Source organism: Schistocerca nitens, chromosome 6 (genome assembly GCF_023898315.1).
Source record: "Schistocerca nitens isolate TAMUIC-IGC-003100 chromosome 6, iqSchNite1.1, whole genome shotgun sequence".
Lineage (NCBI taxonomy): Eukaryota > Metazoa > Arthropoda > Insecta > Orthoptera > Acrididae > Schistocerca > Schistocerca nitens.
The window spans coordinates 594954049-595026137 of NC_064619.1; the positions used below are offsets into that span (position 1 = coordinate 594954049).

Below are 72089 nucleotides of genomic sequence, written 5' to 3' on the forward strand. Positions count from 1 at the left end.
GGGGGGGGGGGAGGGGTGGAGGATGATGCGCGCAATGGTTCGGAACTGGGTCGACTTCCCACGTGGTGTTCGCTGCCGTAAATTATTGAAGCTGTGCTATGAAGCCATCTGAGAGCAAGTGACTGACGGGTCCCGTTGGAGGCCCACGCGTTATGGCGTGTCACCAAGTATAGAGCGTGGAGGCGGTCACGGAACAGGGCCGTTGGTCTGCCTCCAGCTCCAGCCTGCCGGTGCTCTGCCCTCGACGCCGCAAATGTCCTGGAAGGCGGAGGCCACTCACCGCTCGCCGACACGTCCAGCCGCATCAATAATGCAGACGGCCTTGGACAGCGGCGGGCCTGCCGGCTGCCAGCTGCCCGCGCCTTGGATCGCCTTCCAGCTGACACCCGTCTCACCCCCGCTGCCACGGCTGCCTCTCTCTCCTGGAGCACTCCGCCGCCAAAGTGTTCCTTCTTGTTGCACTCTATCCTTCGTTCCAAGATGTTTTCCGGACTACTATACAGTTTGGGTTTGTGGCCTCAGTTTCTTGACTCTCTTATTCTGTTACAGACTAGGGATAATACCAGGCAACAGAGCCTATTTTGCATAAAAAACTTATTTCCTCAAGTTTCGTAACTCGTATCACCAAATTAAACATTTATAAAACTTTAAGACAAGTGTTTCCAAACGTCTGTGAAACCTGGTTGTGACGCCCTGCTAAACCTGCAGGACAGGACAAGTAGTTTAAATTGTGGAAAGGCGCCAAAATAAGCGGCTGTCTATTACACTCGAACATACAACTTTACTTATGAAAACCAAACATTACAAGAGCCGAGAAAATTAAAAAAAAACAGCATTAATTTTGGAACTTAATAACCGGCTGAATACGCCTTACAATCTCATGCCTTAAGGGCAAGACAGCTTTAATTTAAAATCTGCTCAAAGCCAATAACTTAAGACTCAAACCAAAATCAGAAATTTAAAAGGCAGAAGACCTTATGTTAAATCAGCTCTTTCAGTTAGGCTGAAGACCCAAACAATCTCACACCTTAAGAGCAAAACAACTTTAATTAAATAAAAAGAAATCGGATGACGGCCCATCTCTCAAGACTGAAACCAAAATTAAATTTTGAAAAGGCAAAAGGCCTCATCTTACAACAGTTCTTTACTTAGGCTGCAGGCCCGAACAGTCTGACACCTTAAGAGCAAAACAACTTTAATTTCAAAATCGGCTGAAAACCCATCACTTAAAACTCAACAAAATTAATTTTTTTGAAAGGCCAAAGGCCTTACTTAAAACAGTTATTTAAATTAGGCTGAAGGGCCAAACAATCACACGCCTTAAGCGCAAAACAACCTTAATTTAAAAATCGGCTAGAAGCCATACAAATACAAACAACAAGAACAAATAAGAAAAGCCAGTACACCCAACGGCGCTCAGAAGTATCTGAGGGTCGGCCTAGAATTCAAATACTAACGCTTGCTTAGGTGAAACAGGCATTCGGCCCAACCATTCTCGATCCGACCACAACCCAACCAACAGACAGTCAACGGACCCACCGACAAGATAACTTCCGCTCCACCCGACCAGCACACAACAGGTAGTTCAATGGAACAACGCAGAATGAATTGGCGCCCACAACCAATTATACACTGAGCTGTCAACTACACACCATGCTGGACAGCGACAACACGATGATGAAAATACACTCCCTGAATTTACGCCAACGGCCGGGGCTGATAACCGGAGCGTTAACGGACACAAGGCAGAAGATTCCGCTGGTGCACTTCAATTCAAAATAATCAAGTACAGTTAAACTCTACCTGAAGGTGGCTAAAATTTGTCAACTTGAAAACACACGTTGTTGCTTACGGGAATGTCCCAACAGCCGATAACGAAATCCAAACCACACAATGTGAACAGTCGTGACTTGCTGGTAGATTAAGTCAAAACTCAACTTTCATGTCCAGTATCGGTGAGCCACGGACCTCGTAGCAACAACTCCGACTGCGCGTAGACGCCGCCAGCGGCCCCGGCCAAATTACACGCCGTGGAGAGGTCCTCGATGTTCCACGCCAACCGACCAACTCGTCGCAGACAGCACAGAAAGTATGAGCGCCAGGCCAAAGATACTGCAAGGTGCAAATTTCGATGCACACCGCTGCTGCCACTCCCAGAGAGAGAGAGAGGATAACAGCATAATCGCGATAACCGCGGGGGACTAAACACAGAATAGCAACCAAGGTTTAATCCAAAGCATAACATGAGCCAACCACGGCTCACTGGTTATTAACGGTAAATGAAATCTTTCGCACTGGCTGTTAAAATACGTATATTAAAAAATCACTACCATTTTTATCAATAGAGATTCATCTTCGGGTGACTGATTTTAAACAATCTTTGAGGGACAAAGTGGTTGCTAGGATCCGAGTCCCAACAATCATCGTCAAGATAGAAACAGACAACACTCTAAATGCTCAGGTCCATGATTAAACTGATTTGGACCACGGAATACAATGCCATAGACAGCATAGAAGTGTGTACGGCGCCAGCTTCAACTGCTGTTAATAACGACAGATACAGGAATGCTAGAAGCCGATGACTGAAAGGTACTTCGATGAATCGTAGTACCAACCTTTGAAAGAGGAGGATGGAAGAGGAGGTACAGAGATAGGAAGCAATTCTTTTCTTTGAAGAAATAGAAGCAAATGTTTAATGGTAAATGTAGAAATCAAAAGAAAATTTATAGCGTGAATTAAGACTGAATTGCCAGTTAAATAATAATTCTAATTTGTGAAACAGGTCTCAATCTGTATGACCCACGTTCATTAAACCGTATTACTGTTTACATATCAACAGTATACAGGAACAGTGTTTGCCTGGATCTGTGTTAAGGATGTTGATATTGTTAAACGACTGAGATATGACAATAACTTTCGTACATGCTGAATGATTTTTAAGGTTTGATATGTGCTGGTGGAGAAAGTTTTGAAGTTCGTCACTTAATTATGGCCTCAAGACGAAAATTGTAGTACCTAAAATAAATAATTTCTACATTAAATGACGAATATCATGTCTATCTTAAATTCTGAAGACTGTGAACCTCAAACATGTCGATATAATAGCTAATTCTCACTCCAGTAATATGTAACGGTCTTTTCTGCAAAAACTTAAATTATATATCAGTGTCTGGGTTACTGTCACTGAGAAAACTGAAGTTGAAAGTTGATTAACCTCACAAGTTGCATCACAATATATCGGCACTAAACTTGTCTCATACATACTGTACATCTACATCCACATACGTACCGTATGGCGCGTCACGGGACGTGTGCTGTGTCACAGCCAGTTGTTTCCTTTTCTGTTACACTCGCAAACAGAGCGAGCGAAAAACAGCTATCTGTATGCCTCCCCATGAGCCCTAATGTTATCATCACGGCCCTTGCGCGAAATGTAAGCTGGCGGTAGTAGAATCATTCTGTCGGTTCTCTAAACTTTCTCAATAGTGCGCCTCCCCCCCCCCCCCCCTCCCCAACCCAGTGGTTCCCATTTGAGTTGCTGAAACATTTCCGTAATGCCCTCACATTGTCCGAACCTAGCAGTAACAAATCTAGCAGCCTGCCTCTGAATTGCTTCGATGCCTTCTTTCAATGCGACTTAGTGCTAAACCCAAACACTCGAACAATAGTCAAGAATGGGTCGCACTATGGTCTACACGCCGTCTCCTTTATAGATGAACTACACTTTCCCAAAATTCCCCCACTAAAACGAAGTCGAGCATTCGCCCTCCCTACTACCTACCTGATGTTCTCATTCTATTTCATATCGATTTGCAACGTTATTCCTAAGGATTTAATGGATGAGACCGTGTCTAGCTGCACAAGGCTAATGCTGTAAGGAACGTTACAGGATTGTTTTTACCACTTATCCTCACTGACTTACAGTTTTGTCCATTTAGAGCACGATCACATTCATCACCGCAGCTAAAAATTCTGTCTACATCATCTTTTACACTCCTACCGTCACTCAAGGGTGACTTCTTCCCATACATTACAGCGCCATCAGCAGACAGTCGTGAAACTGCTCCTCAACCTGTCATCCAGATCATGTATGTATACAGAAAGTAAGAGCAGTCCTATCAGATTTCCCTGGGCCACTCCTGACAATACAGTTGTCTCTGATGAACAGTGGCAGCGTCAGTACCATTCTACATAACAGACAACAGAGAGAATATTGAATAACGCTGGATTATTCAATTGCATTTATAGTTTATGCTAAAGCCACGAGAAAGCGGACAGCGGACAGCGATATTAAAATTTTCGCGTGTCACTCTGTGGAAATTATTGATCTCAGCGAATCTTACTAAGCTATTTCCCTATTTTATTATCTACTAATGCTACACCACCTATTAAATCAACCAGACGGAGATAGGGGATGCACGAGTCACAGAAGTGTTATACATAACTGAACTGGTATTAGATGTAAATCCTGGGGGTCCAAGAGAAACACAAGGATAAATGGGGTCTTGGAGGATCAGCGAAAAATGGACTATAACGTAAGGAAAGCTCAACCATTGGGTTTTGATAATTGGCAGATAAGTAATAAAGAAGCCAAGGATCACGATGAAGAAAAGTGTCCGTAACACCAATTTGCGCACGACAGTCTTTACTTAATAAGCTGTGACCCTGATCAGAAGTCATCTCCATATTGCTGCTGTCTCAGTTTCTCCGATGCTTAATCTAGAATGACGTAGCACTTATCCTACTCACTTGCTCTTCTTTCTTGTAAAAACTGCTATCGATTTAATATTTTCCTTTCTCCTCCCTCCGATATTTCTCTAATTCTCAACCTTTTTTTTAATCATTCTTCTTACTGATTGGCTTGATTCAGCCGGCCACGACTTCGTTTCCTTGCCGTCCTCTACGTCTCATTGTTGCCCGTGACTCCACATCAACCTCTTCAAGCGTTTATCGGGTATGTTCTAATGTGTGTCTTCCATTGTAGATTTTGCTCTATATGGCTTCCTCTAGTACCATGGATGTTATTCCCTGATGTCTTAATACTCGTACATGTCCTATCAGCATTTCCCTTCTTCTATTTCTGTTTTTCATGTGTTTGTTTCTCATAGATTGTGCAGAGAACTCAATCTTTACCTTATCAGTCCACATAATTTTGAAATCTCCACATAACACCACACCACAAACGTTGCAGTTCTCTTGTTTCGAGATTCTTCCATGGCTCACTGCTATGCTTCAGAAACACATTCTCAGGAACTTCTGCTTCGGCTAAAGGCTTATGAAAAGAGACAGGCCTGTATTTCGAATTGCACTTTATTAAGCACTACTAGTTCCGAGGTTAACTCATTCTGAAGTATATCTACAATACATGTGGATACATCTTCCTTGTCAAACAAAAACTGCATGCCGTGCGTAGCAGTGCATAGTGCGTCGTGAGAGTGTGTGATGCACAGCTAGAAAGATATGTGTTTTGTGGCTGTCCATAGAAAAGCACTTTTTTCCGTCTTTAAGATTTATCGTCATATAGTTAATGTCTGTGTATAGCCGTTTTCCCTCAGTAGATACTCCTGTTATATTAATCTTGTGGATAAGTACAAAAAGGGTACTTGCTTACAGGTTTAGTGCATTTACGCTTGTCAGAGATCGGAATTCTTAAATTCAACTGAGTCAAGATTTAGTACGGACAGTTGGGTGGTTAGAGTCCCTGATGACGTTTTTTTCTTAAATTTTGGTTTTATTTTTAAAAAAATGCTACGGTAAGTTACCTATACAGACAACGTTGCTATCTGTCAGACCAGCAGCGTTATCAATACAACGATAAACATGATTTAAGAGTTACTCGCAAACTCTTATGTCCTACATTTTAGGGCACAGTTGACATAAAAGCTAAAGTGAAATCATTTGTTGAAAAGATGTCGCTCTCGATTTTTTTCCAATTATATGAAAGCCACAGTGCCTTTCTACTCAAGCACTTCAATAGTTTTTCGAAGTGTTTTAAAACACTAATGTTCCGCTGCTTCAACATATAGAATGTAGATAATTTCTATATGATAATGTCGTCTTTTAGTTGCCTTATTGTGTACGTAAGCAGGTTTACTGCTGACATTTCATCCTGCATGCGTTATCGCTCCTCACATACACTTTATGGTTAGTGAACTGACCGAAATCTTTTGAAGTTTCGAGTTTTCTCAGTGGATCAGTACGCGTTTCATTTTTTATTTTTTTTTTATTTAATTTTATTGTAACGTACATAAGATGTTGGGTCACTGAACCTCTGTCCTGAAGGAGCGGCTCTAATGAATAGACTATTCCCGTATCTCAACAGTACCGATATGTTTTAAGCAATTCTGGCATTATGGAAACACATGACTTATTTCCTTCACCTGTGACTGACATGCTGCAGACATTCTATCTCCCTTATCCTAAGGTTCCGCTCCTACTCTATTACATTTTATTACATTACTTTGTTCATCTTTTGGAGGTAATCTCTCAGCATATACATATAAAGAATCTTACCCAATACACAGAATGCAGGTAACTCTCACGCTGAAATGCTAATCATTTGCATAACAAAGCATGACATGTGTCTTACACCGATGGTATGGGGCAAGCAGTCGAACATTTTCTGTATCCACAAAGGTCCGTACAGGACCTGCAACATGCGGTAGTGCATTATCCTGCTGAAATGTAGGGTTTCGCAGGGATCGAATGAAGGATAGAGCCGCGGGTCGTAACACATCTGAAATGTAACGTCCACTGTTCACAGTGCCGTCAATGCGAACAAGAGGTGACTGAGACGTGTAACCAATGGCACCCCATACATGTGTCGTACACCGTCTTCAGGGTGTAGCAATTTGAGTTGCTAACAGTGTAATATGTTCCAGTCCCTCAGCAATCTATCCATGTATTTGATTTCCGGAATAAAGTAATCCTCGCAGGAGATTTTGCTTTTTGGACCACCATCGAACCTTAATTCCCTGAAGCCAAGAATAGTCCCTAGAAAATAATCAACATGTTGAATAAAAACCGCTGCATCTAGTAGTAAAGACACAACGTGTTTCGTAATTTAAATTACACCACCAGGTGCAAATCTGAATAAAAAAAGAAAGAGACTAAACAATATTACGCAAAGTCCTTACACCAGCGATAAAGTTTCCGCAAGACTGAATACTTACACTACAGTGGTCAAGTCACTTTACCGGTCTGATCCCAATCTCTTCTTTAGAGAGAAGTTTCGCAAAAAGCGTAGTTATGGATTAAAACGCGATGTGGAAACTGGAACCTATGCGCAAATGAACGAGAAAAAGAATGCAACAAAAAACAACAAAAAAAGGAGGGATCGGGGGAAGAAGGTGAAGTAGAGACTAAACAATATCTCTGATGAATATGCGCCGGAACGGATCGCTGCCACTGCCATACACAAACTGACAAGGTATCAAAACACAGGCCCATAAGGAAGCAGAGAATGCGTGGAAGCTTACATGGTATCCGTTAAACTTCAAAGAAACTGCTGGTAAACGGCGTACAGAAATAAATATATTGCTGAAGACAGCAAATGTCAAGTGAATAACTTATAGGCACAGGGATAAAGGCATAGAATCGTTGTAGGCCAGTTATAAACATAACATTTAGAATTTAAGAAAACTTAAAAATTCCTACAATATTTAAAAATTTTTACTATTTTTAAAAACATATGAAATTTTTTTTTAACTTTGTAAAAAAAGGGGAATAACCCTTGCAAAGACAACAACGGGAAAGAGGTAGGGCGGAGACGCCAAATTAACCGTGCTATTCTTTTAACTAATCAAAGTTAACCAATATGACTTAATGCCTTAAATTAGTTTCAACATTTGATGTTTGGCTGTAAGATTTCTTAACGCACGAAAGATCTCCAATTCTTCCAAGATGTTAGAAACTTTACCCTTGCGTTTTATAAGCAAAATTGTAATGCCAGATGTGATATTAGAAACTAGGTGCCCCTTTTCGTGTAGATGTGAACTCATGCCAGAACATGTGACGCGAACCAGTAATACGCCCCATAAACCTAACTTGAAGGGATCTTCCAGTTTGGCCTGTATACTTAGAGTGTCAATCATAACAGGTGCTGTAAACGCTTCACTACTTGTGGGGCTGCCGTTTCGTCCTTTCTCTGCCTTTAAACCTTAGCCCATTATTCCTAGGAATGAAACACGCTGGCACAATGGCTGCTCTAGCTATCTACATATGCACACCATTTGAAACCTTTCTGTAATACGGAGTGAAATGATAATAAACTATCCTAGAGCCGTCCTCATGCACGGGGAGTAATGTACACACATGCTCATAAATTAAGGATAATGCTGCCACATGGCGAAACAACGCTCTGGTGGGCGGTTTGCATGTTTAAATCACCTCGGTGTATAACCTTGCGGTACATTTGACCTGTGGTCGTCGTACGGTGGCGCTGGCAGCAGTCCACATACGCAGAGGTGTGTTGGTGCATGTTAGAGTACGGTGCAGCGAGAAGTGTGTAGACGTTTTCAGACGTGCTAATGGTGACTGTGTGTTGAAAATGGCTCAAAGAACACATCACATATTGATGACCTTATGAGGGGTAGAATACTAGTGCGACTGGAGGCTGCTCAAGCACAGCAGGTCGTAGCACGGGCCCTCCGTGTGTCACAAAGTGTGATCTCAAGATTATGGCAACGATTCCAGCAGACAGGAAACGTGTTCAGGCTCTACAGTACGGGACGTAGGCAGTGTACAACACCACAAGAAGATCGATATCTCACCATCAGTTCCAGCAAACGGCCACGGAGTACTGCAGGTAGACTTGCTCGGGACCTTACCGCAGCCAGTGGAAAAGTTGTCTTCAGACACACAGTCTACAGACGACTGAACAGACATGGCTTATTCGCCCGTGCATTCCATTGACCCCTGGTCGCAGGAGAGCCCGTAAAGCCTGGTGTCAAGAACACAGTACATGGTCATTGGAACAGTGGTCCCAGGTTATGTTCAGGGACGTGTCCAGGTATAGTCTGAACAGTCATTGTCGCCGGATTTTCATCTGGCGTGACCGAGGAACCAGATACTAACCTTTAACGTCCTTGAAACAGACCTATATGGAGGTCGTGGTTCGATGGTGTGGGGTGGGATTATGATTGGTACACGTACACCCCTGCATGTCTTTGACAGAGGAACTGTAACAGGTCAGGTGTATCGGGACGTCATTTTGCACCAGTATGTCCGCCTTTTCAGGGGTTCAGTGGGTCCCAGCTTCCTCCCGATGGATGGTAACGCACTGCCCTACCGAGCTGCCATCGTGGAGGAGGACCTTGAAGCAGAATATATCAGGCGAATGGAGAAGCCTGCTTGTTCTCCAGACCTAACCCCATTGAGCACGTCTGGGATGGTCTTGGTCGTATCGCTGTGTGTCTTCAAACCCCTAGGACACTTCAGGAGCTCCGATAGGCACTGGTGCAAGACTGGGTAGCTATACCCCAACAGCTGCTCGACCACCTGATCCAGAGTATGCCAACTCTGTGTGCGGCCTGTGTACTTGTGCATGGTGATCATATCCCATATTGATGCCGGGGTACATGCGCAGGAAACAGTGGCGTTTTGTAGCACATGTGTTTCGGGACGGTTTTCTCAACTTATCACCAACACCGTCGACTTACAGAACTGCGCGTGTGTTTTCCCTATGTGCCTATGCTATTAGCGCCACATTCTGTGTGGCACCACATTCTGCAATTATACACTACTGGCCATTAAAATTGCTACACTACAAAGATGATGTGCTACAGACGCGAAATTTAACCGACAGGAAGGAGATGCTGTGATATGCAAATGATTAGCTTTTCATTCACACAAGGTTGGCGCCGGTGGCGCCACCTACAACGTGCCGACATGAGGAAAGTTTCCAACCGATTTCTCATACACAAACAGCAGTTGACCGGCGTTGCCTGCTGAAACGTTGTTGTGATGCCTCATGTAAAGAGAAGAAATGCGTACCATCACGTTTCCGACTTTTATAAAGGTCGGATTGTAGCCTATCTCGGTTGCGGTTTATCGTATCTCGATATTGCTGCTCGTGTTGGTTGAGATACAATGACTGTTAGCAGAATATGGAATCGATGGGTTCAGGAGGGTAATACGGAACGCCATGCTGGATCCTAACGGCCTCGTATCACTTGCAGTCGAGATGACAGGCATCTTATCCGCATGGCTGTAACGGATCGTGCAACCACGTCTCGATACCTGACTCAACAGATGGGGACGTTTGCAAGACAACAACCATCTGCACGAACAGTTCGACGACGTTTGCAGCTCGGAGACCATGGCTGCTGTTACCCTTGACGCTGTATCACAGACAGGAACTCCTGCGATGGTGTACTCAACGACGAACCTGGGTGCAGGAATGGCTAAACGTCGTTTTCTCGGATCAATCCAGGTTCTGTTTATAGCATCATGATGGTCGTATCCGTGTTTGGCGACATCGTGGTGAACGCACATTGGAAGCGTGTATTCGTCATCGCCATACTGGCGTATCACCCGGCATGACGGTATTGGGTGCCATTGGTTACACGTCTCGGTCACCTCTTGTTCGCATTGACGGCACTTTGAACAGTAGACGTTACATTTCAGATGTGCTACGACCCGTGGCTCTACCCTTCATACGATCCCTGCGAAACCCTACATTTCAGCAGGATAACTCACGATCGCATGTTGCAGGTCCAGTACGGGCCTTTCTTGATACAGAAATTGTTCGACTACTGCCCTGGCCAGCACATTCTCCAGATCTCTCACCAACTGGAAACGTCTGGTCAATGGTGGCCGAGCAACTGGATCGTCACAATACGCCAGTCACTACTCTTGATGAACTGCGGCATCGTGTTGAAACTGCATGGGCAGCTGTACCTGTACACGCCATCCAAGCTCTGTTTGACTCAATGCCCAGGCGCATCAAGGCCGTTATTACGGCCAGAGGTGGTTGTTCTGGGTACTGATTTCTCAGGATCTATGCACCCAAATAGCGTGAAAATGTAATCACAAGTCAGTTCTAGTATAATTTATTTGTCCGATGAACACCCGTTTATCATCTGCATTTCTTCTTGGTGTAGCAATTTTAATGGCCAGTAGTGTACTTAATTTATGGGCATGAGTGTAGATGAAATATCCTGTTGACCCTTGGGCAGAGAAGTTCAGTTGTTATATTTACACAACAAAAATATTTCACTCAATGTATTGGAGATGCAGTAGTCGAAGTGTGATTGTCGGAGGGGGCTGTCGCCGACCCGCGAATCGCAGAACGGCTGCTGCGTGTAGGCAGGGGATTATTTCTTTAATAGCGATCGGCTGTGCGGTGACAGCGACCGCGGCCGTCATTTAGACACCCCCACAGCGCCTCCCACGCCTCCTCTATTTTTCGTGCGCGCGTGGTCAGCAGTCAGCCAGCCCGGCCTGAACTTTACAGGAATAGCGCGCGCTTTTGATCGCTGGCTGGCGTCGGCTTAGCCGGATGAGTCGCAGCGTAATGAAGATACGCGACGCGGCACTGAATGGCGGACCACGGCGCGGCGCCCAGCCGACTGTGTCGGCAGTCGCAGGCTCAGCTGCGGTCAGCACCGCGGCGCCGGAAGCTTGGCGTAGGCGTTCTGGGCTGCTCGCGTAATCACTCATGTTGGCGGAAGTGTTACTATGTTTCTTCCCTTTATTTCCTGCAAACTTTTTTCTCGGCAATTTTCTAACGGAACCTTTGATTTGTGAATATGTGGCAATTTGTTTGTGGATCAACTCTTTCTCAGTGTACAGGGTTCCTGGTGTTTTCTCGTCTTCCCAATTTTTTTAATTAAATTTTTGAGTTTCAGTTTATGTGGACTATAAATTAATAATGAAGTGCATGTTAAAAATGAAGAAGTTGCATATAAGATAGGACATTAAGGGGTGGGAATTAGATAAGAGGAACCAAACGTTGACGAGAAAGGCAACGATTGACTGAAACAGGGCTAGCTTACGTAAATGAGCATGAATAGGCAGCCTTGAGAGATGAAGTAGTGAAGATGGTGAAGTATAAAACAGACAAACGCGCAAACCACGAGAGACTGACCCTAATTCACGAAAGACGAAAATATGAAAATGTTGCGAATTAAGCAGGCAGAAAGGAATAGAGATGTCCAAAAAATGAGATGCATGGCTGGACGAGAAATTCAGAGTTGTAGAAGGACGTCTCACCACGGGCAAGACATGCAGCGTATACGAAAATTTAAGGGCCTTTTGGAGAAAAGAGATGCAAGTATATTAATATTAAGAGTTCAGATTGGAAATCTGTACTGCGAAAGAGAAGAAAACTGAAAGCCGGAAGGAATACATACAAGGTCTATGTAAGGGATAACAACTTGGAAACAGTAGCGTAAAAAGAGGAGCGGAAGTGAATGAAGATGAGAATACGATACAGCGAGAAGAATTTGACAGAGCATTGAGAGACGTAAGCTAGAAAACAAGTCCTCAGATTTGTTCAGATCCTTCGGAGAGCCAAAAATGATAACATTGTTCCACCTTTGATACAAAATACACTAAAAATGCGAAATATCCTCAGACGTCAATAAGAATGTAGTAAATTATCTACGAAAGAAGTAAAATGCAGTCAACTGCGAATATTAGAGAACTATTAGATTAATAATCTGTGGTTCAAAAATAATGATGCGAATCATGTAAAGTAAAATGGCAACAGGTAGAAGATGAACTTGAAGAAGATCTGCTGGGTTCAGGGTAAATGTAGAGACACACAAGACAGTACTGATCCTGTGACTTATTTTAGACTGAAGAAAACCAAACCTACGTTTATAGCACCTGTGGTTTTAGCGGAAACTTTTGACAATGATGATTTTAATACACTCTTTGAAGGGTAAAATACAGCGAGCGAAAGGTTGTCTGGAACTTGTACTGAAACCAGACTATATACGAGGGCTATTCCGAAAGTAAGGTCCGATCGGTCACGAAATGGAAACGACTATGAAAATCCGATAAAGCTTTGCACAGATGTGTCGGGTAGTGTCTCTAGTATAACCTCAGTTAGCATCACGTCGCTCTTCTCATTTCTGAGCTCGCAGTGAGTGCGTAAAGATGTCTAGAAAATAGTGTCTGCCGCCAAGTACGGGGGCCTGGTGAGAAATTTCCCCTGAAGCTATGCAGCTAACATTACATAACTGTCGTGCTGTTTCGTCTTCAAGACAATTCTCAGCCGCATTCTGCAGGGGAAATGAAGATGCTCCTGCATCGTTTTCAAATGGAAATGTGAGGTTACCCACAATACACCCCGTAATTGTCTCCCTCTGAGTTTCAGCTCAGGTCACATGAACCGCTGGTTATGAAGACAACATTTCGGCACAAGACAACGAGCCGTAGGCCAGCGTAGAGAATTGGCGGAGAGCACTGGCGGCTGCCTTCTATAGCGAGGTTATGGGAAAGTTGGTACAACGCTACGATACACGTCTAAGTCGGGTCGGCGACTATGGAGATAAGTAGCTGCAAGGTGTATCTAACTGTTGCAAATAAAACATTTTTGATTTTTACCGTGGTTTCCATTTCGCGACCTATCGGACCTTACTTTCGGAATAGCCCTCGTAGTTCAAAGAGCCGAAGAGTAACAAATGGAGGCAGTCATTCACAAAGGGGTGAGAATGGATTCTACCCTCTCCCCGATTTTATTCAATGTGTGCTTTGAACAACCAGTAAAAGAGACACGGGGAATCAGTAAATGGAATGAAAGTTTCGACAGAAGAAATAAAAAAATTGCTGTTTGCTGGTAACATTGTAATTTTGTTAAGGACGCCTAAACTTGCAAGTGAATTTGAACAGAACGAACAGTGTCTTGAGAAGTTACTACAAGATGAATATATATAAATGTAAACTAAGAATGATTGAATGTAGGTTAAATGCGGTGATTCTAACAGAATCCGATTAGCAAATGTGACACCAGAAATAGTCAAAGGTTTTGTTGTTGTGGTAGCAAAAGGCGATATCGAATATAAACTGATTGCTTAGGAAGTATTTTCTGAACATATACGCGTGGAGATTAGCTTTGTAAGGATGTGAGACGTGAAAGATCAGCAGAAGGAAATGGAAGTTTTGAAATATGGTGTTACAGAGGATCTTTGAAAATTAGATGGCCAGATCGAATAACTAATATTCAGATCCTGAATCGTATTGGGAAATAGAAATCTGTGGCATAACTTGACCAAAGCCGGCGCTGGTGGCCGAGCGGTTCTGGCGCTACAGTCTGGAACCGCGCGACCGCTACGGTCGCAGGTTCGAATCCTGCCTCGGGCATGGATGTGTGTCTTGTCCTTAGGTTAGTTAGGTTTAAGTGGTTCTAAGTTCTAGGGGACTTATGCCCTCAGCAGTTGAGTCCCATAGTGCTCAGAGCCATTTTGAACTTGACCAAAGGAGGATACGGTTGATGGAACAGAGCCCCAGACATCAAGACGGAGTGAGGCTATATTTCACTTCCCTGTCTCGCAAGTTAGCACGCTGCTCGCTAAGCTACATCAGCAGGTCGTGCCGTTTTTTAAACAATAAAACTTTGGATAAACAGTGGCTGTATGATAAGGTACGCTACTGTGAAATGGCTAATAACAACTAAATAGTAGAAATACACTATGTGATCAAAAGTATCCGGACACCTCGCTGATAATGACTTACAACTTCGTGGCGCACTCCATCGGTAATGCTAGAATTCAATATGATGTTGTGTCATCCTTAGCCTTGGTGACGGCTTCCACTCTCGCAGGCATACGTTTAGTCAGGTGCTGGAAGGTTTCTTGGTTAATGGCAGCCCATTCTTCACGGAGTGCTGCATAGAGGAGAGTAATCGACGTCGGTTGATGAGGCCTGGCACGAAGTCGTCGTTCCAAAACATCCCAGAGGTGTTCTATAGGATTCAGGTCAGGACTCTGTGTAGGCCAGTCCATTACAGGGATGCTGTTGTCGTGTAACCACTCCACCACAGGCAATGCTTTATGAACAGGTGCTCAATCGTGTTGAAAGATGCAATCGCCATCCCCGAATTGCTCTTCAACAGTGGGAAGCAAGAAGGTGCTTAAAACATCAATGTAGGCCTGTGCTGTGATAGTGCCACGCAAAACAACAAGGGGTGCAAGCCCCTTCCATGAAAAACTCGACCACACCGTAACACCACCGCCTCTGAATTTTACTGTTGGTACTACACACGCTGGAAAATGAAGTTCACCGGGCATTTGCCAAGCTCACACCGTGCCTCCGGATCGCCACATTGTGTACCGTGATTCGCCACTCCACACAACGTTTTTCCACTGTTCAATCGTCCAACGTTTACGCTCCTTACACCAAGCGAGTTGTCGTTTGGCACTTACCTGCGTGAGCCGGTAAGCAGCCACTCGACTATGAATTCCAAGTTTTCTCAACTCCTGCCTAACTGTCATAGTACTTGCAGTGGATTCTGATGCAGTTGGGAATTTCTGTATGATGGTCTGGATAGATGTCTGCCCATTACACATTACAACCCTCTTCAACTGTTGGTGGTCTCTGTCAGTCAACAGAAGAGTTTGGCCTGTACGCTGTTGTGCTGTACGTGTCTCTTCACGTTTACATTTCACAGTGGACCTAGGTGCTGTGGCCTTCCCCACCAGACATCACGGCGCCTACTGTATCAGCAATCAAACTGACAGCCTATAGCCGCTGGTTGCCCGCCTCGCAGGCACACCGAAGCACTACACAACCGACAGGCAATATTGATGAACGGCCACAACAGCAACCACAACAACAACAACAACACCACAGCAAAGACACCAGCGGCCACCAGAGGCCACTACTGGCCCACATAAACATAAAGAAGAGGTCGCTGCAGATCCCGGAATTATTTTCAAACCACGTGATGGAAAATAGTTCCGAGGTACTCATCCGCGAAGCGCTATAAAGGCCGGCTCTCGGTCGCACATCGGCGATCAGAGGGTTGGATCCCCTCAGTCGACGACGTCAGGTTGCAACGCCTGGGCTGCTCTCAGGTTGTGATCTCCGTCTTCGGCGGTTGTGTCTGTCTGTCTGTCTGTCTGCCTGCCTGCTCGCTGTCCACCGCCGCCGCTGCTGCCTGCTGTCCGTCCGTCCGTCTGCCTGTTCGCCGCCGTCTGCTGTCCGTCCGTCCGTCTGTTCGTCGCCGCCGCCGCCGCCGGTGCCCGTCGCCGCCGCCGCCGCCGCCGCCAGCCGGTGCCCGCCGCCGTCGCCGCCGGTGCCCGCCGCCGCCGCCGCCGCCGCCGCCGCCAGCCGGTGACCGCCGCCATCCGGTGCCGCCTGGTCGCCGCCGTCGCCGCCGTCCTGACCCTGGTCTACGGCCGTCTTCGTCTTCATCCGTCTTCGTCTTTGTCTGTCCCCAGTTTCTGTCCTTTCCTCTCCGTTCTGTTCGTTATTGTTTCTGTCTACCGTCATGTCCGCCCCCACCACCGCTGCCACCGCTACCACCACCGCCATAGTTTATACTTCCCCTTCCGCCGCCTCCACCACTATAACTTGGTGTGCCCAGTCCCACCCCCCTCCTTCCATCCCACCTCTCCTCACTCTCCCTTCACCCTCTATCTTTGTCGCCCCCTCTCCCACTTCTTCCTCTCGCCCCTCTCGTTCTGATCCTTTCCCCCCACTCCCCCAGCCTGTCACTGCAGCTCCGGCTCGGGTGGTGGCCCGTCGGGCCACTGTCCACGCCCAGCTCTCACCGTCACCTTCGCCATCACCGCCGCCACCGTCGACTTCGCCTTCACCTTCACCTTCACCGTCACCATCACCATCTCCGGCGCCGCCTCCGGCCCCGGGACCTGCCCCTCCCCGCCACATTCCCGTTGTTCCCGTCCCCCACACCTCCTCCACCGCCGTCAAGCGCCCCAGTGGCACCCCTGCTTCCTCTGCTTCCAAAAAGGCTCCGCCTCGTCCTCCTTCCCCCACCCATGATGCCATGGATGTCTCCCCGCCTGTCCCTGCCCCCTCCTCCTCCTCCTCTACCCCCTCCTCCTACCGCTACCTCCTCTCCCGTCCTGATCCCTCTCTCCTTGAAGCCCGGAACCTCACCCACTTCCTTCGCCAGCATTGTCCTGGTGCCCCCATCTCCCTCCTCACTCCTCGCCGTGATTCGGTCCTCATCTCCTCCCCCAGCCCAACCCTCCACACATACCTCCTTTCCCGCATCCCTGTCACCCGCTTTGGCCCGCATGCCTCTCTCACCCCTGCTCCTTCCCCACCTCCCTCCCGCCAACCCCAACCTCCGCGTCGCCCACCAACTCTCACCGCCGTGATCACTCGGCTTAGTCCAGTGATCACGGAGGAGGAGGTGTTGGCGGAGCTCAAGGCGCATCCCCATTTGGAGGTGCGTGCGGTTCGCCGCATACATAACGCTGCCGGCCCCACCCGCCTTATGCGGGTTTTTTCTGAGCACGCGCCCTCCATTGACCGTCTCCTGAAGGAGGGTGCCCTCCTTTTTAACCAGCGGTACAAGGTCGACCCCTCCCGTTCCCCTCCTCAATCCCTGCGCTGCCAGAGGTGTCTGCGCTATAACGCACACCCCACAGCTGAGTGCCGCGAGGCCCCCACCTGCCCACATTGTCGGCAAGCGCACTTCCTCCGGCAGTGCCCTAACCTCCAATCCCCTCCTTCCTGCAATACCTGCAATCTCCCCCATCCCACCTACTCCCAAAAGTGTAAAGCCCGACCCCCTCCAACCACTCCTGAACTCACCGTCCCTGTCCGTCCCCTGGACGCCCCCACCCCTCCTGGCAATTCCCTTCGTCCCCCCCCCCACCGCTGAGGACATCATCAGGTTCCTAACCATCGTCCTCCAGAATGTTCATCCCTTTCAACGCCCCCACACCCTCCAGCAGATCTCCCTTGCCGCCCGTTCCGTATTCCAACTCAAGATGTACGCCACCTACTCCAACAACCAGGCCCATTTCACCTTCTCCCGCCTTGACACCCTCGTTTAAATCCCGATCATGGCGCGACAGCAACGTATCCTTTTCAACAACATCCGCTCCCTACCCGCCAACAGGAACCTCTTCCTGCACACCCTTGCCACCCACCGCGTGGATGCCTTCCTCCTTAATGAAACCTTCCTCCAACCCCACCACACCATTCACACTTCGCCCTACCTCCTCCACCGCTCCGATAATCCCCTCCCAATTGCGCGTGGCGGAGTTGCCATTGGTCACCACCGCCAGGTCCCCGTTCGGCTCCAACCTCTCCTTCCCGACCCCACCGAACACCTGATCCTTAGTCTCTTCTTCCCCGGCCTTACCGTTACCTGCGCCACCATCTATGTCCGCCCCAACGCTCCTATTCCCTTCGACTTCCTCTCCCACGTCGATCGTACCTTTTCCTCCTACGTGATCGCCGCCGACCTCAACATCCATAGTCGTTCCGCCGCCCAGTTACGGCAGTGGCATCGGTTCCTCTCCTCCCTTCAAGGCGACCTCATTCCCATCCCCCAGCACACCCGTCCCGAATCCAACTCCACTCCTGATGTTATCCTCTCCTCCCCCAACCTCCTTGGCCGCATAACGGTGGATGTCCTGGAGCCTATTGGCAGCGACCATCTCCCTGTCCTCCTCACCGTTTCAGACGGTCGTCGCCCCCGCCCCGACCCTCGTAATGACCCTCCCCCTAAGTATGTCCATGACTACTCCCGTGCCGATTGGAATGCCTACCGGGATACCCTTTCCACCCAGGTCGATAGCCACCCCTTCACCTACCACCACCCTGACGATGTTACCCATGCCGCTTCCTTTCTCCAGCAGACCTTGTCTGAGGCCGTGGAGGCCCACGTCCCTACTGTCGCCATACACCCCCACCGTCCTACCTTACCCCCACAGGCCGTCCTCCTCCTCCGTGAATCCCGTCGTCTCTACCGTGCCTTCCTCCGCACGCGTGACCCGGACACACTACGACGCCACCGGCAACTCCAGCGACACATTCGTAATTTGCTCGCGGCTAAGAAACGGCGACAGACATGCACCCGTTTAAATGCTACCCTACCAATAAACTCGTCCAAGTTCTGGTCGGCCTTCCGTCGCCTTACTGGAACTAAGCCCTCCCCTTATTATCCTCTTCTCCATGATGATCACCCTTTCCCTGACTCCCTTAGTAAGGCCAACCACTTTGCCTCCTACCTCTCTGATGTATTTTCCATTCCCGATGATCCGCAGTTCGATTACTCCCTCTTCCCGGATATCCGCGATCGAACTGACACATCTGTCCCTCCCCTCGCTCCTGGTTTCCAGTACTTGGACAACATTGCACACACGGAACTCAATGCCCCTATCACTACACAGGATCTCATTGCTACACTCCGCACGAAACGCAACACCGCTCCTGGCCACGATCGTGTCACCTACCGTCACCTTCGTGAAGCTCCTGTCTCTTTCCTCTCCACCCTGGCCAGGCTCTACAATGTAGTCCTGTCCACCGGTTACTACCCCGACCTGTGGAAAACCTCCTGTATCCTCATGTTCCTTAAACCTGGCAAACCGCCGTCAGCCGTCTCCTCCTACCGCCCCATCTGCCTTACCTCGGTCTTCAGCAAGGTCCTGGAATCTATCCTCACCCGCCGCATGCACCAGCATCTCCGCCAGCACCGCCTCCTTCCCGTTACCCAGTGTGGCTTTCGGCCGTCCTTCTCTTCCGACGACCTTCTCCTTCACCTCACTCATCTCCTTACCGAACAACTTAATTCCCGTCGCTCCGCAATCTTCCTCTCCCTGGACCTCGAACGTGCCTATGACCGCGTATGGCATTCCGGTCTCCTCTTCAAGCTCCAAACCTTCGCCCTTCCCGTTAACTACGTCCGTCTGATAGGATCCTTTCTCTCCCGCCGTCCTTCCTATGTCACCGTCCATAACACAGATTCCTACACCTTTTTCCCCTCTGCCGGTGTGCCCCAAGGCTCCGTCCTCTCCCCCCTTCTGTACCTCTTGTACACGGCGGATATGCCGCCGCCGTCAGCCCCTGTCCACCTTCTCCAGTTTGCCGATGACACCGCCTTCCTTGCCCTTGCCCCCACCCTACAGCGCTCCCAACACCTTCTAATCCCATCTTGACCGGTTCACCGCTTGGTGCAATCAGTGGTTGCTCAAGGTCAATCCCTCCAAAACCCAGGCGATCATTGTAGGCAAAACCACCCCTTCCTTCCGCCTCCTTGATTTCTACATCACCATCTATGGCCGTCCTATCGCCCTCACTCCCACCCTTAAGTACCTTGGCGTCACCCTTGACCGTCGCCTCTCCTGGACTCCCCACCTCCGGACAATCCAAGCCAAGGCACGCTCCCGACTCAATCTCCTAAAGCTCCTCTCTGGCCGTACGTGGGGTCTGGACCCCTCCACCATCCTCCACACCTATAAATCCCTCATCCGCCCTATCCTTTGTTATGCCCATCCGGCTTGGATCTCCGCCCCCCCTCCCTTTTATAAATCCCTCCAAATCCTTGAACGCCATGTTCTCCGCCTCGCCTATCGCATCCGTCTCCCCTCCCCCACGCGGATCCTGTATGATCTCATCCCCTTCCCCCACCTCCTGCTTTTCCTTGAAAGGATACGGATCCTGTACACCTCCCGTAAACTCGACCCTCCTCACCCGCTCGTCTCCCCGATCCTCTCCCACCCCCGCCCGCTGCCGCGCCTGTATGCCCACGTCCCACCTGGTCTCCATCTCTCCACTCTCCTTACCCTCTCCCAAGGTGGCTTCCGCCAGCTCCCCCTCCCTGATGATGTCCTCCTCCCCTCCATCTACCCCTTCTATCAACTTTGACCCTGCCCCCCCCACTTCCTGTGTCCTTTCCTTTAGGCACCCTCCCTCCCTTCTCTTCCCTTCCCTTCCCTTCCCTTCTCTTTCCTTTTTCCCCGTCACCTCTCTCCACCGCTCTTCCCCCGGGCTTCCCCTCCCCCTTCCTCCCTCCCCCCTTTCTCCCCTGCCCGTGGCATCTCTGCTCTCCCCTCTCGCTCTCCCACTCCCCTTCCTCCTCCTCCTCTCTTGGCAGGTCCCCGGACTTGCACACGCATAGTGAACATTCGCGCGCCGGAGGTCATCGCCATTAGTGTCTCGTGTGTGTGTCTTCGTTTGTGTTTAGTGTTTGTTCGCCGGAACGCCGCCACTGTTCACGTGTACCATCGCCATCGTCCCTGTTTTATGCGCCGTGTCCACTAGTGTCAGTGATGTTTTCTCCTCAGGCGTGAACGGCTCCGTGTTTTTTGTTTTTTGGTGTCTACATTGTTTTGCCCGCCATTTTTGATTGTATTCTCTGTGTCCCCTCTATTTCTTACTTATTGTAAATCTCAAGGCTGAAGAGCGGCGTACTCAGCTGCTGCCAGCCCGCCTTATGTAAGGTGATAAAAATTACAATAAAGGAAAAAAAAAATCGCACATCGGCAGTTCATCGACCGCCAGCAGACTTGGATAGCTCCCACCCCGGCAGCCCGGCTTTAATCTTCTCGCTGATATCTGGATTAGGCTTGGTATATCGGAGAAGTCTCTGGCGGAGACTAGTAGGAAATTATTTTCGTTGTTTTCTATATTATTGTTGTATGTAGTTGTGATTCGAAGACGGATCACTGTTTTGTGTTGGTGTCATACTTGGAGAATTTGTTTTGGTTAATTCAATAGTCCAATAAATTGTTTTCGGACTTTCGTCAGTTTCTTCTGCTTACGCAGACATATCACTAGGGATGTTTAGGAGAGTGGAAATATCGTGTACAGACGTTTGAGTCAAGTGACATGCAATCACCTGACCATATTCAAAGTCCGTGAGTTCCACGGAGGGCCCCATTCCGCTCTCTCACGATGTCTAATCACTACTGAGGTCACAAATATGGATTACCTGGCAGTGAGGGGCAGCACAATGCACCTAATGTGAAAAACTTATGTTTTTGTGGTGTCCAGATACTTTTGATCGCATAGTGCATCTAAATAAATTTGTTTCTCAGTGAACTGCGGTGTTCGATCGGTTAGCTCATATTCAAATGGTCAAAGTAAATACATGGAAGATAAAAAAAACTTTGTTAAATACATTTTAACTGATAAATTATGAGACACTATGCTATTGTTGTCATATGGTACATTTCAGCAATATTCTAGTAGGAGAACATGTGACTGTGCTCCTTTAAACAGATAATGATTAGGACTGAGCTGGATTTATACTTATGTGGTGTCAGAAAAGCTATTTTTAAGATATTTATTTTTGCAAGCAGTTGTGAAGTTAATTTTACATTCATTGCAATTCTGTTACTAACATTTGTCACTATCAGTCAGAAAAGCATCAAACATTATCGGTGGACCCTATATCAGAACTGCCAGTGTATTATTTATGTTATATTATTTTGTGAACAGACAACACATATCACATAAGTTTTCTAACTGCACCGATCGTTTCTGTCATGTAAAAGCATAGTTAAAAGGCATTAAAAAAAAGTGCACCGTTCACCGAGTGAACTGACTATCGCAAGCGGTTATGATAATAAATAATAACGTGTTTTAAATATATTTACCAGTTTAGTGTTTTTTTTTTTTTTTTTTTTTTGTAGCCTTCTACGGATACGTGAATCAGCAAAGATGACGTGTTGCTAAAATATTCCCACACGAATAAAATCTTGTTACATTCACAGCTTGCACGCTATAATTGCTCTTCTATAGCAGTTGAGTATTCCTTAAAGCATGCAGTAGTTGTGATGTAGCCATGCAATGGTGGCCAGTTGACAGGCTCCACTTTAAAGCTAATTGGATGTTGTCTACGAAAGAAGTGCTCCCTGCTACTTGCGCATGCTATTGGTCCCAGTTACGGACACAACAGACGCTCTCCAATGATGTCCTATCCAGAATGTGTACGGAGACGTGTCGTTGTGCTTCTGAGGAGAGCTGACTGTCATCTTGGAGAAGAGGACATATACTGGCGTTGCGTTAGTGGGAACTCAAAATGCCTCTGAGCACTATGCGACTTAACTTCTGAGGCCATCAGTTGCCTAGAACTTAGAACTACTTATACCTAACTAACCAAAGGACATCACACACATCCATGCCCGAGGCAGGATTCGAACATGCGACCGTAGCGACTTACTGGGAGCCTAAGTCATTATAACGATATAAGAGATAAGAGGAAAGAATATGGACTAATCGCCGGCTGGGGTGGCCGAGCGGTTCTAGGCGCTACAGTCTGTAACCGCGCGACCGCTACGGTCGCAGGTTCGAATCCTGCCTCGGGCATGGATGTGTGTGATGTCCTTAGGTTAGTTAGGTCTAATTAGTTCTAAGTTCTCGGGGACTGATGACCTTAGAAGTTAAGTCCCATAGTGTTCAGAGCCATTTGAACCATTTTTTGTGGGCTAAACCTATTCTGAATGTCGACATAAAGGTTTTCTGGGTTTGGTAGCGCGTCATAATCTAAAAACCTACTGCTGCTATAGAAAAGCCAGTTGGTAGAGCACTTGCCCGCGAAAGACAAAGGTCCCGAGTTCGAGTCTCGGTCAGGCACACAGTTTTAATCTGCCAGGAAGCTTCATATCAGCGCACACTCCGCTGCAGAGTGAAAATCTCATTCTGGAAACATCCCCCAGGCTGTGGCTAAGCCATGTCTCCGCAATATCCTTTCTCTCAGGACTGCTAGTTCTGCTAGGTTCGCAGGAGACCTTCTGTAAAGTTTGGAAGATAGGAGACGAGATACTGGCAGAAGTAAAGCTGTGAGTACCGGGCGTGAGTCTGCTTCGGTAGCTCAGTTGGTAGAGCACTTGCCCGCGAAAGGCAAAGGTCCCGAGTTCGAGTCTCGGTCGGGCGCACAGTTTTAATCCGCCAGGAAGTTTCATATCAGCGCACACTCCGCTGCAGAGTGAAAATCTCATTCTGGATGTATCAAACTGCTTACAAAAGTACAACACAAGAACCCTTCATAATGTTAGAAATGAGAACTGTTGTGTTACCAAGTTTGTGAGACACTTCCTAGTACATTGAGAGGACATATTTATTAGGAGAACTGGTGTGTGTCTTACAGCCAGCTGACTAATAAGAAATATAATACTGTTTATCAGGTTTTTGTTTGGATTTGTAGTTCGAATTGTCCACTGTGAACATAAGACATATTGATAGCATTGAACATCATACGCAAATTCTCAATCTTAATAATAATATAAAGTATGAGCAATTGTTTAAATTGTGACATCTGAGGCGTTGAATGACAGTCAATGAGTAGTGATGGACAGTCATCCAGACTTGCATTAAATACGACGACAAAGGGAAAGAACGCGTTAAAATGACCTATGCGTCTGCCACGACTTGTGGCATGGTGTTACGCAGTGCAGCCAGCAGTCTTGGATACATGCGGAATGAATAGACAGTTCCAGATGAAGGAGCACGCCGCCACTGAGACTCTCTGAAATGGTTAGGTGAGGTGCAAGGGGCCTGATGACCTACGAAGGCGTCTCCGCGATCTTAGCGGCGTCTGGCATTCAACCATGACAACTACAGAATGGTTCGATTTACGAAGTGTTCTCTCCTTAAATCGGGTCTGAACTTCCATAACTGCAGTGATTCTAAGTCAGTGGCAGGGGTGTGTGAGGTATGTACAACCTGTGTACATGTTTGCTTGACAGTGTGTGTGTGTGTGTGTGTGTGTGTGGGTGTTTGGAGAGACTGTGTTCTGTTCATGGATTTAGTACAGCATAATGTGTAATTTCGCATGTCAAACACCACTGCTGTGCATTTGTCTATTTCCTTATAATATGTAATTGTTTCATGCATTTTCCTTTGCTAACGATTATTTTATAGGACTGATGCATACATAGCATGATTTTCGAACTGTAATCAGATGTGCATGTGTAACAAGAATCTATAATTTTTATTTGGTGTGGTTCTTAGTAGTTCTATCATCTTAAAGTTTTCCCCATAGTGAGTGGGATACAAAACTTGCAGGGTGAATGTATGTCATTGGTTGGAAATATATTTTCTGCATTGGAGTATTTACAGTGTGGCATTCCATGTGGCTAATCAGAAAACCACATGTCTTTAACATTATAGCATGTTTAAGTGCAGAATCTTGTAGCATTAGGACTGTGTGTGTATCGTCTATGATCATTTCTGTTTCCTTCAAGCATGAACCGTACATTTATTCTTTTTCTTAATTGTATATCACCACAACAGTCTCAAATGTTTCAGTCTCATATCTGCAATACAGCAGTAAGAAGTGCCAACATCCTTAGTATGCACATATTTAGAGAGATGATGTGTACTTGGATGGGTGCCATGAGTTAGACTGGTGCTGAACAGTCTTCGTAGAATGGTAGTTACCATGCTGGAATGAGAATACCAGTGTATATCAGTGTTGGTTGGCTGTGCTAAGTTGGAACGCGTGTTATGCTCTTACTGAGAACAAAATATCGAAGCGTATTTATTACATGGAACTCAAATCACTCTGTTCCATCATGATACATCAGATGTAGTGGGTATAGTGCCCTCTTACTTCTGGTCAGTTCCATATTAAATCAGAGACAATGTTTGCAGGAAGGTTGACCAAAGGCAGAAGAGTAGTTGCAAGATGCATGGAGAGAGACCGTCTAGTTTTGCTCTGGATTGTTAGCCTGTGGGATCAATAAAGGGGCAGCTCACTTCAAAACACAGGTAGGAGGGCAGCTAATATTGCTCGTAGTTTTACACCACTGGATGTTACAAAATAACAATGAGAGAGATAGATGTTCGTTGTAGCTTCCTGTAGAATATAAAAGACAATATTTTTTAGGACAAGCCTGAGAGACACTATTACGTATTGATTTTTCATACATCTGAAATGCACGTAATATTCATGTGTATTACAATTTATTTACAAGACTTCTAAAAATTTTGAACTCGAGCAATGGTCTCAAACTATAATAATTTGACCACCGAACTGAAAGAAATAGTTGTACCAGTTCATGTGGAACAATGACTTTTATTATCGTTGCAATTGTGTTTTTTTATAGCTGGTCGCTTATAAGAAGTAGGTTCACGTTAGATACGACTGTTCCACTGAAGTTTCCCATCACAAAACAGTTTATCACATAAATATTTCGGAGCTTAACATTTGACCCGAAATAGTTCTCACTTTTATTCAGGCTGATGTTCCTAAATAACAAGGACATTCTGTAGTTTTCACGACAAAATAGTGGAGGTTTCCATGGTGTTACTGAATTTACTCACGGTAGACATGTACAAACGCTGTGTGATTGTTTAATACATGTATGGTTCGGAGGTGGTGGCGAGGTTGGGTGGAGGCGGTTGTGTGCGGAGACAGCTGTAGGATGACACCATCAAAAGTAGTATGTTTCTCGAGTTGTATTGTTGTGCAGAGCATCGAGCAATGCCACATTCCTGGCTCTGTTACAAAGAATTGCACAAGGAAGATGTATTACCATCTTAAAGTTCGTCGCCATAGTGTGTTGGAGATAAAATTGCAGCGAGAATGTACTTTAGAGTCTGTAGGGATCACCTTACGATAATACCCCCATAAATAAGACACCATCTCATCCGCCCACAGACTGTTACAGGTGGGTAAGGGCAGACTGTGGCAGTCCCACCAACTTCGAGTGGCCTCTGTGAACCAGCTCTGTTGAGCCCCATACACCAAGGTGAGCCCTCTGGGGCCAGTAGTGGAAGGACCAGCATGTGCTCTGTGCGACTCCCACAGATCTTTATCGTCAATAACAAGGTGTCCATGGACCACCCACATTGTGGGTCTTTGTCCTGCAAACAGATACCTCTCCGAGGACCGCCGAAGTTGCAGTCTTCGTCATTGAAAATAATAGAAGGGGCGTCTGTAGGACAGTTCCCCGCCAATTTAGAGTTCTATTGTGGACTAGATTCAACTGGTTCAAATGGCTCCGAGCACTATGGACTTAAACAAATGGTTCAAATGGCTCTGAGCACTATGCGACTTAACGTCTGAGGTCATCACTCGCCTAGAACTTAGAACTAATTAAACCTAACTAACCTAAGAACATCACACACATCCATGCCCGAGGCAGGATTCGAACCTGCGACCGTAGTGATCGCTCGGCTCCAGACTGTAGCGCCCAGAACCGCACAGCCACTCCGGCCGGCTGGACTTAAACATCTGAGTTCATCAGTCCCCTAGAATTAGAACTACTTAAACCTAACTAACCTAAGGACATACCACACATCCATGTCCGAGGAAGGATTCGAACCTGCGACCGTAGCAGCAGCGCGGTTCCGGACTGAAGCGCCTAGAACCGCTCGGCCACAGGGCCGGCCTGGGAAACTAGGGCACTCGGCAAGTAAACATACCTTCATACACACTTAAACAGAAAATTTGAGGGCAGGGGCAGCGGGAAATGGCGGGAACGGGGAGGGGTGTTGGTGTGGAGTGTGGAAGCTGGTGTAGGACAAGCCCTCGAAAAATAAAGTAAATAAATACTTGATATCCTTCCTCTCCAGCAGCTCAACACAGTCTGAGCCCTTGTCCCACTAGTTCATAAGAGGGGGAGGGTAGGGAGGGGGGGGAGGAAAGGGATGGAGAACAGCTTCGTCTACAGTTTTGAGATACAAGGGTTACAACAGGAAATAGCCTCCTGAGAGAGAGAGAGAGAGAGAGAGAGAGAGAGAGAGAGAGAGAGAGAGCAGAGGTGGTTTCTTAGGTATCGAATATCGAAGGACGCTTCTAGTCAGCATTCGCTGGACAGTGAGATGAAAGGGAGCCGCCACCACACGGCTGCCGGTTTACTCGGCGGCGGCGCTCGCAGCGCCCTCTGGGCAGCTGAATACCGACCTAACCAGCTGTGGACAGACAGTACTTACGCTCGGCAGGGCATAAGTTTTGGACAGCGCGTGAAGGGGGGTGCTTGTGTTCTGAAAATCTACGGTGTGTTTAGTGCTGCGATCTGTTGGTGGTGGACATTTAATTATTTGATTTGCAAAATGTGTGTCTGATTCTCAAACGTTGAAGGCCTCATGTACACTTAATTATGAACAAGAATCAACGTAAGGTGGTGGTTAGTGTTTTAAGTAATCTATTTGATTCCTGTATATTCTTAAACATTTAATTAGATAAATAATGCAAATGGACTATTTTATTCTTAGAAAATTTTCTATGCGTAGTTCCAAGTCGTCTTCTTTCACGATATGTGGTTATGATCAGACCATGTACAAAGCATTTTTCGATGTGTTGACCAGTTTATAGTATTATTTCAGGATTCAGGATATATATTTATATAGGATTACGTCGTTTTAGCGATACCCTGCCAATATACAGGCGGAAAGGAGTTCATGAGATACGTAAGGGGCTGTAATAAAAGGGGTAAAATAAGGAATAAAACGGTAAGATCACATTTAAGAATCATTTTCAGTTAATGACAAGATGGGAATAGGATGAAATTGATCATATTGATAGAATGATGTAAAATTGCCAAGAAAATAATGACTCATCGGCCGACTGGAGAGAAATAACTAGGCAGACCTTGTAAGAGATGGACGGCTGGAAATGATCGTAATGGCCAGCCGGGGTGGCCAAGCGGTTCTAGGCCCTACAGTATGGAACCGCGCGACCGCTACGGTCGCACGTTCGAATCCTGCCTCGGGCATGGATGTGTGTGATGTCATTAGGTTAGTTAGGTTTACGTAGTTCTAAGTTTTAGGGGACTGATGACTTCAGAAGTTAAGTCCCATAGTACTCAGAGCCATTTGAACCATTTTTGATCGTAGTGAACAGAGATTTCAGTGGTTGGGAGTGGAGGCTGAACCGAATACCATTTATTGAAACTTTTCATTTGCGGCAGGTTCAGTAACCATTAAGGCTACAGAGGAGATTCAATCGTGGCTGCAAGAACACCAGCTTGGAAGGCAATGTCCAGCACAGGGGACCCCCTGTAACTACCACAGACCCTTCCTGTAACTGAGGTCGGTATAAGAACCATGGCCCATTTACAACGTCACCACCCCTTAGATAAGGCCGGCAACGCCATATTTGAGATGTTTATCGAAAGATGAGACATCTTTGCATCAAGGATATTCTCAACGAATTTAACGTTAAAACTTTCATAAATGTAATATTAACTAAATTTTATGGTCTTCAAAACCTCTCTAATATCCATGGCTTTTATTTAGTTAACAATTTCAAAACGGACTGGCAATGCTACCATTGCTCGCAAGATTAAACTTCAATCATGTAATAATAGATACTCAAATTTTGACGATTAATGTCAATGCTTAACCTTCCCTTTTAATAGGCTTCTGTCATAAAATAGTCAAAGGCAAGAGAATTCATCATTTATTAGATGTCCTCGTCTTCAAGAGTCGCTCCATAATCACGAATTGTACAACATGCAACAACATATGAAGCGTGGTCACCAATGGATACAACACCCGTAACACAGAATTACCAGTTCACAAAGTGTCACCTTAACTGTAGATGATACGCACTATGCCGTCTGCATGCCAAAGCATCAGCTGCCCAAGTAAGTGATCTCTCGAGCAGTGGAATTTACACTGCATTTCGCGCCTTAAGATAGATTTATTCTCAAGCAGGCTAGCATCATAGCTTTAGATTTCTACATGTATAACTTATGTTTGATAAATAATATGTGTACTAGCCTATGGGGCTGTGGTGCACCAAATCTAATTTAAAAATTAGGGGACCCCCCCTATTGGCCGCAAAAAGGAAGTTTTATACTAGTGCTCGTAATTAAATACAACACTATTAACCAGTGTAGGAAGGCCGCCCAGACTGCGTGTAATCACACTTACGTGTCACAATGGGGAATAACTTTCTTCCTGCGTAGATCGGCTTATATTAATGCATACCTACAAGGTTTCGCTGCCGTACGATAATTACAGCCAATAATGGACCTCTGCGAGTAACTGCACTTTGATTATAGCCACCGGCTAAAGTACTGGTGCTGTTATATACTGTTTATGAAACTGATGGCCTACCCATCTATCATTTATTGATACAGTAAAACAGATGCCCTCGTTTTAATGCCAAACATTGCATTATGAATGACTTGCAGCCTTCGTCGACTTACATCCACTAGATTAGGACACGATTGTGAAGTATTGTACCCCACAGAGAATGTGGGCCGAGACACAACTGTGCATGGAAATGAACGTTTGCAGACCGCTGTGGCAGATCAAAAGAATTTTAAGAGCCCTGTGAGCTCGGTACTTCGTACAGATGCATTCTGGAGAGCCGTCTTGACGACGCACACTTGAGCCTGGTTCAGGGCAGGCCTGCCGCGGACGTGAAAGCTCGACTTCACACATATTTTACGACGACAGTCATCACCGAAGGTGAGGACGCGTCCTAGCCCAACAGAAAGTTTTGTATCATTGTGTAATGTAGGGAGTGCTTTACAAAAAGAGACTCTGAAATACCCGCAGAAGAATTATGAACATTTACGCTGCCAGGAACGCCACATTATCGTCGTTGTGATGAGATTAAAAATTAAATAACAAATACTGAAGATCCTAAAGAAAGCCTCAGAAAATACATGATTTACTCACAACAGATCTTAAGAACGACTTACACATATTAAAAGGAAGGCCTATGAAAACGTTTGATATTGAAAAGCAACCTGTCCATCAAGCAAGACATGGCCGATCACTTCCCTCACAAATTCTTCATGTTTCAAACATCTTGGTACAGAAACGTCGATAAATAACTTTCCTTCATTTCTTCTTTTCTCTCAAAGTTCATGCAACATTATCTACCAATGCTTCCACTGAGAACAAGAAATAATGCATTGAACGGGCTTAATCCATTTACATACTCTACCCTATTAAGGTCAGTTGACGGGTTTTGTGTACGTAAAATAAAATTGGAGATGGAAGAGCTTCAAGTGACAAACCGCAAACTACAGTTTTGGCGAAAACAGCTGCCAGGAAGGAAGACTATAACCTCTACGGGAAAAAGAAAAATCTATTGCAGATTTGCAAACAAGGCCTGCAAATTACTTGAACAGAAAAATTTGTATGGGAAAGGCAAAAATTCAAAATTTCAGCATTTTCTGGAAACAGCAGTGTAAACTGGCCATATGTTGGATAACTCGCTGAAGATGGTTCATCATGTACATTTAATATACTAAAGGCCTAAAATAAGCCTAAGAGTAATTGTCAGCCGTAATTTAATTCCCCTTATTTGTGTTTTGCTCAGATAATTTAGACCTACAAATAATGTTTTGATAGTGAATTTCAGAATCCACGGTCGTCTTTTAGGCGTAAAGTTTACCTTAACCAATGTTGTCAATATCTTTACGTATAAGGAGAACGAGAATTAAGTTGACAAACTTTCAGAGATTGCTCAGTGGTATGTTCTGATTATTTTGGTATTAAGGACTACGGTCTCTGACAGTTTGCTACTGAGTTTCGCTTGGTTTCTTGACGCAGTTCGCGTTGTACCTGAAATGCACTGAAAATAGTGCATGGCAATTAAAATTTCGACTGTATGTGCTGTGTGTTTTGTTTTCATTCGCTCATAATACCTGCTGCATCCAGTGCTGTAAGGTTCTGTGTCGGTTTTGTTGCCCGTCAATGTTGTTATGTGTTAACAGTGATAAATAGCAGTACTATGGATAGGTTCACTGAAGAAGAGCTGACCAATATGCAGCGCATCTATGGTTTCACCGACTTCAAAGGATGGGCAGCAGAACACTGTGCCGAGCTGTTTTCGCATCGACATCCACTGTATCACAGTACTTTTGCGTCTGAGGGTTCGTGCTTATTATGTTTTGGTTATTGCATGTTACACATTTCTTTACTGTTGTGGAAGTATTTTCGCAGAAAGAAGGATGACTGCGGTAAGAAACGAATAAACTGTCTAATGATACGCTGGATACCAAAACAATCAGAAGGTGTCCTTGAACAGCCTCTGAAAGTTTGACAGTGGAGTTCTGTTTCATCCTGCAGAATGCAGAAGTGGAAACAACATTGTGACTCTTAATTTGAGAGTTCGCAGTCATGTTTTAGTGTCAAGTGCATCTTAACCCGTAAGTTAAGACAGTAATGCCTATATCTGTTTATATTTTGATAAATACACTCCTGGAAATTGAAATAAGAACACCGTGAATTCATTGTCCCAGGAAGGGGAAACTTTATTGACACATTCCTGGGGTCACATACATCACATGATCACACTGACAGAACCACAGGCACATACACAGGCAACAGAGCATGCACAATGTCGGCACTAGTACAGTGTATATCCACCTTTCGCAGCAATGCAGGCTGCTATTCTCCCATGGAGACGATCGTAGAGATGCTGGATGTAGTCCTGTGGAACGGCTTGCCATGCCATTTCCACCTGGCGCCTCAGTTGGACCAGCGTTCGTGCTGGACGTGCAGACCGCGTGAGACGACGCTTCATCCAGTCCCAAACATGCTCAATGGGGGACAGATGCGGAGATCTTGCTGGCCAGGGTAGTTGACTTACACCTTCTAGAGCACGTTGGGTGGCACGGGATACATGCGGACGTGCATTGTCCTGTTGGAACAGCAAGTTCCCTTGCCGGTCTAGGAATGGTAGAACGATGGGTTCGATGACGGTTTGGATGTACCGTGCACTATTCAGTGTCCCCTCGACGATCACCAGTGGTGTACGGCCAGTGTAGGAGATCGCTCCCCACACCATGATGCCGGGTGTTGGCCCTGTGTGCCTCGGTCGTATGCAGTCCTGATTGTGGCGCTCACCTGCACGGCGCCAAACACGCATACGACCATCATTGGCACCAAGGCAGAAGCGACTCTCATCGCTGAAGACGACACGTCTCCATTCGTCTCTCCATTCACGCCTGTCGCGACACCACTGGAGGCGGGCTGCACGATGTTGGGGCGTGAGCGGAAGATGGCCTAACGGTGTGCGGGACCGTAGCCCAGCTTTATGGAGACGGTTGCGAATGGTCCTCGCCGATACCCCAGGAGCAACAGTGTCCCTAATTTGCTGGGAAGTGGCGGTGCGGTCCCCTACGGCACTGCGTAGGATCATACGGTCTTGGCGTGCATCCGTGCGTCGCTGCAGTCCGGTCCCAGGTCGACGGGCACGTGCACCTTCCGCCGACCACTGGCGACAACATCGATGTACTGTGGAGACCTCACGCCCCACGTGTTGAGCAATTCGGCGGTACGTCCACCCGGCCTCCCGCATGCCCACTATACGCCCTCGCTCAAAGTCCGTCAACTGCACATACGGTTCACGTCCACGCTGTCGCGGCATGCTACCAGTGTTAAAGACTGCGATGGAGCTCCGTATGCCACGGCAAACTGGCTGACACTGACGGCGGCAGTGCACAAATGCTGCGCAGCTAGCGCCATTCGACGGCCAACACCGCGGTTCCTGGTGTGTCCGCTGTGCCGTGCGTGTGATCATTGCTTGTACAGCCCTCTCGCAGTGTCCGGAGCAAGTATGGTGGGTCTGACACACCGGTGTCAATGTGTTCTTTTTTCCATTTCCAGGAGTGTATAACAGACAGGGCAAACGTGGTAATATAATTGACATTAAATACGAAGGTACGCTACGACGCATAACGAATGGGTTACAAGCATCGATATTAGATTGTTGTTTGCTGGAGTCCAGAGACAAATATAGCCGTCTTGTAAGTCGGCTGTTTAGGTTTTTATGTTGGTAACGCCACGTAGCGCTCTGTATGAAAATCACTGACTGTACTGTGTGCAGTCTGTGGCTGGTTTGCATTGCTAAAGTATTTGCTGTTGTAGTGTTGGGCAGCTGGATGTTAACAGCGCGTAGCGTTGCGCAGTTGGTGAGCCGCCAGCAGTGGTGGATGTGGGGAGAGAGATGGCAGAATTTTAAGAGCGCACGATCTGGACGTCTGTCCGTCAGAAAAAGGAAACTTGGTAGACTGGATGTCATGAACTGATATATATATATATATATATATATATATATATATATATATATATATATATATATATATATATATATATATATATGACTTTTGAACACTATTAATGTAAATACGTTGTTTGTTCTCTACCAAAATATTTCATTTGCTAAATATGCCTATCAGTAGTTAGTGCCTTCAGTAGTTAGAACCTTTTATTTAGCTAGCAGTATTGGTGGTCGCTGTATTGCAGTAGTTCGAGTAGCGAATATTTTTGTAAGGTAAGTGATTCGTGAAAGGTATAAGTTATTGTTAGTCAGGGCCATTCTTTTGTAGGGATTATTGAAAGTCAGATTGCATTGCGCTAAAAAAAAGTATTGTGTGTCAGTTTAGTGATGATCAGAATAAGTGAAGAGAGAAATGTTTGAGTACGTTCAGTTTTGCTCAGCTGCTTGAAAATCAAATAACGTAAGAGGTTACCCGCACTGTCATTCATAAATTTTCTAAGGTGATGTTTCAGTCTCTAGGGTACATAGTGATTGGCCCACTCATTTTAATGGCCGGTTAAAACCTGAGCTGTGACTAGCCATGTCTCTGCAATGGCGTGTAAAATACTGGTTTGAGAGAGAAAACGGTTTGTGTGTGTCTCTGTATGTGTTTTCTGCCGACAAATTCTGTATGGGTTCTGCTGGCAAAATACCCCCCTGCTCTCCTCGCCTTGACCCCTTACAGTCCGAGGAAAGGTCGATGTGTACATTGGACTCAGAGTGGCCATTGCATTCCTACTCATATTCTAGCCTTGATCTGTCCCTTCTATTTTTCCTCCTCTTCCAGTGCTATATTAATCTTTCCTAGAAGCTCAAGCAGATGCACCACAAATTGGTTCCTTCTCATGGTTTGGTATTCCACAGTTTTTTTCCTCACATATAATTTTAGTACTTCTTCGTAAACTATCTTTCCATTTCTTCGTTTCTTAGATAGCACGATAATTCAGAATAATGTTTCTTCTCTGAATTTTCGGTGGTCCGCCTGTACAAACAATGCTATGCTGCAGACGATCACTTACATGAAACCCCGTTGAGTGCCATATCCGTAGCTGATATTACTGGCACACTTTTACTAAAGAAAGCTGTCTGCGCTTGCGTCTGCCTATTTTCGAATACCTTCCATGTTTCGATCGTATTGTGTAACCTCTCTTCCTACGCAGGATGGTTTACACCTGAACTCTAACGACACGTTTGTTATCAATTTGTTCATTTCTCAGGTAACAAATGGCGTGTAACGTATTTAATTAATGTATAATACCATACTGCATTGCCTGTGTTATTCTCAAATTCCAATGCAAAGCCCCGTTGGACTTGCATGACCGAAAGAACTTCGCATCGCAATTCAGAATAACACAGGCACTGCAATATCATATTCATCCGCCGACGCCGGGCTAGCAACTTTCAAGTACTGTGTCTCCCATGTACAGGAATATATTTAATGGATGAAGGATTACAGGTAATTGACACATTGCTGACGACATTTGGAAATTTGGGTCTGGCCGTGAGTCGTGCTCGGGTAGACAACTGGTAAGGCGACCGCTCGCGATAAGCGGGAAATGCGGAACCTAGTCTCGGTCCGGCACAAATTTTCATAGTCATCTTTCCGTTAAACGGCTGATGGCTGCCAGTATTCGCAACTGCGAATATACACCGAAGAGCCAAAGAAACTAGTACACCTGCCAAATATCGTGTAGTGCCGAATCACGACTTGCCATGGACTCGACTAATGTCGGAAGTAGTACTGGAATTGATACCATGAATCCAGCAGGGCTGTCCAGGAATCCGTAAAAGTAGAAGGGGTTCGAGATCTATTCTGAATAACACGCTGCAAGGCACCCAAGATATGCTCAATAATGTTCATATCTGGGGAGTTTGGTGGCGAGCGGAACTGTTTAAACTCGGAAGAGTGTTCCTGAAGACATTCTGTAACAATTGTGGGCATGGGGGGCTGTCGCATTGTTCTGCTGCAATTGCCAAAGTCCGTCGGAACGCACAATGGACATGAATGTATGCAGGTAATCAGACAGTTTGCTTGCGTACGTGTCACCTGTCAGAGTCGTGTCTAGCCGTGGTCCCGTATCACTTCAGCTGCTCACGCCCCACACCATTACAGAGCCCCCGTCAGTTTGAAACTTTCCCTGCCGACATACAGCGTTCATGGATTCATGAGCTTGTTTCCATACTCTTACACGTGCATCCTTTCTATGCAATTTGAAACGAGACTCGTCCGACCAAGCAACATTTTTCCAGTCATCAACAGTCCAGTGTCGATGTTGACGGGCACAGGCGAGGCGTAAAGCTTTGTGTTGTGGAGTCATCAAGGGTACACGAGTGGGCCGTCGCCTCTGAAAGCCCGTATCGATGATGTTTCGTTGAATTCTTGTTACGCTGACACTTGTTGATGACCCAGCATTGAAACCTGCAGCAATTTGATGAAGAGCTACACTTCTGTCACGTTGAACGTTTGTCTTGAGTCGTCGTTGGTCTCGTTTTAGCAGGATCGTTTCCCGACCGCAGTGATAACGGAGATTTGATATTTTACCGGATTTCAGATATTCACGGCACACTCGTGAAATGGTCGTACTGGAAAATCCCCACTTCATTGCTACCTCGGAGATGCTGCGTCCCATCGCTCGTGCGTCGACTATAACACCACGCTCAAACTCACTTAAATCTTGATAACCTGCCGTTGTAGCAGCAGTATCCGATCTAACAACTGCGCGAGACAATTGTAATCGCATAAAGGCGTTGCCGACTGCAGCGCCATATTCTGCCCGTTTACATATCTCTGTATTTGAATACACATGCCTATACAAGTTTATTTGGTACTTCAGTGTATTTCATTTAATATGTAACAGTTATTAACATACTGTTATTTTAGTGACCGTTTGAGCTTATGGATTCTTCGTTTCGTCTGATAATATCGTTTAGATACGCCGAGAGTGACCAAAACTTTTATGCTGTTCTAATTAATGTCCAGTACCGTATGTCAAGCCGCTACACACGAAAACGGCCGAAGGCGGAATCGTGGCACGCCACTCTGACTGCGAAACGCATCGTCACTTTTTATCTCGCAACTGCTATTAGAAAATATTAATGTTTTGTTCAGTCGCTCAATGTGGTCTACACAGAGTTAGTAAATTAGCAGTGACGATACTAGCAGCAAATTTCTGCCCTAATCTGGACTGTTGTTAGAAAAGGATATCGACTGTTGTTCCCCAAAGCAAATGATGGAGTCCGATCATATATCTAATACAGATATTATATACGCTTCACTCTATTTATCACTGCCCACCCTCGTTATCTTTTATGATGCAGTTCTTCTCTGGAGGAACAGGATGAGAGCTACGATTAATTCACCTTATGATCCAACTTCTGAAATAAATGCTATTACCTATGAATTAACAATCAAGCTCTGAAGGATTTAATTTTGCTTTATTCCTTCTGAAATTTATTTTAAATCACTATCAGCATAACTTGTACCAAAAATTTCAAGATGGTAACAAAATACAATTCTCTTGGGCCGCTGGAGCCACACCCAAATATGTAAATGAAGCTTTTGGTGTATTATGTTGTTCAAGGAACACATATAAAAATGATTGTTTAACATGTTCAGTATACTGTAATTTCACATAACTACAGCCGAATTTCGCAGTTCTGTTTCAGTTTGTCCGCAGAGTATGTGTATACGACATTTAATTTACATATTCTTGTTTTCCCAATTGCTCAGTGAAGTGAACGGGCCGCGGGGGATTAGCCGAGCGATCTAGGGAGCTGCAGTCATGAACTGTGCGGCTGGTCCCGGTGGAGGTTCGAGTCCTGAGGTCATGGGTGTGTGTGTTTGTCCTTAGGATAATTTAGGTTAAGTATTGTGTAAGCTTAGGGACTGATGACCTTATCAGTTAAGTCCCATAAGATTTCACACACATTTGAACATTTGAAGTGAAAGGAGCTTCCTGTTTCTAACTTCAAGTTCTATCGAAACAGATATTAATTATAAAAAATTGGAACATAGTTTGGTACCGACATTCCTGAGTATTTCCCTCTGACTTATCTTATGGTGTCTTATAGGTTGCGTTCTTATGTCCATTTATTTTGCTATGAAATAAAATGAAAAATTATTCGCATATTTATTTTAAATTTAAGAAATCTAAGTACCAATACTTGATTTTCCCCGCAATTTGGCGCATTAGAGTTCTTTTACACAATGTAATTCTCTTTTGTTGGACACCTGAACACGAGGTTGAATTTTGCGTGTTAGATCAGATTTTCTTGTTCGCAAGGAGATTTCTTTCTTTATATCAAATCCATAGTTGGTCATCTCTTGCAGTACAGCTCGCTTCTGCTCCAGTTTTGAAAATTTTGACGACTCTATCAGCCCATATTTCGCCCCGAAATTTGACAATGACAGAATCTTTATCTGTAAATTTGCTTTAAACGAAGGTTCATATTATATGGAGCATAATGTAAATATGGCTTCTCACCTGTTCTATTTTGATTTTATTATTCGATATTTACTGTAGTATAACTTGTATAAAGAGACCTTGTTTTAACTGTAGGTGTTTAAATACCATAGCAGCAAAGTAAAATAATTTAACATGTACACATTCTAGATATAAATTTTGGACTATAGTTACGTCTCTGTTTCAAATTGTCTATGAAATATTACATAATGCAGAAGTATTAATAGTAAGTGTGATAGATAATTGCTAAATAATGAGGAATAGGGATAGTATGGCCAGCCGAAGTGGCCGCGCGGTTCTGGCGCTGCAGTCTGGAACCGCGAGACCGCTACGGTCGCAGGTTCGAATCCTGCCTCGGGCATGGATGTGTGTGATGTCCTTAGGTTAGTTAGGTTTAACTAGTTCTAAGTTCTAGGGGACTAATGACCTCAGCAGTTGAGTCCCATAGTGCTCAGAGCCATTTTGGATAGTATGCAGCATTATTTATATTACCATACCTCTTTATGGTGGTACATAAAAGTTTGCAACAAAATGAAAATCACGTTCATTCCTCAAGGAAGTTCAATAGCAACTGATGTTTCCGAAGAATGCCGATATAGTAACTTGCGGTTTTATCGAGGGTAGCACCAAAGCTTCCAAATGCAGCACTAAAGAAATGCAGACAACAACAGCAATATAATACGAGACTGCGCTCCAGAGATTTAAGACGTGAAAGAGCCGATCAGTATATACCCCAGAGACGGCTACATTTATCTCTGGACTCCACCAAGCTACTGTTTAATTTCGATGTTTTTAACCAACTTGGTATGTGGCACAGTGGATCCTCATATTTAATAACAATTATAAAGGAATACAGAAAACAATTGCACGGATCTACACAGCCATATAATTTGAGACTTTCTGCTTACAATATAGTTAAGTGCCTAGACAGTAGATATGGAAAACTGTGGTAGTTCTCTTTTGCTTCTTCCACAGTGCTCCCAGTTTTGATACTAGATTCTCCATGCTACTACTCTTTGTTACCTTCGGCTTTGCTCTTCGTATCCGTTCGCCTTTTTCCATACTGAGTATGCGGTATTTTCAAGATGTGAAACGTTCTTTACATCAATCCAGAGGTGTAATGCCGTCCCGAAATCTTAACATTGGTAGCTCCTTCCGCTGAGTTCATAAAACCATAAAATATAGTACAGAAAAAGGTGTTTTTATAACATGACTTGTAGTGCAACCACGGAGCAGTCATTATGCCGTGTATTGACAAAAGGGCTTTGGAATGAATTACGAAGCTTTGTTTTCGAAGCGACAGCTAAAATTTTATGATTACCCTTTTTACTGTAGAAACTCTGTTCCGTCGGAATTAAAACTCCAGGCACTGTTCATTTCAATCAAAAGACATCTCCATTTTTCCGAGTGCGAACTGCCCCGTGCAGTATATCAATCACGACCAACTTTTACGAGTTCCGAACCCAACGTGGCTGGTAAAAGTAGTGGGCACGGATTTTAAAATAGTCACATGTGTGGGACGGCGCTTTGATCGGACGCGTGGAAACAATTGGCCGGTTGTTGAAACAGGTGGGCGGGAGAAGTGGCCGGCGTGACAGATGCTCGGCGCACGGATAGTTGCGTGGCAGCTGGGGGTGGGGGGGACGTGGCTGGAGTGGGTGGTGGTCGGCTGGCGCTGGAGCCTCGAGCGCAGCGCGGAGCGGGCTGAGCGACAGCGGCGCGTCCCGGAAACACTTTTCAGGCGGCGGACACATCAAAGGGCGGCCGCTCTCGGCTGATGAGCCGGCGTGGCGCGGCTTCCGACAGGTCGCAGCTGCCCTCGCCCGCCCGCTGCGAGCGCCGCTCTCGACAGCTGACTGCTGCCTGCTGCTCTGCGCCAGCTCGATCACTACCACAGCACGCCCGAAACAGACGTAAAGGAGACACGACTTTCAACCAAACTGTCATACACACTCCTTCAACCGTGCCCTCAATCTCGTACACGTTTTTAATCTTCTTAGAGTTCCGTGCCTCAGTCTATGGAACCCTTATAGGATCGCTTTGTTGTCCGTCTGTCTGTCTGTCAGGCTGCTAAGAAGCCCTTTTCTCTGACGAACACATATCGAGTTAAAACTTACGTCACATGTTAAAGTCTTTGCTGCCTTGTAAAAAATTTAAGCTCCTAAGTAAGTACAGTCAAAAATACGGTCGTTTACGTCACATATTTTGATATTAGCAGACTCACTCATCAGAACCTATAGTTGACTTATCGGTGACCTACAATCGTGAACTTTGGTGAAAAACAAGGTTTCACGGTACAGGTAAAGGATAAAATCCATGAATTATTAATTTGTGACTATATTAGATGAACAATTTTTTGTAATTGTTTTGTCTACCTGTCTGTTTGTTTGTCCGCCTATTAAGACCTCTTTTTCTACTACCAGGTTGGTGCATCAAATTGAAATTTATGCCACCTACTGACTTGTAATTACACTCCTGGCCATTAAAATTGCTACACCACGAAAATGACGTGCTACAGACGCGAAATTTAATCGACAGGAAGAAGATGCTGTGATATGCAAATGATTAGCTTTTCAGAGCATTCACACAAGGTTGGCGCCGGTGGTGACACCTACAAGAGGAAAGACTCCAACCGATTTTTCATACACAAACAGCAGTTGACCGGCGTTGCCTGGTGAAACGTTGTTGTGATGCCTCGTGTTAGGAGGAGAAATGCCTACCATCTCGTTTCCGACTTTGATAAAGGTCGGATTGTAGCCTATCGCGATTGAGGTTTATCGTATCGCAACAATGCTGCTCGCTTTGGTCGAGATCCAGGAGGGTAATACGGAACGCCGTGCTGGATCCCAACGGCCTCGTATCACTAGCAGTCGACTTGACAGGCATCTTATCCGCATGGTTGTAACGGATCGTGCAGCCGCGTCTCGGTCCCTGAGTCAACAGAAGGGGACGTTTGCAAGACAGCAACCATCTGCACCAACGGTTCGACGACGTTTGCAGCAGCATGGACTATCAGCTCGGAGACCATGGCTGCGGTTACTCTTGACGCTACATCGCAGACAGGAGCGCCGGCGATGGTGTACTCAACGACGAACCTGGTTGCACGAATTTCAAAACATCATTTTTCCGGTTGAATCCAGGTTCTGTTTACAGCATCATGATTTCCGAATCCATGTTTGGCGACATCGCGGTGAACGCACATTGGAAGCGTGTATTCGTCATCGCCATACTGGCGTATCACGCGGCGTGATGGTATGGGGTGCCATTGGTTACACGTCTCGGTCACGACTTCTTCGCTTTGAAGGCACTTTGAACAGTGGACGTTACATTTCAGATGTGTTAAGACCCGTGGCTCTACCCTTCATTCGATCCCTGAGAAACCCTATATTTCAGTAGGTGGTTGTTCTGGTTACTGATTTCGCAGGATCTGTGCACCCAAATTGCGTGAAAATGTACTCACGTGTCAGTTCTAGTGTAATGTAATTGTCCAATGAATACCCGTTTATCATCTGCATTTCTTCTTGGTGTAGCTATTTTAATGGCCAGTAGTGTAATTACATTAGATTAACAATTTTTTTTAAATTTTTTCTGTCCGTTTGACTGTTTGTTTGCCCACCTATTGCGAGCTCTTTTTCTACTAGCAGCTTGGTGCATCAAATTCAAATTTGTGCCTCTTACTGATGTGTAATTATATAACACGCTAAAGTTTGAATTTTTTATCTGTCTGTTTGTAAAGATTGCTTTTTCTTTTGAATAAGTTGGCGCATCAAATTCATATTTATATCACATACGCAAGGCTATGGGCCCTTGCTGGTGTAATAATGTTAAGCTTCTAAGACAACACAACCAAACGAGTCGGCCATTTGTGCCAGTTATTTTGGCACTCGTAACCTCTCATCAGAACCTATGGGTATCTCCTGTTTACTTATTACCATGAAATTTGGGAAGGAGCAATGTTTCGTAATGCAAGTACCGGAAAAATTGTAAAATCGCTAATTTGTAATTATGTAATTCCAGAAATATTTTTCTCACTTTTTAGTCATCTGCTTGTTCGTCTGTCTGTGTGTTAAGACCCCTTTTTCTCTTGCAGAGTTCGCAGTATAAAATTAAAATTTATGTTACGTACCACAATCTATGGGTTCCTGGCAGTGCTAAAATGCTGAGCTTCCAAGCCAAATCAGTCACGGAATTTGGCCATTCATGTTACATATTTTGTGACTAGCAAACCCACTCATCAAAATATGTAGGGTACAATAAGTTGAAGTACAATCATGAAACTTGGCAAGATGCAAAGTTTCACAGTATAAGTAAAGGAAGAAATTCGAAAGTTGTTAATTTGCAAGTATACAACACGAAAAAATGTTTTTCTAAGTTTTTTATCCTTCTGTCTGCTGGTTTATCCGTCTGTCAAGAGCTCTTTTCTACTAACAGGTTGTCACATCAAATTGAAATGTATGTCATTACTGACGTATGTGGTCTCTTGGCGGTACAAAAAAATTTAAACTTCTAAGTTAATTAATTCAAAAAGTTGCGTTGACGAGGAATCATGACATTTGGAAAGAAGCAATGTTTCGCAGTACTGGTGAAGTAGAAAAATCTGAAAATGGGTAACTTGCAATTATATCACACAAAAATATCCATTTGCCATTGGAACTACGAGGGTTGTTTTTTAAGTAAGGGCCGCTTTTATTTTTTAAGAAAAGATAGAAATACTTTTGTAAAAAAACTTTTATTTTCTGATTCTACACACTTTTACCTATTTTTCTACATAGTTGCCTTGTTTATTTAAGCACTTGTCATACCGTACAACTAAGTTTTTAATTCCCTCTTCAAAGAATTCGGCCGCCTGCTCCGACAGCCAAGAGTTCACGGTCGCTTTCACTTCATCGTCGTCATTGAAGCGCTGCCCGCCAAGATGGTGTTTCGGGTACCGGAAAAGGTAAAAATCGCTTGGAGCAAGATCGGGGCTGTATGGTGCATGGTCCAAAACTTCCCAGTCAAAAGAATCAATCAAATCCCGAGTCTTTTGAGAGGTGTGAGGCCTAGCGTTATCGTGCAGGAGCAAAACTCCTTTTGTCAGCATGCCGCGCCTTTCGCTTTGAATTGCTCTGCGGAGCTTCTTTAGAGTTGCACAGTAGGCATCTGAGTTGATTGTCGCTCCTCGTGGCATAAAGTCCACTAGCAAAACACCGCGGCGGTTCCAGAACACAGTTGCCATAATCTTACGCTTTGACAGCGTCTGTTTGGCTTTGACCTTGATGGGTGAGGTTGTGTTTCGCCATTCCATTGATTGTCGCTTGCTTTCGGGAGTGATATGGGATACCCATGTTTGATCTCCAGTGACAATTTGACTAAACATGTCATCCCCTTCTTCCACGTAACGAATCAAAAAGTCCAATGAAGTGGCAAATCTCTTCCCTTTGTGGTCCTCTGTGAGGAGTCTGGGTACCCACCGAGAACACATTTTCGTAATGTTTAGGTTTTCAGACACAATTTTGTACAAAACCGATCTTGAAACTTGTGGAAATTCCAAAGAAAGAGTGGAAATTGTGAATCTTCTGTCCTCACAAACCTTTGTTTCGACTGCAGCCACCAAATCATCAGTGATCACAGAGGGCCAGCCTGAGCGTTCTTCGCCATGGATGTTTTGACGGCCATTTTTAAACTCTCTAACCCATTGACGCACTTTACCTTCACTCATTGCATTCAAGCCATAAACTTCTGTTAACTGACGATGAATTTCTGCAGCTGATAGGCTTCTCGCGGTCAAAAAACGTATCACTGACCGTATCTCACACGCGGCGGGCGATTCAATAATCGTAAACATTATAAAGTAGCACAGCGATGCGTACACGTCAGCTACAGAGCTGCAACTTGCATCAGTGTGAACGGGAAGGATGCCGGCAAGTGGCGCGGTGGCTTGTTGCGGCGTGCGCGCAAACTACGGGACTATACGCGCGAACGGCCCTTACTTAAAAAACAACCCTCGTACATTTATCATCCGTCGAAAGCATAACAGACAAACATTACTGCATGTGAGCGTAAAATGTAAGTTGTAGTAAGCAAATAAAATGTATTTTATTAAATCTGGTACTCTACATTATAAACTGAAGTCCCCTGCCCGCTTCTTTTTGTATGTCCAATCTAGTCTCAGAATATTAGGATGCCGTCTTGGAATTCACGGGATGGATACACTGCCAGTATCTTGTAGAAAACAGGCAAAACTCGTTGATACCCTCGGTGCCTAGTATTAATGAACTAAATATATATACTGAATTAAGTTCCGCGGAACCTTCAGTACGCGATTCGTACTCGCAATTGACCAATTTTTTTTCGGGGTCATCACAGCTCTGACTGGTTTGATGCAGCATGCCATGAATTCCTCCCTTTACCAGACTCCTAACCTCGGAGCAGAGCTTACGCGCGAGACGCTTTTCATAGTTCCCACAACTAAGCTCTGTCCAGAAAGCTGGCAGAAAATCAGAAGAGATTCTGTTCTTATGTCACGCACACCAGCGGGAAAACATCAATACCTTCACTGCGCGATAGCGTTGGTAATATTACCGATGACAGGGCCACCAAAGCCAAGTTACTAAATACAGTTTTCCGGAATTCCTTCACCAAAAAAAGGACGAAGTACATATTCCAGAACTCGAAACAAGAACTGCTGCTGAGACGAATAACTTGGCAGTAGCTACTCTCGTTGCAGCAAAGCAGCTTAAATCAATAAATGAAGGGAAGTCCTCCATTTGAGACTGTATACCAATTACGTTCCTTTCAGAGTATGCTGATACAATACCTCCGTAATTAACAATCATACACAACAGCTCGCTTGACGAAGGATTCGCACGTAAAGACTGGAATGTTGCACGGGTCACACCAGTATTCAAGATAGGAAGTAGGAGTAATGCGGTAAGTTGCAAACCGATATCACTCATGTTGATTCGCAGTAGTATTTTCGAACATATAATGTGTTCAAACATTATGAATTACCTAGGTGAAAACGGTTTGTTGACACACACTCAACATGGATTCAGAAAATATCAGCCTTGTGAAACACAACTAGAACTCTTGACTCTAACGAAGTAATGAGCGCTACCAGTATGGGATCCCAAATTAATTCCATATTCCTAGACTTCCAGAAAGCAGCCTCGTGATGACTGGGTGTTGTGTGCTGTCCTTAGGTTAGTTGGGTTTAAGTAGTTCTAAGTTCTAGGGGACTGATGACCTAAGATGTTGAGTCCCATGGTGCTCAGCGTCATTTGAACCAGAAAGCTTTTGATACTGTTCCTCACAACGGCTTCTAATCAGATTGCATGACTATGCAGTATCGTCTCTCCTGCGCGACTGAATTCGTGATTTCCTGTCAGAAACAACACGGTTCTTAGTAACTGATGCAAACTCATCGAGTAAAACAGAAGTGATAACTGGCGTTCCGCAGGGAGTGTTATAAGCTTTGTGCGGTTTGTAATCTATGAAAGTCATGTAGTGGACAGTCTGAGCAGCGCTCTTAGATTGTTTGCAGGCGATGCTGTCATTTGCCTGTAGCAGAATCATCAGAGGATCAAAGCCAAATGCAAAATGATTTACATGAGATATCTGTATAGTCCAAAACGTGGTAATTGACCGTAAAAAAATAATGGCGTGAGGTCAGTCACACGAGAATTTAAGGAAGTTCGTTAAATTTTTGTTGCATGGTAAATCACACAAACCTAAAAGCTGTAAGTTTAACTAACCACCTACTGATCTTAGTTACGAACAGCTTTAATTGGAACGATCACACAGACAATTTTATGGAGAAGGCGAACCAAAGACTGCATTTTATTATCAGAACACTTAACAGATGCTACAAATCCACTAAAGAGACTGCCTGTCCGTCCTCTGCTAGAGTACTGCTGTGCAGTACGGTATCCCTAGCACTTAGGACTGACGGGGACCATTCAAAAAGTTTAAAGAAGGGCAGCTCGTTTTGTGTTACCGCGAAATAGGCGAGTGAGTATCACAGACAACAGACGTGAATTATGGTGTTAGCCACCAAAAAAATGGTGTTAATCGTTTTGGTGAGATCTTTTCACAAAATTTCTATTTGCAACGTTCTCCTCCGAATGCAATTTTCTTTTTTTTTTTTTTTTTTTGCTACCCACTACATTTCAAATAAAATAAGGGAAAACAGAAATCTCACGGAAATATACAAGTGTTCGTTCTTTGCGCACGCTTATCGAGAGTGTACCGGACGAGAAATAGACTGAAAGTGCTTCCATGAACCCTCTGCGAGACACTTAAGTGGGAATGGCAGAGTTCAGAGTTGTCATGTGGATGTAGATGCAGACACCCAGCAGCCTCAATTATTGGTTGCGTATGCTCCAACTTCTGTCTTCCCCTGCAGTCTACAGTTCTCTCCACAAGCATAGACATTACTCATCGATATGTTAAGACTAGTGCAGTCATCCTGTTCCTCCTGCTTGTCAATGTTTTCTGCATATTTCTATCATCTCTGATTCTTCGTACAACCTCCTTATTTTTTACCTTATCAGCCCACCTAATTTTCAGCATCCTATACCACTACATCTCAAACACTTCGAATCTTTGGGGCTGAAGATACCGACCATTCACGAACATAACGACACTCGATTACTTTTCATCGATAATGATGATTCAAGTGAAGAGGAGTAACGCATTTGGCATCAGGTGACGAATAGTATTTCCATATGTCTTTAAAATCGAAGACACCTCATGTCCAAGATGCATTATCGTTGTTTCACCTCCGAAAATATCTCCCAAAGTCGAAGATAAAAGTCAGGTAACAGCTTTATATCGGATGTACAAAAACTACGTATACAAAATATTAGGGAGTTTCGTGGACATAATAAGACAGATATTCATTATATGACAAAAATATTACTCGTGAGAAGTTTCTGCGTTAGGGGCCCACGAAGATTTTGACACTACTCTGAACCGAAAGTGTTCAAATTGCTGCCTGTGAATATTACATTAGGGATGAACCTGAAATCCTGTGGAATTCCTTTTCTCATGGAGGATAAAAACTTTGGTGTAAGATACATCGATACCCCATCCAGAACAGTTGGTTGCCCATTTGATGAAGCTGCAGACGTTACTGGTGAAAAACATTATTTTGAGCGTGTTGGGCAGTTGTTAACACACTGGAACCAGTTGTGCATTTATTTACATGGACAACATGCTCAGCAATAACTCTGCAACAATGTTGACCACACAGCAATATCAACACTGCCTCTATCACTGTATCTATAACAACTCCAGAGTACGCTTCAAATTTCCTCCACTATTCGGCGCAGTTGTCTTGCAGCCACTGATGGCGGCGGGAAATCAAATTATTCGATATTATAGTAGGCCATACCACTTCTCTGTCACATGAAAAACCATGTCCGCCTTATCTGTAATGCCATCATCATTAGCAGTAGCGTCATGTAACATACATGAATATTTGATATGTACACACATGTGAGATAAAATCTAATGTTGGGGAAGTATAGTATTTACAGCGGTGGAATGGCATGCGATTTGTCTTTGTGCGTCTGTGTGTGTGTGTGTGTGTGTGTGTGTGTGTGTGTGTGTGTGTGTGTGTGTGTGTGTATGTATGTATAAGGCCCCACCACATCACACATCAGTATCAACTCGCCCCCAAAACACACACAAACTGATTGCATAATGTTCCATGTCTATAAAAGACGTACTGTGGAATTATTAAATTTGTGCACATATCAAAAAAATTTCGTGCAATGCTTCTGCGTCCGCCCCATCATCAGCTTTCTGATTTATCACAGCACTGTAAATGTCTCCTGTCTCTCTCTGTCTCTGTCACTCTCTCTCGCTTTCTGTCTATTTGTTTCTCCCTATCTTTCTATGTTTATCTGTGAACGCTTATTACAGAGCACCAACAACATTGTACAAGTATATTGTAGAGGGAATGAAAGGATTAAATTAGTTCCCAGTAATTGACACCCCCAGCAGCTTACATCCTTAGTAGCTGACGCCTGTAGTATCTGACACCTTCAGCAATCGACACACTCAGAAAATGACACACAGTAGCTGAAATATATTTTTCTGTGTGAACAAATTTGGGTTTGGTAAGTATCAGCTTGGTTAATAATTACTTTTACTAGTTGGAAAATATTGAAGTTTCCCATACCAATATCACTTTCCTTTGTCAGTGTCATGATTATACTTGCTAATCTCTGCAATTGCTTATTGTTGTAATCTCCAACCATGTCATATTTCGCTGACCCAAAATATATGCACGTGAGAGTAGTGATAGTCACCATGTCAACTGACCATCATTGCCCCAATCAACTGTATCTGCGGGATAATGGTGGTAACCCAAATGGAAGTATCAGGTAATGACAGTCGCCATGTCCACTGACCATTATTTCTCCACCCAATAGTATCTGCCATCGACAATTTTGCTGTAACATGAAGATGTGACTAGTTAGAAGTAGTCATAACTACGTGGAACTGTTAAAAACTATTTAGAACTTGATGACTGATGTAAGGGGTCTCATGTTAAGCTGTGTACATATGCTTATTCATGGTAGTGGTAGTCACCCTATAAATTGACAATTATTGCTGCTATCCCGTAAAATGAGTATAGTCGATCTCCAAGTGCTGCTCTACTTTTCAGTTTATCAACAGTCCCTACATACAATTCGTGTATATATTTTTCAAAAACCTTCTAGCACAGTGAATGCAACAGTTCTGTCATGTCTGTTTTGTGATGTAGATACAAATCTTCCATATTCTGAAAACGGATACAATTTTATCCAGGTCCAAAGCTTGAATATTAATTCATGGTAAGACGTCTGTGATAACTGCATATTGTGGTAAGCAGCCTGTGTTGTGTGTGTGTGTGTGTGTGTGTGTGTGTGTGTGTGTGTGTACTCGAAATCATTACTTATTGTAATACATAAATTTATTTTGGTGGTAAAGATTGTGCATTGATAGGTTCCATGTTTGTCTTGTTGTGCCATTATCTTTCAGGATATTTCATCTGTGTCTTGTAGCAGCATTGTCTTTGGTCATGATGGGGAGAATGTGAATGTCGCAGAAATAATTCTCTTATGCAGTAGGAGACTATGTAGTTTACATGTCATGTTGCAATAAAAATGTAGTCAAAACTCCTTCTTCTTGCAGTACTACATTCGTCCTTATTCAGTAATGTCGTCTTTGCTTATGCTGTGTTTTACATCGTGTATTTTGATTACATTTTCGTGTTATTTAGTAAATGACTATGACAAACATGGTGTCTAAATGTTTTAGAGAAGACATTATTGTACACAACCTCGAGCAAGAGTGAACTGTTTGCAATTAAAGCAATTAATGCAAATCAATATACTTTATTTTATTTTTCTAGTGTATAGGATGATGCATTATCTTCAGTCCCTCTGAAATGGTGTTTGCTGAGGTGAAAAATTACTGGAAAGCTTGTGCAAACACTATGTGACATCAGTTCATTTTATGACCCATCGATAGCATATATCGTGACTGAAATTTAAACGGCTTTAACGTATTTGAGAGCGGAAATATAGGAACACTTGAGAAGCATAATCGAACCAATTAAATGTGAAAATAATTAATTTGAGTTTATATTGTGTCTTACATAAAGTGTAGGCGTAATGCAATTAATTACATTATTTCACTAGCGACCACTATTTCAAACTGCCTGCCTGTTTGTGTGCCTGCCTGGTTAACATAGTACACTCCTGGAAATTGAAATAAGAACACCGTGAATTCATTGTCCCAGGAAGGGGAAACTTTATTGACACATTCCTGGGGTCAGATACACTGACAGAACCACAGGCACATAGACACAGGCAACAGAGCATGCACAATGTCGGCACTAGTACAGTGTATATTCACCTTTCGCAGCAATGCAGGCTGCTATTCTCCCATGGAGACGATCGTAGAGATGCTGGATGTAGTCCTGTGGAACGGCTTGCCATGCCATTTCCACCTGGCGCCTCAGTTGGACCAGCGTTCGTGCTGGACGTGCAGACCGCGTGAGACGACGCTTCATCCAGTCCCAAACATGCTCAATGGGGGACAGATCCGGAGATCTTGCTGGCCAGGGTAGTTGACTTACACCTTCTAGAGCACGCTGGGTGGCACGGGGTACACGCGGACGTGCATTGTCCTGTTGGAACAGCAAGTTCCCTTGCCGGTCTAGGAATGGTAGAACGATGGGTTCGATGACGGTTTGGATGTACCGTGCACTATTCAGTGTCCCCTCGACGATCACCAGTGGTGTACGGCCAGTGTAGGAGATCGCTCCCCACACCATGATGCCGGGTGTTGGCCCTGTGTGCCTCGGTCGTATGCAGTCCTGATTGTGGCGCTCACCTGCACGGCGCCAAACACGCATACGACCATCATTGGCACCAAGGCAGAAGCGACTCTCATCGCTGAAGACGACACGTCTCCATTCGTCCCTCCACTCACGCCTGTCGCGACACCACTGGAGGCGGGCTGCACGATGTTGGGGCGTGAGCGGAAGACGGCCTAACGGTGTGCGGGACCGTAGCCCAGCTTCATGGAGACGGTTGCGAATGGTCCTCGCCGATACCCCAGGAGCAACAGTGTCCCTAATTTGCTGGGAAGTGGCGGTGCGGTCCCCTACGGCACTGCGTAGGATCCTACGGTCTTGGCGTGCATCCGTGCTTCGCTGCGGTCCGGTCCCAGGTCGACGAGCACGTGCACCTTCCGCCGACCACTGGCGACAACATCGATGTACTATGGAGACCTCACGCCCCACGTGTTGAGCAATCGGCGGTACGTCCACCCGGCCTCCCGCATGCCCACTATACGCCCTCGCTCAAAGTCCGTCAACTGCACATACGGTTCACGTCCACGCTGTCGCGGCATGCTACCAGTGTTAAAGACTGCGATGGAGCTCCGTATACCACGGCTAACTGGCTGACACTGACGGCGGCGGTGCACAAATGCTGCGCAGCTAGCGCCATTCGACGGCCAACACCGCGGTTCCTGGTGTGTCCGCTGTGCCGTGCGTGTGATCATTGCTTGTACAGCCCTCTCGCAGTGTCCGGAGTAAGTATGGTGGGTCTGACACACCGGTGTCAATGTGTTCTTTTTTCCATTTCCAGGAGTGTATTTTGGCCAACATGTATTGTCTTCCACTATAGGCTGGGCCTATTTTACTACGCTGTCTAATATGAAAAACTTCACTGTCTGTGTAGCATGTTTTTGTTACTTTTTAGGCACGGAATAGCACTGAGATATTGCCCATACACAAATAATCCCTAATATGTGGTATAGTGCGAAGTGTTCTCTTTCATGTTTTGACAGCGGTTGGTAGAATATATATAAAAATTCATCTGCAGCACTGCAGTGGAGCACTGTCACACGTTAATTTCTACATAGACATGATCTCATAGCACAAACACTAAAAACGATATTGATAGTTACTGATATCAATTACAACTAGAAGTTTACTGTTACCAATCACAATTTATTCTATTTCCAGTACACGTTTCAGTGGTTTAACCCTCCATTATCCGCTAGATGTATGGGAAACAATAGGCACATGTCATGTTCATTCATGTAAATCCACCTTACGATGGAGGTGTGAACCTCTTAAACACGTAGTACAAAAGTAAATTACGACTGCTGTCTATAAACACGTATAGTTAGTTGATATCAGTAACAGTCACAGTAAAATCTGACTTAAAATATTCATACGTATAACTAAACATTCGAATAGCGTTTTCGTTTGTGAATGCTTTTAATCATTCAGTGCATTTTTCATGGTGTAACATGTATGAATCCTCTTTTAGTCTTCCACTGGGAGAAATAAATCTTCATTATTTTGCAAAGATTTGATTATGTCCTTCTTTCAAATGGGTCTGAGCACTATGGGACTTAACATCTGAGGTCATCAGTCCACTAGAACTTAGAAACACTTAAACCCGTAATGGAAGACCTGAAGGAAGCAAGCATAATGTAACTTAATGTACCAGACAGAAATATTCTAGGCAGAAAATTCGTCGCCGGACAGTTATCCTGCCATAAATTCCCATAAAGACCGGAATGACGTGTTCTGACTAGAGGAAACGAACCCACTCCGAGAGAGTGACAGTATTGTGGGTACAAAGAAAATTTAAACAAAATTTCGGAAATGATCTTTGTTGTACATGACGTGGTACGGTAGGGCACAAAAACGAAGATAATAATAATAATAGTAATGTATTCGCTTTGTAAATAAATTCACATCGCATCGCTTCTTCGTCTCTTGAGCTACTGACGAAGGGCCACGTATTTTCACTTTCGCACATCCAGTCACTACACTTAACAGAAGACACAGTTTGTTACATACAGTTTGTTACAGACTGTCGTCACGAATATACCGTCTAATTTTACTGTTTTGATATCGCCAATACACCCAGTGTAGTCACTAACCTATTAAGCAATGATTCAACAGTATTAATTCATTGTTTATGCCAGTGTTGTCGCACATTTGGGTAACTTTATCTCATTTTTCAGTGCGTTATGAGAGATATATAAAAGAAAGAAGAACTGCTAATATGAACAATGCCTCCCACAGAGATGCCATAATTTTTTTATATTCAAGTTATTATTTACATCTTAAGATACAAAAGGACAGGGTCACAATCTAAGCAGGGAAGAATGCGATGTAGGAGAATATATAACTTGTTAAATGTAGCTGATCATTTCACACACTATTACTTGCTTTGTCACATATCAGTATGACTTATTTTAGCTGTTCCGACAACAGCTTTCATATCTGACGAAATTAAAGGAAAGCGTTAGAAGCCATCTAGTGCAAAGGTTATCGACTCGTTAAGAGACACTGGCCTCAGGGAAAAAATATACTAGACAGAACATTCTAGGTACAAAATTCGTCGCCGGATAGTTATCCTGCGATAAATTCCCAAGACGACCAGAACGACGTATTCTGACTAGTGGAAAAGAGCCCATTCCGAGAGAGTAAAGTACTGTGGGTCCAAAGAAAAAGACCAAACTTCGGAAATGATCTTTGTCGTACGTCACGTGGTACAGTAGGGCACAAAAACGTCAGCCGGCCGAAGTGGCCGTGCGGTTAAAGGCGCTGCAGTCTGGAACCGCAAGGCCGCTACGGTCGCAGGTTCGAATCCTGCCTCGGGCATGGATGTTTGTGATGTCCTTAGGTTAGTTAGGTTTAACTAGTTCTAAGTTCTAGGGGACTAATGACCTCAGCAGTTGAGTCCCATAGTGCTCAGAGCCATTTGAACCATTTGAACAAAAACGTCAATAACAATAATAATGAATAATACTAATGAATTGAGCGAATTGCGTAAAACAATTCCTCTGTGTTGATAAATATAAATAGTTTTAACTAGTGTTTTGACTGGAATTCCTTTTCTTCCATTCACTGAATGATGTTTTGTTGCTTCTGTGACATCATCTATGCCCTTTTAAATGTAATTCGGAAATGAACGCCTGTCGAAACTAATGAAGCATCAACAAGACATGGTTTGATCTCAGTGTAACTTTAAACACATACTCACCATCGGAGCAGGAACGGTGAGGCAACATGTAAATGACAAGAGCTGCAAATCTCTGTGACGAATAGAACGCCCATAAGAGTGCATTCGTGTTCTACGAGTTTAATGCTGTCACAAGACACAGTTGGGTATATACGATGTGTGAACAGCGTTAGATGTTGAGCGATCATTGTGAAGGCAACCGATGTGCTGAGTACTTGTGTGATACAGCATTATCAGCACCTGACAGAGTTTGAAAGGGGACTCATTGTGTATCTCCATTTCGCTGGCTGGTCGAATTGTGCAATACCAAAATTGTGGAGCACTCGAATGTGATAGTAGCTTGATGTTCGAATGTACGGGATCGTGAGTGCAGTCAAGTTGGTTCCAGCCGACCACGTAACCACTATACTTACTGTGTATGCCTGTCAACCGAAGTAATGGATTCCATATAACATTCTGTGTCATCTCGCATCACTCAACGGAGACCAGTAGCAGTCGGACGAGGGAGTTAACATTCCATGATTAGGCTGCCATTAACATCACAATACGAACGGCTGAGTTCGTTGCGGTGCCATGACCGGGATGTTTGAAGCGCATTGTTTCCAGCGATAAATTGTGGGTCTGCGTTACTTTGGATGACTTATCGTCAGCAAGTGTAGCAGCAACCTAGGGAAAGGTCTCATTCTTCCGACGCTTTGGAGGGGCACAGCAGTGTTACTGCTGGCATTATTGTGTGGGAGCCATCGGGCATGGCTTCAGGTGACGGCTGGTAGTGATTGAGAGAACTCTGATGTCACTGCGGTATATCTAGGACGCCCTGCGTCTTCATGTATTACCTGTCATGAGGCAGTACTGCGGTGCCATTTTTCAACGTAACAGTTCTCGTCCGGACGTGGCACATGGCTCTACGAACTGCCTGCGTGTTGCTGAGGTACTTCCATACCTAGCCGAGATTTCGAGCTCTTCAAATTACCCGCCAGCGTTTCTCCCGAAGAAACGTGCAGCGGAAGTGCGACCTTTTGCTTTCTCCTCTCAAAATCGCGAAAGCTACAATACTGTTTTCTCCTTGCGGGAACTCCAACATGCACTCTCTTCTTCTCGCTCCTCCGCCCCAGGACCAGATGGTATCCACGTCCAAATGTTGCTACATTTATCAACCTATAGTCTGCGTTACCTCCTTCGCCTTTATAATCGAATTTGGACCGACAGTACTTTTCCCAGACGATGGCGGGAAGCTATCGTCGTTCCTGTTCCGAAACCTGGAAAGGACAAACATCTCCCCTCTAGCTATCGCCCCATTTCTCTCACGAGTAGTGTCTGTAGGGTTTTGGAGCGTATGGTGAATTACCGTTTAGCGTGGTGGCTGGAATCCCGCAGTCTTTTAACACCTGCCCAATGCGGATTCCGAAAGCATCGTTCTGCAGTTGACCATCTTGTTGCTCTCTCCACTTATATCATGAACAATTTTCTCCGGAAACGCCAAACGGTAGCAATATTTTTTGATCTGGAGAGAGCATACGATACCTGTTGGAGGACAGGCATCCTCCGCACACTGTTCTCATGGGGCTTTCGAGGCCGGCTGCCCCTTTTTCTTCGCGAATTTATGGCAGAGCGCACATTTAGGGTGCGGGTGAACACTACTCTCTCCCGCACTTTCTCCCAAGAAAACGGGGTACCCCAGGGCTCCGTGCTGAGTGTTGTACTGTTTGCCATCGCTATAAATCCAATTATGGATTGTCTCCTTTCCGATGTCTCGGGCTCCCTCTTTGTGGATGATTTTGCGATCTACTACAGCTCTCAACGGACCAGCCTTCTTGAACGACGTCTTCAAGGATGTCTCGATCGCCTCCACTCTTGGAGCATCGAAACAGGCTTCCGTTTCTCTCCCAGTAAGACCGTTTGTGTTAATTTTTGGCGACGTAAGGAGTTTCTTCCGCCCTCGTTACATCTAGGACCTGTCAACCTTCCGTTTTCTGACGTCGCTAAATTCTTGGGTCTTATGTTTGACAGAAAACTGTGCTGGTCCTCCCACGTTTCCTATCTTTCGGCTCGCTTTCTGCGATCGCTTAACACCGTCCGTGTCCTGAATGGTACCTCCTGGGGAGCGGACCGAGTGGTCCTTCTCCGCCTCTATCGCGCCTTAGTGCGCTCGAAATTGGATTATGGAAGCATAGTCTACTCCTCTGCTCGGCCGTCTATTCTTCGGCGTCTCGACTCTATCCACCACCGTGGATTACGTTTAGTGTCTGGAGCTTTTTACACTAGCCCTGTGGAGAGCCTTTATGCTGAGACTGCTGAACCTCCGTTGTCCAATCGCCGAGCAGTCCTTCTGAGTCGTTATGCTAGCCATCTGTCTTCCATGCCTGCTAATCCAGCCCATGCCCTTTTTTTCGACGCCTCATTTGATGTAGGGTATGCAGGCCGCTCCTCCTCCCTACTACCCCCGGGAGTCCGCTTCCGTCAACTGCTCCATTCTCTTTCCTTCCGCTTTCCTAAAACCTTCTTGACAACTTGGGGTACGGCACCGCCTTGGCTCCGTCCCCGGATCTGCCTGCTCCGTGACCTTTGTCGCTTTCCCAAGGATGGTACCCCTACACTTGCTTATCGTCGGGCATTTGCTGCTCTACGTGCACAAATGACGGACACCACATTTATTTACACCGACGGCTCGAAAACATCGTTAGGTGTAGGGAGTGCCTATATTGTTGGCGACACCCCAAATGAATTTCGGCTTCCCGACCAGTGTTCGGTGTATACTGCGGAGCTTTACGCTGTTCTCCAGGCTGTCCACTACATCCGCCGCCATCGGCGGATACAGTACGTTATCTGCTCAGATTCTCTCAGCTCTCTCCTCAGTCTCCAAGCTCTTTACCCTGTGCACCCTCTGGTCCACCGGATTCAGGACTGTCTGCGCTTGCTCCACCTGGGGGGCGTCTCGGTGGCGTTCCTCTGGCTCCCGGGACACGCTGGTATCTGTGGGAATGAGGCGGCCGATATAGCGGCCAAGGCTGCAGTCTCTCTTCCTCGGCCAGCTATTCAGTCGCTTCCCTTCACCGATCTACGGAGCGGTTTATGTCGCAAAGTTGCTCATTTATGGCATGCGCATTGGTCCACACTTCCCCATAATAAATTGCGGGAAGTGAAAGCCCTTCCTTGCGCTTGGACCTCTTCCTCCCGAACGCGTCGTCGGGAGGAGGTAATTTTAACTAGACTCCGGATAGGGCACTGTCTTTTTAGCCATCGACATCTTTTAAGCGGCGATCCTCCCCCAATCTGTCCCCACTGCTCTCAGCTGTGGACGGTAAGACACCTTTTAATTGAATGCCCCTATTTTAATCCGTTACGCGCCCGTCTAAAGCTATCGCCTGATCTATCGTCGATTTTAGCCGATGACACGCGCTCAGCCGACCGCGTTCTCCAGTTTATTAGTGACAGTGAAATGACGTCAGTTATTTGAAGCTTTTTTTGGGGATAACGAACCCCTTTCTGTAGTGGATTTTAAAGCCTTCCTTCTGCTTTTAGTTTCTCCAATTTTATGACTTTGTTCCCATTGCTGCTTGTTTTCAATTTCGGTTTTTTTACTGTTTCCTAAGTTACGGGCTGGGCGCTAATGACCATAGCAGCTTTGCGCCCTAAAACTAAACACAAAAAAAAGCCTATTGCGCACAGTTTGAGTCCTAACACGACGTCCTGTGGCTGCATGAAAAGCATCATTCAACATGGTGGCGTTGCTGTCAAGGCTCCTCCGAGCCATATCCATAAGTAGCGGTCATCCATTGCCGTAGTAGCCCTTGGGCGGCCTGAGCGAGGCACGTCATCGACAGTTCGTCTCTCTCTCTCTCTCTCTCTCTCTCTCTCTCTCTATCTCCTCCGAACAACATCGCATTTTTGTTCACTTCCCTTGTTGAGAGTCCTTCCTGACACAAAGTAACAACCCGGACGCTAGCGAACCGCGGTATTGACCTTCTAGGCATGGTTGAACTATAGACAACACGTGCCGTGTACCTTCTTCCTGGTGGAATAACTGGAACTGATCGGCTGTCGGACCCCCACTAACAGGCGCTGCTCATGCATGGTTGTCTACATCTTTGGGCCGATTTTGTGACATCTCCGAACACTCAAAGGGACTGTGTCTGTGACACAATATCCACAGTCAACATCTATCTTCAAGAGTTCCGGGAACCGGGATGATGCAAAACTTCTTCTGATGTGTGTGTATTACCATAATTAAAAACTTGACATAGGAATTAGATTAATTTTTGAAACTTCCTGGCAGATAAAAACTGTGTGCCGGACCGAGACTCGAACTCGGTGCCTTTGCCTATCGCGGGCAAGTGCTCTACCATATTTTTTTTATTTTTATTTTCTTTTATTAATCTCATTTTCTTCGTTTTTGTTCGTTGTATCTGCTCGGGGCGGACGTCGCAAGCTACCCGTTTCAGTTCGTCGTTGATGCATTGATTCAGTTTTTTATTACAGAGGGCAGCTAACCCTCTTACCGAACGCGCTGAGTTACCATGCCGGCATAACCATCTGAGCTACCCAAGCACGACTCACGCCACGTCCTCACAGCTTTAGTTCCATCAGTACGTAGTCTCCTGCCTTACAAATTTCACAGCAGCTCTCCTGCGAAACTCGCAGAACTAGCACTCCTGGAAGAAAGGAGAGCTACTGTGAAGTTTGGAAATTAGGAGACAAGGTACTGCCGGAAGTAAAGCTGTGAGGAGAGGGTGTGAGTCTTGCTTGAGCAGCTCAGATGGTAGAGCACTTGCCACGAAAGGCAAATGTCCAGAGTTCGAGTCCCTGTCCGGCACACAGTTTTAATCTGCCAGGAAATTTCATATCAGCGCACACTCCACTGCAGGAAAATCTCATTCTGTAGTTTGTTTCCAGGAACTTCCAGACATAATAGAAGAAATGACCCATGCGGAAAGTCTTGAATTTGGACTTTAATATGCGAAGATTACTGCTAAAATTTCTTAATTCTTCTGGTATTTTAATGAAAACTGTCGCAGCAGAGTACTTCTCGGTTTTTTGGACGACTCATGGATGTGCCATCCAAATACAAGTTGGTTATGTGATTGGTATTACCTGAGTAAAATCTGCTAATTGTTGGAAATGAGCTCATATTATCAGCAACAAACGACTTTAAAGAAAGTGAATATTGAGAAACCAATATCAGAATTCCCAGACTCTTGAACATGGCCGACTAAAGGTTCGCGAACCTACTCCACATACTTCTCAAACTGCTCGCTTCTAAGCTAAAATACCCCTTGAGAATGTGAAGAGCTATCCCGGAGTATTATGTCATTACGTTATAAACGAACGAATATAAGTAACGTGGACTGAATTTCGTGTTGGACCGTCAGTTATTGGAGATCCTGCTCTAATGGTAAATAAAGCAGCATTGCGTTTTTGAACAAGATCCCAAACTTGGGCTTCCCATGATAGTTTATTGGCTATCTGAAACCTAGAAATTTGAATTGTTCAGATTTACTAATCATATGGCCTTTATGTATACTGAGAATGTTAGTTTTAGCTGAATATGTCTTATAAACTTCACAAACTGAATCTTACCGTGATAAATGGTCAATTTACTTTCTATAATCGATGAACTTATGTCTTGAACTACAGAATTTGATACATAGCCTATTTTTCAGTCAATATACTTTTTTCCCAAGCAAGTGTGATCATCAAATAGAAATATATTACAATCGCCTGTTATATTAGAAGGCGTGTTTTTATTTATAAGAAACAGTAGCGTTCCATCTTTGACTCCTGAGACACGCCATCACGTCACTGTGCACCAATCACACGCCACCTCGTAGCCATTCTCATTACTGTGGTGAGTGACTTTAGCTGTGTGTTCCTAAATTATGAAAGGAGTCTATCCTGAGTTACTCCTCTTAATTCACAATGGTCCAATTCCTGCAGTAATATTTTGTGGTCTATCGTTCAAACGCCTTATTTAAATCAAAGAAGATGGCCAGTGTTCGGAACTTCTTGTTTCATACGTCCAGTGCCTCACCGAGAAAATAGGATATAGAGTTTTCAGTTGTTACGCCTCTTCTGAAACCAAACTGTACATTGGACAGCAAATGGTATGAACTGACCGTAGAAATGTTGGAACACGTCAGGCAATACTGACCCTACGACTTATCTTAGAAGTAAGATTAAGGAAAGGCAAACCTACGTTTCTAGCATTTGTAGACTTAGAGAAAGCTTTTGACATTGTTGACTGGAATACTCTCTTTCAAATTCTGAAGGTGGCAGGGGTAAAATACAGGGAGCGAAAGGCTATTTACAATTTGTACAGAAACCAGATGGCAGTTATAAGAGTCGAGGGACATGAAAGGGAAGCAGTGGTTGGGAATGGAGTGAGACAGGGTTGTAGCCTCTCCCCCATGCTATTCAATCTGTATATTGAGCAAGAAGTATAGGAAACAAAATAAAAGTTCGGAGTAGGTATTAAAATCCATGGAGAAGAAATAAAAACGTTGAGGTTTGCCGATGACATTGTAATTCTGTCAGAGACAGCAAAGGACTTGGAAGAGCAGTTGAACGGAATGGACAGTGTCTTGAAAGGAGGGTATAAGATGAACATCAACAAAAGCAAAACGAGGATAATGGAATGTAGTCGAATTAAATCGGGTGATGCTGAGGGAATTAGATTAGGAATGACACAATCAAAGTAGTAAAGGAGTTTTGCTATTTGGAGAGCAAAATAACTAATGATGGTCGAAGTAGAGAGGATATAAAATGTAGACTGGCAATGGCAAGGAAAGCGTTTCTGAAGAAGAGAAATTTGTTAACATCGAGTATTGATTTAAGTGTCAGGAAATCGTTTCTGAAAGTATTTGTATGGAGTGTAGCCATGTATGGAAGAGAAACATGTAGGATAAATAGTTTAGACAAGAAGAGAATAGAAGCTTTCGAAATGTGGTGCTACAGAAGAATGAGGAGGTATTGAATAGAATTGGAGAGAACAGGAGTTTGTGGCACAACTTGACTAGAAGAAGGGATCGGATGGTAGGACATGTTCTGAGGCATCAAGGGATCACCAGTTTAGTACTGGAGGGGAGCATGGGGAGTAATAATCGTAGAGGGAGACCAAGAGATGAATACCCCAAGCAGATTCAGAAGGATGTAGGCTGCAGTAGGTACTGGGAGATGAAGAAGCTTACACAGGATAGAGTACCATGGAGAGCTGCATCAATCCAGTCTCAGGACTGAAGACCACAACAACAACAATGGGTAAGAACTGGGCTAACGTAAGCTGTGCACCCCATCATATTCCCGAGATTCCTTTGTCTCCAACAGGTGCAGAGGGGTGCCAAAAGAAGACGAAGATGATTATGAAGACTGTGAAGGGGGTATTAACTATGAATCAGGAATATTTTAATCTTCTTTCCCCATTTCCCCGCCGGCCCCGGTGGCCATGCGGTTCTAGGCGCTCCAGTCCGGAGCCGCGCTGCTGCTACGGTCGCAGGTTCGAATCCTGCCTCGGGAATGGGTGTGTGTGATGTCCTTAGGTTAGTTAGGTTTAAGTAGTTCTAAGTTCTAGGGGACTGATGACCGCAGCAGTTGAGTCCCACAGTGCTCAGAGCCATTTGAACCCATTTCCCGTAAGCTTGTTTTTTACTTCTTCTAGGAACATTATCTCATGCACTGGTGAACCTAGAAGTCTGAAATGTTTATGACTTAATCACATGAGTTTTATTTACACACTGAAACAACAGTTTTTTACTTACTTACAAAAGACTTAGGGGTGATAATCTAGTAAAGAGTGATGACAGGACCCACATTCGGGAGGACAGTGGTTCAAATTCACATCCATTCATCCAGATTTAAGTATCCACATTTACATCTACATCTATATGATTACTCTGCAATTCATAGTTAAGTGGCTGGCAGAGCGTTTAGTGAACTACCTTCAGGCTGTTTCTCCATCGTTCCACTTTCGAACAGAGCGCGAGAAAAAAAACGAAGATTCTCCCTCTGTAAGTGGGTGCCAACAAAATATTTTCACAGTTTCAGGAGAAAGCTGGTGACTGGAAATTCATGAGAAGATCCTGCCGGAACGAAAAATGCCTTTGTTTTAATTATTGCCATCCAAATTCACGTATCACATCCGTGGCGCTCGCACTCCCGTTTCGTGATGGTACGAAACGAACTGTCCTTCTCTGAACTCTTTCGATGTCCTCCGTCGATCCTATGTAATGCAAACCCCAAACTGCACAGCAGTACTGCAGAAGGGCGTAGTGTAGGCAGTCTCTTCAATAGACCTGTTGCATTTTCTCAGTGTTCTATTACATAAATCATAGTCTTTACCCACAACATTATCTATATGATTGTTCCAACTGTAGTCAGAATTGTAATTCCTAAGTAATTGTAATTCCTAATTATTTAGTTGAGTTTACATCCTTACATTTGATTAATCGTGTAACCGAAATTAGTTTCTATACTCATGCCAATGACTTCACGCTTTTTATTATTTATAGCAACTGTCACTTTTCGAACAATACAGAAATTTTGTCTAAATCGTTTTGCAACGTCTGATGACTTTTAAGACGGTAAATTGCAGCATCATCTGAAAGCAAATAAAGAGTGCTACTCAGATTGTCTCTTAAACCGTTTATGTAGATCTGGAACAGCAGAAGGCCTATAATAATTTCGTGTGGAACGCCAGTTATTACTTCAGTTTCACTCGATGACTTACCGTCAGTTATTACAAACCATCACCTTTTAGACCGGAAATCACAAATTCAGTCTGACAACTGAGGCGATAATCGACAGGCACGCAACCTTGTTAGAAGCCGCTTGTGAGATACAGCGTCAAAAGCCTTCTCGAGATCTAAAAATAGGGACTCAATTTGACACCTCGTGTCGGTAGCACTCATTACTTCATGAGAGTAAGGAGCTAGTTGTGTTTCACAAGAAAGATATTTTCTGAATCCGTGTTAGTTGTTCGTCAATAAATCGTTTTCTTTGAGATAACCCATTAGCGATATGGGACTGTAATTCTGCGAATTACTTCTATTTCCTTTCTTGGGTATTGGTGTGACTTGTGAATTTTTCCATTCATTGGGTACCGATCTTTCAACGAGCGATCGGTTGTATATGATTGCTAAATATGGAGCTATTGTATCAGCATGCTCTCAGACGAACCTAATAGGTATACAATCAGGACCGGTGGCCTTGCCTGTATTAAGATACTTTGCTACAACTAGGATATATACTTCTAAATTAATGGTATTTGCAGTTGTTCTTGGTTCGACACTATCACTTCACCATTGTTACCGCGCAGTAAAAGTATTGATAATGTCTCTCCGCTGGTATACTATACATAGCCAGAATATCTTTGGACTTCTCTAAATCTCTCCAGTCAATTGGCGGGATGGTTCCTTTGAATGGTGAAGGGAGTTTTTATTCCGAATTCTTGAAACGTACGGAGCTTGTGCTCCTTCTCTAATGACCTCTATGGTGTTAAATCTTCATATCATTCTTTCCTTCCTGCAGTTTCAGGAGACGATCTCCATGGAATGCCAGCAGGCTTCCCCACTGCATTACCACTACTTAAATACTTTTCACGAACTACGGCATAGCCCTCACTTATCGTTCATAGCAATACTTATGCAACTGCCAAAAAAAATAATAATAATAATGAAAGAACAATATATCTATGTTAGCTAAGTAACCATACTCTATAGGAAGAATGTAACTACTGCTATTGACACAGCTGTTCTACCACTAATGCTACTGCCACAAATACTTCACACGATTATTTATTTAAAATAAAAGTTTCACGCGTCCACTGGTACACTCAGCGAAAATTAAACCCTACGCAGTGAGCGAACGTTTCCGAAAGGTTCTACAGTCATTCTACAAGAAACACATTGAAACCGGCTAGAATTAACAAATTACTACAGTTCACAAACAAAATTAACTGTACTTAGCTTTCAGATCCGCTTCAACCACTAACTGCACGTCATGAACTGTAAACACAGCTGAAGACTTGGTTGCACGACGTACCGGTAAACACACTCACATATAACAGACTAGTCGAAGCATTGACAGTACAAGATAGTGAAAGATTCATGTAAATCCACTAATAAATAACGTTTAGAGCAAAAAGTATGACAAATAATCGTTAAATACGTGTTTGAAACCTAAAACTATTTTAAAAGACTGGGAAGTTCGCAGTTCGCAACCTGTGGCGAGTTAATTTACAAACTTTTGATATATGAGTAAGTGGCAATAGTGTCCCTTCGACCGTTGCATGGTTTTTAATTAAAGTGAAACTACAATCAGAACATAACAAATAGTTACCAAGTACACCACACACACAATTATGACCTATCTCAACACTTCATGATCCTCGTTATTATAATTTTCATTATACAGGTTCTCCGGCCTGAGGTCCGGATAAAACTGTCTATTCACCTTAGGCGTGAAATCTAGCAGTCTTATAACTCTGTGTGTTTAATGTTTGATCTAGTCCTTTCGTTAAGCGTTTGCGTTTCAGGGTTGATATTGGCCTTCGATCTACGCATTTGGGTACATATACTGCAGGGTATCTCGAAAATGTGGAGAAATAAGAAATTGTGGTCTCCCTCGAAGCAACTTGAAGAAAATAATGGCCTCCCACGACTCCAATGAAGAATATGTTACTTTAAACGACAGTTCATGGCAACGTGTTGAAAGCTTTATGATTGTAAAATTTCTCTAACGTACATTGTTGCAACCAACTTGAACTTCGTCTTTGATAGCTAGGTCGGCAACACTCTTAAGGGTTCTGAAATCCTCTGATTGGTATGCTGAAATCAAGCAGCATGAGATTATGGTGGGGTATTTCTTCAACTTTTATGAAGAAATGATCTTCAGTGTAGGCAGTGAGTATACCACCAGCAAAGAAAACCTGTGCCTTCGGCCCTTAGAAAGTGAATATGGGAGATATCGGTGTGACAGCTTTTCGCAAATGTTCATATCTAGAGCTTTGGGGTGATAAAGGTGATTCGCCGTTAGATCAACAGATTCCAAGAGCAAGCATATATGCTACAGTCTCAGAACTCGACGACGGTGTGTTTTAGGCCCTTATTATTCTCAGCGCCTGAATTGAAAATTTTCCACTACATCAGAAGCGGGATCATTTTTATTTTTCAGTTATAGAGAGAATATTGACTGATTGTTCTCAAGTTTTTTCCGTTGAGTTTGTTCTATACAAACTTTATTATTAATATTGAAATCAATTACATATATACTCTAGACTCGTCTAACTGGCTTGCGTTATGGATCGTGTGCACTATATTATTTCTGATAGCGTTGTTTGTGTGGAAAACTAGTGCATTATTGGTATTACGAAATGTGTTTTCAGTTTTATCGGATATTTTGGCTACATATAGGAGCGTGACAAACATCTTTTCCTCCACAGTCTACATTTATTAGGGTAATTTCCTTTCGTTTAAAGTTCTCGTAGCCTTCAATTTCCTGTTAAGCAGTCTATCTAGCATGTCTGATGTGCAACTGTTGTAACTGCCAATTCGAACGTTTTTACAACACAACTTTTACTGACGTGAGTCTACATGGAAATGACGGAATAGCAACGAAAATTCACAATCACAAAGCCAGTAACAATTTCCTTCAAGAGGCAACAAAAGATAACTTCCAAGTTTCCCACAAGAGTCCGCTGTAACACACATACACTTAATTCCAAGTAAATTTTCGATGTCAAAGACGTAGTCTTCCGTGGAGACGTCCTTGAGGTCGGTATTCGTCATGAGCTGTCGTCCGGTGCTGGTTCTAGCCTTTAAATAGTATTGGCCAGCCAATACTGTGTTGGTGTAGTAATAATTCCGGCAGGCCATCTCGAAATCCCTCAGCAGGAAGTGGTACGTGGATGTCTGTTTCCAAAACAGCCGATGTTTACCATTGCTTACGCCTCTGGGCATAGGCATTCTCTGTCCTATGGTGTGTTAGATGTGTTACCAGTCCGCAGGGGCTGCCTTGGTGACAGCGCAACAGCAACCATTAGTTGTTGCTATATATTGTAATTTATCTCATTTCGTCTATTTTCCTCTGACGGTTTTCAAATATTTACGAGCTGTGGGGCACCAACTCTTGATAGTACAGTGGCCACTGCCATGGTGCAGCCAGTGGCGCACAAACAATGTATGACTCCCATACTGCAAATTGCTGAGGCAACGTACTAGCCGTATTAGCAACTGGTGGCACCAGTGTCTTGCTCGTCGCCAAAACTAGGCGACAGTCAAGCGTGCTTTGTCGATAGGTCATGGCGGCTGGTAAAAGCGCGCAGGCTCTCCGTGTCGAACTCAGGACCCTCGGAGGCTGGCTGGTGCCAGGCGATAGCGGCCACGGAGAGACGTCACCCAAGAGGATTCTATTCGAGCCCAGAGCCTTCAGCATTGGCTGTTAAGAGTGCATTCCAGTGGTTCCGACTAGTAGATGCTCCTCTTCGGTGAGGGCTGGCATGCGCTAGCCATACATTCGAGCGATCATAGGCGAGGAGACTGTGCTGGTGGAATACAGGATCCCGAATAATTTTACCAGCTGAGTCACGGGTATTTATACTCCTTCCGGCCATGTGCTGTCGCAGGAGGCAGGCTCCCGTCACGTACTTGACTGTGGGAGCGCCACGCTGCGCTACGCCGTGCAGCAGTACGGCAAGCCACTAACGGCAGAACGCAGTGTTGCTGGTTTTCTGGCGTCCTGACAATAGCTTGTGCCAGCCCGCAGCTGTAGAACTGTGACTACAGCTGACCAGCACATAATTCGACTGGTTGTGTGAGACATCTTGCAGCACAGGGCCAAACACAATGTATGTTTTCATGATCACGTCGCATTTTGACGAGATTATATCACTTTCACTTACATGTGAACAGCTGCTATATTTTATGGTTACGGGTATCTATCAACAACAATGACTTGGACGCAGTTCGTTGGGAAATATTTTCCATAATCGCCTCATCGTCCCATGTATGCTACTTTGACAATTAAACTAGTGCTTTTAACCTTGGGGACACAACCAGTCTCTTATATACAAATCGGCAAGTGTGTAATTCTTACATGATGGTGCCCAAGGGCATCTCTACTTAGAAGTACACTGCATCTTGCATAAAATTACTTCTTGGAGATAAATCCGACGTCGAGGTAGTCCAGTGTGTTGGCATTTTTAGTCTCCATTATCAACTGAGTGTTTAGTTTTCTGCGTATCTGAAATAATTCAAGATTTTTTTCTGACTGGAATATGATAGTAAAAGCTCTTTATTTAAAATTTTTGCTGAGAAAGAGAATTGTAGCCAGTTAACGTATGTGCCCAAAATACATCCCCGAAAAATATATGAGAAACGTGATAAATTTAAAATAGATGACCAGACAGCAACTATAAGATGTAGGGAAACACTGAAAAATCTTCACAAGCAACATGTGGGTAATGTGGGAAAAGCAGTGACAGCTTCACATAACGTTCCTTGCGTATCATTAAAGTAAACTTCTACCAGTATCATCTAATATCACAGCATAAAGTTAATGGAAAAGATGGCACGTTCATTGCCGAAGATGATGAGTAAACCATCAGTTTCAGCTCTGGCAACGAAGGACGTTCTGCTGTTTCGTTAAGGAATCGGCATGCCCTCATCTTCAGGGATCTGTTCCAAACGTTCATGCAACGAATATGTATGACGTTGATACACTCAAGTTTTCCCAAAAATTCCAAATACTTTACAATAAGTATAACTGCTCTTCGCCTAAGAAGCCTACGGAAGGTAAATTCCTTAGAAACTGTAATAGTTTAATGTTAAAGGTAATTTAACAGATATAACAAAACGATGTTTTGATGTTTGCTGTTTGTATTATTTGCAGTGAACATAGAAAGCTACATAAATACGTTTTCTTGAAAATTAGAATATGGCAGTGACCCATTACCTGGTCAAGCTATCGTGTGTAGCGCATATACTGTTGTTAACTGCGCTAGCAGCAGATTTGGAGATACTCGACGAGATTGGGTATCATCGAGCTAAATCGCCGTTCCATGCTGAGGCGCAGTAACTCATCCATTCACGTTCACGTCCAATATTGGAGTATCTTTTGTGACGTGGCGTGATACAGAAGAAGATGTAGCTTTGTGCGAGAGTCGTCCATTGCAACACTTGATTTGGATTTAATCCTATGGACTGTACTGTCACTGCCCTGGTATTCCTTCATCCAAAGGTGAACATCATTCAGCAACACAATAACTTGAAACGGTATGTTACGGTTGTTAACAGATTGTGTGTGGGAATCTCATTAGCCCTCACTGCCATAGCTGCTGACAGCTAAATTTTCCAATATATAGAAATTATAGCAATAACAGCAAAATTTCTCTAATTTCAGCAATAAGTTTCATAAACAGTGCAAACCAAAACAAATAAGGGTTACCTGATTAACAATAGTCAGTTTCGCTACCATAACTGTAATGCTAAATAATTTACTTCATCTAACACAAACAAAAAATCTAGCGTGCAGTACATTCCGCTACAAGAAACCGTTGTAACTCGACAGTGAATCACGATGAAAGCCACCTGATCGGTGGAGACAGGCACAAAAAACTTTAACCGATTCAGATACCCTCAAATTACATTTTCCCATTGAGTTAAATTATAGCATTAAACATTAAATAACTCTAGCATAAGTGTACACAAGTAGATGATGAGTTACACAAGTATCTAGTAATTATGTAATTAGATTAGTAAATAATCCTGGCTAGGTTTTGTTTTGTAATAACATTCGTTTAGTAACGTAATTAAACATGTTTCGTAACTGTCCTGAATTCAGAGTAAAAATTGATTGCAGGAAGGACTTAATCTCATTACCATTTGCACCAAATGAGGCTCTTAATGCAGTTTGTGTTATTTACGTTAGTCACGCATTGTCTTAATGATATGGATCCACACCAAAGCTCTTGACCACCTTTGTATCAGATAACCTAGTACGAAAACTTGAAGCTCTAGTCGAGTCGAAACGACCCCAGTTACGGAGGCCGGTTAGCTGACAACAAATCAATTATCAGAAAGTGTTAAGATCATTCTTTACGCTAGCTTCCACATTGTCCGTGTCACTTTCACTCACTACCAAATTCATCGACGGAATTTGTGTGTTTACAGGGTTAGCAAAGTATAACGATCATCAACGAAGTCTATAATTTATGAAATCAAATTATTAAATATACCAAATAAAATAACGGGAAATAATAAAATTAAAACCAATCTAACCTCGTTTCTATTAGTTCAATTAATAGACTGAAAGAAAACCTAGCAAGTAAGAATCTTAACTTCAAGATCACCCACCAGGTATTGGACTGTAAACATCCAATCTAGTAAAGCACAAATAATTAACAACCATAAGAAACAGCACATACGTCAGTCGACATAAAAGTTTTCTGGGCTTGGTACCGCGTCATAATGTAAAAACTACTGCTGCTGGAGAAAAACCAACGTTTCGGCCACGATTGCAGCGGCCTTCTTCTGGGTCTAATGGTGCGTTCTAGCTATGCAGTGTGTTTTATATTTTGCTGTTAGTGTTCACTGCGCATGCCATTAAGTCATAGTTTTAAAAGGTAGTTAGTTTCATTGGTCACTTAAGGAAGAAGGAGAGGGAACTTTATTTTAATAGGTTATTGCGGTGGAGTGAGAACGTGACCTCTGTTGTCTATTGGTTCTTGTGTTATGTACCATGACTGGTGGTCACCGTGGAATAACAAGTTTGCTGCTGTTTACCAACTGCTGGACGTCGGCCGCGCGGCGGCTGTTACTGGCCGGTAGTGCTCGTGCCTCGTGTTGCCATGCGGTCTGTTGGGCTGTGATTGCTGGCAGCCAAGATGGAGCAAGCCTGAGTCCATCCTCCCTGTTCATGTTGTTAGGGTGTTTAAGTATTTCTATGGTCTCTCTGATTTCGCGTTTTGTCATAATTGGCTGCTTGGCCAACACACAGGCTTCGATGAATTTTATTTCTTTTCCGCAGTCTTGCTGATGCTGAGCCACTGCGGATTTGTTGTGTTGCCCTAGACGAATATAACGCTCGTGTTCCCGAATGCGCGTTGTTATTGGCCTACCAGTCTCGGCGATGTATGCCTCTCCCCATTCGCATTCCACCTTGTAAACATACGTCAGTTAAACAAGGAAAAATTACTTAAGCAGCTGAAACACATTTAGCTTAAAACAGCAGAAAAATTAAGAAGTAAATATTTTTATAAAGTAGGTCTTGGTTGTTTCTTAAAAACTAATTTAAGGTTGAGGAATATCAAAGAAACCTTCATTATCAGAACCCTTAAGAAAATTTTCTTAATATAAAACTTTTCATTCTAAAAAAATGAAGAATGGTATTCTAACCAAAATGCAAATAATCGAAAGAAAATTTAAAAGAAATTTAAATAAATTATAAAGTAGCAGTACTATTTGCCGAAAAATTCTCTATAGATGAGTTCGACATTAAGGTCATAAATTTTTTCAAACCAGTGCTTAATTATTTTTAATCAGCAATTAAGAAAAAAATCACTGACATGGTCCTTTCGAAGAAATGTGAGCATATAAGGTTGAACGACAGGCACACTGTTTTTGTTCTACTGATTTTTGTTAATTTCAGACTAGTTTTCGGCTTATTAGGTTACTAGATCTTATGTAACCAAATATTATAAGCTAAGATACAATCCACTTGCCATAGACTGTTGTTCATCACACCTGTTTCTTAACGCTGAAATTACACTTTACGTAATGGACAACATTAATCACCATAAATAATTCAACTGCAAAGTATTATAGATTAACTTGTAATATTGAGTAGCTCAATTATTTATTTTTTGCTTGATTTTGCCCATTTTGTGAAGTGTAAATTCAACGTTAAGAAACAAGTGTGATGCACAACACTCTATGGAAGTGGAATGGATCTTTGATTATAATATTTGGTTACCTAAGATTTATCGTCCGTTTCCGACACTAGTCAGTTGATTCCTGACGATGGCCCAGTAACCTGAAAACTAGTTTAAAATAAACAAAATCAGTAGAAAAAAAGAGGGTAATTGTTAATCTACCTAAAATATGGAATTCTTTTACCAAGGAGTAACTGAAAAATTACTAAACAAAATGTATTTGTAAGATAATGTAGAAACAGACCCAACTGACAGTGATCTGAACTCAGACGTAAGTATTTTAAAGGTCGAAGATGTCTAACTGGGTGCCTGTACCCAAAAGGTTTCCTAATCCAACATACTTGTCATTGCTCTTTGGTATAATGACGATGTCCTTAGAGAGAGACCCGTCACATCCTCTCCATAAAATATCGCTCATATTTCCGCAATATGCTCCTAAACAAAAGTACATTTCTAAAGCTGACAGTGACAAATGAAGGCGAAACAGCAGCACCTCACCTCCATAACATTTGAAGAACAACCTCCGTCGCCGCCTGTGAAACGCATTTCTCCAGCGTAGAGCCGACAGAACAAGCGCCCCTTTGTCTGGCGCGCGGCGTATCCTCGGATGGCCGTGATTGCAGTAATTAGAATTCTGCTTAGGCTACCCGGCGCAGCGCCGTGCAGCGAGCGGGGCGACGTCGTTCCGCATTTCTCGTCAGCGGCCGCCGTTAGCCTCCTTTTTAACTAATTATTCCGACTCTTAAGGGGCGGCGGCAAAGACGCTGCAGTTAACTGCGCGGACGTAAATTAAAGCCATTCCGGGCAGGTACCCGCGCTGCTTACTGCCAGCCAATATTTTACTCCCGAGCCACGTTAATTACTATTTCCAGCAGCTAGGCATTAAATTCCTCAGCCGGGCTACAAGGGCACTAATTCCTTGCAACCTTAGATGCGGCGCCCCGTGGCAATCCTCATTATATTTTCGCAAATGGATAACTTATTTCTTGTTGTCGATTTGCTTCGCTCTATTAGACTATACAAACGGCACTGACAATGAAATAGTACAACAAGCGACTATACGAATCCAGACGTCTCTTAAAATTAACTATCTTCCGTTGTGTACTGCATAACATTCAAGTCGACTGAACATACCGACACCGCACGTTAGCCTCGTTCTATGACGTAACGATGATATGCCGTTTGAGGTCATATGTGCGCAGACAGAAAGGGAATGGAATGCTGACAATATTTTCTTGAGCATCTGTATTAATTTTTGGAAAATGTGCTGTGGTGAAATTAAAAAG

At 44.3% G+C, this 72089-nt stretch overlaps 1 non-coding gene across 1 annotated transcript; it reads left to right on the top strand.

Annotated features, from left to right (window-relative positions):
- The first annotated feature begins 23735 nt into the window (after positions 1-23735).
- Positions 23736-23810, top strand: Trnas-cga (transfer RNA serine (anticodon CGA)). The gene has a single exon. It is a non-coding gene; the product is annotated as a tRNA-Ser (tRNA).
- Positions 23811-72089: the final 48279 nt, after the last annotated feature.